Raw genomic sequence first — 72,089 nt, 5'->3', positions numbered from 1 at the left:
GCTGTGACAGTGTTTCAATCACACTTTAGTAGAGAGCACTTTGCTGGCTCAGACTTTCAGAGCTGTTCGCATGGAATCACACTCTTAAATGCAAGTTCATAAATTGTGCATGAAATTACAGCATTTGTATGCAAAGTTGTGAGAACATCATAGACATATGGCTGAATTAACTGCCAAGATACCCTGGTGGAGAGCACAATACATGTGCCTACAGAGAAGTCGATTGAAGTTGGTAGGCAAACTGGGATACTACTTCTCTCTTAACCTCCAACAGGACAACCTTAAAATAGTTTTTAGTGTATTTCTTTTATAGTGTTACACCAAAAACTTGTCCTGAAGATGCAGAGGATGTTTGGTTAAAATATATATATGGGCTGTGTGCAAAAGAAATTGTCTAGTTTCTCATGTTGAATAAGTAAAACATCACTTTTCTCTTGCAGATTTATTTCTCTATTGCTCTTGAAATACCTGGGAATTGTGGATGGCATGTGAACTTTCTCATATGGTAAGGCAATGTTATATTTTTCTGCTCATCTTTTCTGGCAGCGTTTAGTACAGTTATGTGATAACATGACCTCTTGCTGCTAATCAGACCGGCACTGATCAACTCCTAGCATACATATACTGTTTTAATGCTCCATTGCTGCAAAGTATTGCAAATCTTTTTCAAAATAATTACCTTTTCCTTGAGGAAACACAGTATAGCACCAATGTGTGTTGCTGTTGCTCTGTTAATTAGAACATATACAATCTGAATTTAATTTTTTGGGCTGTGGTGTATTTCTCTTCCCCAGCCCCAAGCATCATGAAGAACACGTAGCTGTTTTTTCTAAGGCTAAATGAAAAAATATAAAGTAGTTTCTCCATCTCTATTTGAACTAGAGGTAAGTTGTATTCTGGTTTCTGCGGATCTATACTGCAAAGACAAAAATGGCCAGTATTACACAAGGCAAAGAGATGACACCCTGAGCAAACATATTCAAGATAAACGTCCTCAGAAACTTTATACTCGCTGGTTTCTAGATATTATGTTTGGTGAGCTGAAGTGACAAGGTATTTGTTTTTCTTTGTCAGTGTACTTTCCCTTCACCACATGTTACCATACCATGTTAAAAAAGGTGTTTCCATGTTCTTTCCGTGTTCCATGATTTTTAAATGTGTATGTCAACTCTTTGAACTTTTTTTTTCCAATATTGTTTATGTTGATCTATGCCAGTTTTTAGTAGTGGGTATTTCTGTACATGTTCTGTATTGTCTATTCTTTAAATGAATTACCTTAACAGCACTGGGGTTAAACTAACCTAGAAAATTGCTTCTGAGATGAAAGGGAAAAAATAGTCTGTAGATTAGTCTTCCCCAATCTCTGATCAAAATTGTCTTCTTGCTAAGTGACTTTAAGGAACAACTGGACAAGTGAGAAACTTTGGCTTTCAGAGACGGTCCATCTGTAAAGCCTCTTTGACTCCATTAATTTTTCTAGAGTATTTATTGAAATGCCTTTTTTTTTTTTTTAATGAGAGTCATGCTTTTGCTTTCAGCTTCCCATTAGGCCTAGCTCAAAGCAGATTGGCAGAAAATGGCTAAATTATTACCTTTCATGTTTAGTAATATTTAGTTGAAAATGTATTGTGAAACTGCTAATTTTGTGTAACCCAGAAAGGATCATCAGTTCTTCTCAGCTGAAGCACAAGACTTCAGAGATTTTGTCAGGACTGTTTCATTTGAATGTTCTTGTCACCGCATTTTTATATTGGCTACCATCAGTGACATATCCAAGCACATGCATGTTAGAATTGCGACTGCAGTGATGGTCAGCTGAAGTAGTCTCCTTTGCTAACAGGCCAGTCTTTAGCTGGAAACATCTAAAATGTAAATCACCATGAAATTAAATTGGAACAACCATAATGGTAGTCTCCACTTCCTATTCGTACCTTAAATTCCTCCTAGAAATGATGCTGCTGAGAATCCCCAAAACTGATGTATCTGCAGATGTGTAACATATGTGCATTGAATTTCTGTCTCTTTTGTCAGCTTGTGTATTTGCAGGAAAAGCATATGTGCCAGAATTTGCAGAATCAAATACATTCAGTCTACTTAATTACCTATTAAACAGAATACATGCTGCCTTTTGTATGCTGGCTTCTCTGCTCCATTTTTATTTAAATCAAACATCAATTTAGATTAACAAAATTAGTAGACACATCGTATTTGCTACAGAATCACAGGCCATTGTGAAAGCTTTCCACATTTCAAATGCATGTAGTATTTGTGCACTACTGTACTTTACCCACTGGTAGAATAACTACTGCTCATGCATTGGCCATATGAATACTATAAAATTGAGCTTCTTTTGAAGTGATTGGCCATAAGGAATTCTTTTAGACCTTTTATCTCCCTGGTACTGGTAGCAAATTAAGCAGTATCTGTGTGGGCATTTTTTTGTGCTGATAGTTATAATTCAAAAGTCTATGTAGTCATTAGTAATTCAGAGTTTTAAATCATGTTGTTGTTTCAGTGCTCTGCCCTTCCCCTTTGAAGAAGGGCAGATCTTCTGTGTTAAATGAGAAATACGACATCAATCCAGACTAAACTGTGATACCAGGACATGAGAAAAACATGTAATGTCAGGGAGCAGAGCTCCAACCTAGCAAACAAGAGAGCTGTTAGGAAATCCACAGATTAAATGAGCATAGAAATAGATACAGATAGCAATATGGAGAGTTCCACTGAGCCGTATGGAGTCGCTGTGTTGCTGCCTCTGCACTGAAAAAAAATGCGTCTTCCTTTGAGATGTCATTAAATTTTGGAGGACCATCTTTCCTCAACAGTTGCTGCACCAAAATTATGGATGTACAGCTCCCTCTGCAGCCCAGCATCTCCTTTCCGAAAAGCACTGGGGATATAAGAGAGGCGATGTGTGGCTTTTGGTGACTTTTTCATGAGAAATGATGCTTTCTATCTGAGCTGTTCTCACCAGCGGGGACTAGCTGTTGTCCGTAATGAACTTGGGGGTTGACTGACATCACTGTTCTCAGTGCATTAGGCATTCAGCTCTCTTGGGTGAGGGTTTTCTTTTTCTTTTTCTTTTTCTTTTTCTTTTTCTTTTTCTTTTTCTTTTTCTTTTTCTTTTTCTTTTTCTTTTTCTTTTTCTTTTTCTTTTTCTTTTTCTTTTTCTTTTTCTTTTTCTTTTTCTTTTTCTTTTTCTTTCCTCTATTTCAGTAAGTGTCTCAAGCCAAAGCTGGCCCTCTGCCTGCTGCATATTGGAGCTTTTCCCAGGCTACCTCATGTTTTCTATACAGGATTATATTTGTTAATTTGAAAAATACATATAAAGATAACTTATGTTTCTGCCTTATCCCCAGTCTTCCATCAGCACATTGTACCCTCTGGCCATCCATCGGTTTTTCAGGGTTTCTGTGCTAAGTAAAACTGTGCTAAGTAAAAGAGCACAGAGAGAATCCCCCTGGTTTTTCTTTCCACTGAAGTGACAGGGTGTTTCTTTTACCTCTGTGTTCTTTCTGGCTGCATTCCATTCATTTAGTTTATGCCAGCTTTCCCCCCACTGTTTTTGAAGCTCGTTTGTTTTGATTTATATCTCTTTCCAGGAGAAGTGGGTCTCAGAAGGTGAAGGTCAATGACAAGCATGTAAAATCTGGGCATTCATTCTCCATAATGGCTGTAGACTGAGGATTCATGGAGCAGTTTGTGGATGGAAAATCGAGAATGGTACTTTGCCTGCCTGCTCTGATTTGTTTCACCAAGCAACCTGCCGTTTTCCTGAACTTGCATGTATGGCAAAATTGTTGAGGATGTTAATTCTTGGATTGTAAAGTTTTGCCTATGCAGGTCTAATCTTAAAGCACATTAGATAAACTGTATTACAACGCTGTGAATTCACATATTTAGACTAAAAGTGGCTTAATTTAATTTTGTTTCATTTATTTCTGCAACAAATTAAACCAAGCCAAATTCAGGTCACATTTTTTCTGGGCTTTTCATGTGGTTCAGTGAATCCACTTGAAAGGATAATTCAGATAAATTTTCTTGAGTGTTCCATGTGGCCAAGCCATGACACACGGCACCAAGCTGGCAAGTTATCTTCCCTCAGGAGACTGAAATGTATAGTCATGATAATGAACAACAAGTGACTGCATGCAGAAAAAAAAAATCAGTTAATCAACAGCAGTACGAGTGGAGCATCGGGTATGAAGCTGAATCAGATGAGCCAGGAGAAGGGTTGTAAGGAAAGAAAAGCCATCCTTCTGGGCAGGTCTCCCAAGCTATGACCCTTGTTGCCACTTGGATCATCCTTCAAGGACTTTGAGGAATGATCAGGTGGTCATGTGGGAGAAATAGCTAGGAAAACAAATGTTTGGGAGCAACTGTTGGGATCTTTATTAAGATCAGGAGAAATCACTTTGCATGGAAGAAGTAAAGAAAATTCTGATCTGGAGCCTGGGAATGTTGTTGGTTCTTTTGGGGGGAAATTAATAGTTTGCATAGGTTTTAATAGGGTATTTCAGACATATCCACTCCCCTTGATCCCACCAAGTTGAAAAGAAAACCTCTGGAACACAGTTCATTTGACACACAGTTCTTGTGCTTCTGGCAAAGATACTGAAAATAAATATCCCATTTATGGATTGTATTTAGTATAGTGTCATGTTCCTTGTGTAAAGAATTTTAAAATAATGCCTTTTTTTTTTTGAAATGAAGTTTAACTTCCTCCTGGTCTTACCACTTCCATAAAATACTCTTTTGCTTACTTCTATACTTGGTCCCTCTGTATAGATGGTTGACTGTGCTCAGGAATGGGGCCTTAAACACACCTAGCCACGAATAGAAGTGACAACTGCCATTTTGTGAGAAGTCACTAAGTCAGCATATCAGAGAAGGATGATATTCACTGTGTTAACTTTTATCATTTTCTACCAAATTTCCCCCTCCTCTAACATTTGAGATACCCTAACAAGAAAAGAGGAAGGTTTGCTGTCGATCAGTATCAGAGAAACAGCAGGAGATATACTCCCAGTCAGTCTTGGAGAGGTGAATGATTAAGGGATCTTGCCTTGTGTGCTTTGTTTATACTAAGTGAACCCTTGCACAGCAATCTGTATGATGGATGAAAGGCTGTGTGTCTAATGTATGAATTATGTGTTTCTTTTAGAGCTTAAGCTGTTCTAACAAAGGAAAAACAACGGAGGATTAGAAGGTTTGCCAAGCCCTTTATGGCAGCATCTTCTGAAGCTGCCTGCTGGGGAGCGGCAGGGCTATGGGAGACGTATCTCGTGGTGGGATCTTTTGTCATGTGTCAACAGAGGGCCGTTTCTTGCAGAAGTCCAATCACATATCTGGTGATGTTTGCCAGATTTAAACGACTTGCAGTTTACACAGGCCTTCTGAGTGGGTGTAAAACTCTACTTTCTAATAAGTCATGGCAATAAGTTAAATATGTAGAAAGGCAAGAGTTAAGCCTGCTCTCAAAAAAATACATGGCTGTTGGTACAACTTAGCAGCTAGATAAAAAGAAGAGTATGCTTCCCCTGAAGTCATATGCGTAACCGTGTAAGAAGACAAGACCAAACTACATGCATGCATAATGCTAAAAATATGAGGTTAGAGTCCTCAGGCTTTAGGTCAGTTGTTCTATGACAGTTAGGAGGAAATCCCATTTTTAGCTCTCGTGTTCTGTGTAGATGGGTTCTTACACACATACAGAGATGATAGGATTTTGTGCCTTTTATAAATCAAACTTAATTGTTCTTCCCAAAGCAGGTAAAGTGTTTTCAGTAAAAAATCTCCTCAAAGAGGGAATTACACAATGCAGCTTCAGTAATTAAACAGCAAAAAGAGCAACAAAGAAATGACTCGATGTATGGAGGAGTTGGAATGTTCCTCTTTTTAATGCTAAAACATTTTTATTTTTCAAAACAATAAGAATAAGTTTTTATTCTTGTGAAGGAGTAACCCCAAGCACTAGACTAATAGCATTAAAAAATAAAAGTTTTTAATATTTTTTTCCGTGCAACAAAAATCTTTTCTCCTCTCTTCATGAGAGTAAATAGCTGCATTTTGTCTACAGCCTGGGGACCATGCATTGAAACAGCCTTAATGAGAGTGGCAGCCAAAAAGGGCATTTACAAAGGATAATTATTGCTTAGATTATGAATATCAGCTTTCTATTGACATGAAAAAATTACATCTTACAGAGATATTATAAGCATTGTCATTCACAATGAAGCATGACAGAACAGATTTTACTCTCAGCTGCCTGTAGAAGCGAATCATGTGAGCCATTCTTTCTTCACAGAGAATTGCAAAGCTGGAGGTTAGAGGGATGCAGATTTCTGATTGAAAATAGCATTGTTCCTTTCCAAGGATGTAGTGTAACAGTAATGTGGAGAGATGCAACATGCTGGCTAGAGAGGTGAAATTCTCTGGGCACTGTAGGAATTCCCACTTCCCCATTCCCCATCTGTCAACCTCCATGTCCATTAACATTACCTGCCAGACTAGCGGATGGGGCACTTAAGAGGATGCTTTCTCCAACAATGGGATGAGATCCTAGATCTGGAGTAACATTTGTGTTTGGAATGACAGCAGAAATGGCAACCTCAGAATACTGAAAAGAGAAAAGATACACATTCAGGGTTTAATGCTTCAGTCAAAAGTAATAAAAGTATTATTCTTATACTACATTTTGTATGTATGACATTCTGATGTTTCCTGTGCATGGAAAGTAAAAATAATGCCTTTCTCCTGTCCTAGTTTTGCTTAAGTTCTTCTGTTGCCACTTACATGAAAAACAAACATTTCTTCTATATAAATGGCTACTAAGACAGTTATTAAGAAAGAAATGCTGAATGTTGTCATCTGTAGCAATTGCACACAAGTTTGCCATAAAGTTAATGGCCTCTCTTTGTCTTAGGTAGCATTCTTTGTGGGCTGTGGACCGTAAGGCATTATAATGTTGACGGTGATGTCAAGAAAAACTTCCAGAAAATTTATTTGCACTCCTTTGACCACAAGTGGAAAAAAAAAATCATTTAGAATAGGACCTAATTTTGCTGATAAATGAGAAGGAATGTGGCAATACTGCTTAAGATTCTCTGTGGGTTCCTTTCTAGATACTTAAGTGATCCTTCAAATGAAGGCTGAGAAATAGTGATTTTAGCTTACTCTTTCCTAGTATATCACTTCTTAGTGTTCTCTGTGTAAACATGATATATTCTATGTAGAAATCTTATCCAACTGTTTTGTTGTAGGACTTGATCCTTTAGTTGTGTTCAAAATAACTGTTTCTAGATGGGTGAAATTGCTTTCAGAAATTGTAGGATCTGTAGGATACTCTGGTATTATTGCCTCCTGTATGCTTTCCTTCACGTTGGTTCATCATTCGGGCTTCACTGCACACCAGAAAGTATGCAGATTACATGGAATGGAAAAAAAAGGACAAAAATGACAAAGAAAACAGAAAAAGGAGTTAAAAGTGAAACCAGGAACACTATAAAAGCAAAGAGAATTTAAAAGTGCATATGAAATGTTGTGATGGATGATGTTTTAGTGGCAAATCCTTCATTAACAAGAATGTTTTCCTTTTCCTAGCCCAGTTTAGTGCCAAAAAGAAGCACAGTAGTAAAAAGGATGGCAAACGAGAGTCTCTTCTTGCTCTGGAAAGCAGATTGATATCAGAAGTCTAGAAACTACTCAAACTTGTAAAGGGCTTTTCTCAACGTGATTAAGACTTGAAAGGGCAACAGTGTACTTAACACTGTCAGAAGGGATACCTTGGAGCAAACAAATCTGGGGTGTTTTTTGTGAAAAGCTGTTTCATCTAACATGTTTATATTGAAGGTATTTTCACTGTCAGCATATTAAAGCCTTGCAGATCTGGGAATGGTTGGCAAACATTTCTCCGCAGTTTGTTCTATAAGTTGCTGAGTTTATTGTCCATCCTTCAGATTTCAGACCCAGTCGAATTTGGAGGAATTCTTGGGTCTTTGGATGCTGGAGAGACAGAAAGAACCAAGTATACTCTTGCAGTTCATGTTTAGAGTGTTTTTGACCTTTAGGTTTTGGATATCTGTCTTAGCAAGGCAGGACATGCTTCTGACAGCTCAGTGCTGTTTCATCTCAACAGCTTCATGGCTTCATAGTTTCACACAGTTTGGTGTTTTAGAGACATAGATAGGGACAAAGAAGATATGCCTTATTTGTCACTTTCCTTTCTTGTCACATATGTCTTTCTCTAAGTATTACCTTGGATCTTTCTCTTCTACCCATTCAAAGCCTTTTGGAACCATCAACTGCTCATCTGTGAATTTCTTGCACTGAGTATGTCTCTTCCAGTTTGTGTTTCAATCATAACTCTTTAATCAAAGCATGTTAGCTGTTGTCAGTTTTGCATTTTGTGTTAAGATGTTTGCCGAATTCTTATTCTATTGATTGTTTTGTAATAAAAATGAATCAATTTTCTTTCTAATAAAACAGCGTGATATTGGAAATTGTTTTTGATATCACTGGGTGTTTTTTTTTTTTTTAGCAGAATTTATCACTGAATTATCACGTAGTTGCTCAGTCGCTGAAAGTCTTAACCATGTGAATAACAGAAATTACCTGCTTGAACAACATTAGAGAGATGAGATGATTAAAGGGAGTGAAAATATCTCCTTTCATAAATGCAAGCTGAATAAGTTTGGAGTAGAATTTTTTGCACGATACTGTTCTCAGCTGTATGTATAAATCTAGAGTGCATCAATAATGTCAGTATTACTAATCCACACTTCCATTGCATACAGAGAGTACCACTGACCACTGTAGGATTAAGCATTACAGGAACTGAACCCATGGGAGATGCTATATCTCCCGCTCTGTGATTTTGATATTTGCTTAGCTGACTGTTAGAAACACTAGAGCTCTGAAAACAGATTTTTTACTGCTAAGCTGGAGAAGCTAGAAGAACTGAATTCAAGTCAAAGCAAGCAATTTAGTTCTGGAAATAGTACTAGTGAATTGCCATAGGATCTCCTCCATTACTTTTTAACCGTTGATTGACAGTTGTTTTTCTAATATAAAACTGATATAGCGGAATTTTATAGAAAAAGTATAAAGATTGTTTAAACTAATCACATCACTGAAAATACTGGTTGCAGTTTTCAGCTTTTTATGTTGCAAAGGTCTTAGCTTTAAATACTTTTGCTCTGAGATATTTTAAGAATGCTTAATTTACATACAAAAATCAGTGCAAATTAAAATTAAACAGAAAGGCAAGGCTGTATTTCTAGAGGAACTAAGTATGTTAACAACTGGGGATAAAGATGTCTCTTTCTCTCCTCTTTCTATTGCTAGTTAAGAGCATGTGCCTTGCTGTCTCTCCTCATTTTCCTTAGATTACCTGATGTAGAAGGTAGCTCAAGCACTTTGTGACAAAGGAACTTCGTTTTCTCTAAGCCATATGAAATGGCTAGAGCATAACATGGAATCAACTTTAAGAACCTGTAAATGCAATGTGAATGTAATTTTAGACACCAAAAAGCAATTTTTGAGTCTTTGAGTTGGATAAACACTTAGGGAAACTTCAGATTCTGCAGGGTTGGAGCACTTGTTCAATATAGCAGTTTGATTGTGGTATTGGTCTAGTTTCAACTACATCAGCTAGACTGCTTCTTTAGTAAGACTCAAGGGTGATGCAAGACTAGACCTTTTGAAGCTCTCTTTATTGATGCACTGATTCATGATTCATGACCTGGCACTACGAAGCAATTCTGACTTTGCGAGGTACCTAAACCAACTGTGCTAGCCTGGCTACCTGATGTAATCCAGTGTTTTTCCCCTGCCAGCTTGCCCTTCCTCAAAGCTTCTTCGAGTACTGGACATCATTTAGTTAAAACCAGCTCAAGTATTGTTGCACCAGCTCAAGGTCTGCCTTAAGCGGGGAATAAGCCTGATATGGTAGTTAGGGTGCAGGTATTATATCATATGGGGAAAAATTGCATTCTCCAAAATTGCATTTTTAATTTCATCTCTGACTAGCGCACAGCTCCTGCCTAAGGTCCCTGGCATGGGATCCAGCTTGTTGGATTCCATTCCCAAGCTGTCTGGGAAGGCAGTGAAGATTTTTATTTTTCTTGCACTGTGATGGTTAAAGAGAAACAAACTGAAAAGGCATGTTACTTGAACAGCTTGGTCAAAACTGAAATACAACTTAAATTAATTTTAGGTTACTAATGCACATGTGTATTGAACTCATTTAAATTGGATATAACTCAGTTTTATGTCCAATCCTGAAAAAGAAATTAACACAAAATCAAATGCCGAATTGTGTTAAGTCTGCAGGAAAATCTTCATTTGTTTATTAGACAGCTGAAATGTTCAATTCCTTACAACCTGCTGCATATAAGTCTCCCTCCCTATGAGTCAGGTTTGCATTTTTCTTAAGTAAGGATGTGGCTATAATTAAAAAGATAGTAATACCACTTTTAACAAGGCGTTGAAATATTTAAAAATGTTCAGCACTGAAAAATGTTGCCTAGAAAGGCTGAGTCCAATTGACAATGAGTGTGAATAGGTAAATTAATATATATATATTTTTTACCTCAAAACATTACTGAAAGAGAAAATTAATATTTTAAAAGTTGCCACAGATACCTTACAGGTTTATTTGTGAGTCAATGCTGGCCTTAAATTATATGTATTTGTAATATAGGTATAATCTATAGCCTATTTAAGTCCCATTGATTTGGGCAATTTGTGGATGAGGTGTCTTGCTAATCTCTTTTTATTACTTGCATCAAAGGAATTGACTTGTCCAGAGCAATCTTCTGTTTGTCCTCAAAAGCTTTGGGAAGAGCCTTTGGTGGACCTTCTCTTGTTCAATGCTGCTTGCAACAAGTTGAACCTAGTTAAAAGGTTACATTTAAAAAAATATATATTATTATTTATTTTAAGTTAGACCTTAAGAACTATGCTCTGTCTCTAAAGCACATTTGGCACTTGGATTTGGAGACCAAAGTGCTGCTAGCAACAAGAAATGTATGTAAACCAAAATCTTCATTTTGATGTACAAAGTTGTAGGTTCATGTTCATTAGCTGTAGTGCCCAGCTTACCTTCCCCTTTGATTCACTTTTGAGCAATCACTTCAAAGCATGACTTTGCAGCAACAGAACAAAAGCTTAAAAGGCAGGAGTTACCTTCTACTGCTTTCATGTCTGTGTGCAACACCTGCATTGCATTGTAGTCTTGCACTATAAAACACACAAGTAAATAATACAACATACAGCACATCCTTGAAACAGAAGTCCCTACATACTAAACTAGAAGCTTTTAGAATGCATCAACTGTTTCAGAGAGGAGAAAATGAGATGCTGCTGAGCAGCAGCCAGTGACACCCTTTGTTCTTGCTCTGGAGAGCTTTGCTACTTCTAATTGCTCATTTATGGTATCTGCAGAGGCAAGAAGAAGGGGTTTTTGACATGGCAAGTGAGTGTTTTTCTGCTAGGGCTCCATCCTCCCTCCCTCTCCTCCTCTAATCACTTGTTGGCCAACCTGTTTGTAACCACTTGAAAAAAATAATTTAAAATCAGCTTCTGCCTGCTCCGTACATATTTATTTACTTATTTTTATTACCATTGCACAAGCTAATATTCCTGTTACTTCCTGCCTAGAAAAATGTCTGAATTTCAGAAAGTTTACATCAAGGGAAATGAACAAGTGAGATTAGAATGATGCACTTACTACCAACACTTTATGAAACAAGAAAAACTGCAGCAGAAAGAAGTAGTTGCTTTACCAAATTGATTTGAAAAGTAATGACTCAAGGCTACAGCCAGTTTTCTTGCAGGTAAGCTGTGTCAAAACTAATGGGGCTGCTTGAATGAGGAAAGCAAAGAGGAACTGGCTTCCTACTTCATGTGCAAACCACCCGTCAATGGAGGCTTCAATAGGGATTAAGAAGAGGGTTATTATAAGTGGGTATTTTGGTTCTGGAAGATTTCTATCCAGACTCACAGCTACTGTAAATACATGAAGTCCTGTTGTGGTAAGTGGTTTCAGTGTATGTCTGCTGACTTAGAGCAGCTGAGGATCTCACCCAACATAGCCTTGCAATGTAGCAAGTATTAAACTTTCCATTGCTAAATAGCTGCATTAAAGGTCTGTTTAACTTTACCATAAAAATCAGATCCTGGAAAAAAAAGTTGAGAGGTAAAGTCTCTCTGTGAGCAATTTCCATCTGCCCTTTGAGAGCTATTTCACTGCACGTATTCCGAAGCTCTTCCAAAAAAAAAAAAAAAGAAAAAAAAATACAGCTCCATCATTTTCATCACATAGGAAAGAAACTTGTCTTTCTCCTCCCCTTTACTCAGAAAATAAGCATATGCCAGAAACCCTCAGGCTGAGCCTCGTTAAAAAGGGCTGCATGGGTCAGAAAGGGTTGAAATAATTAAGAAAACAGTTTTCCTTTAGCATCATTTTTTTTGAAACATCAGACTGCATAAAGTGCAACCTAGACATAAAGGTCTTTTTATCAGAATTTGAAATGTAAGTTTCTGCAAAGGTGACATAAATGAAATCCTGCTTTGCAATCAGGTTTTCTGGGACATGTCTCAGCCCTCCTGCACTTCATATGCTTTGATTCAAGAGCCCAGTGGATAATTTTTCAACCTGTGGACTACCTTCAATTGTGGTTAATGTTTCCTTGAGCAAAAGGAACATCAGTGTTATTAAGAAGCACAAAAGTGCTGTACAAATACAGAACTGTATCTTCCTGTCAGGAGACGTGTAGGAGGAAGACAAAGCCTGAGGAATTCGGAGTATTTTACTTCCCATTTTTTATGACTCCACAGAAATACATTTTGAAATTACTAGAAGTCTCAAATCAGAATATCAAAAAAAAAAAAAAAAAAAAAAAGATTTAACATGGCATTTCTGGTGTCCGCAATAGAGACTCTCAAAACTCTACTCAGTTGTGTCCACATCCATGGAAACACAGGGCATTTGTAAATGCTTTTTATTTGTCTTAGATATTTTATTTATCTTAAAGTAAGCCTTGGACCAAATTACTTAAAGTTTGTTTTTCTGTTCTGCCCAGAAACACCTCAATTAACTCAATTCAGTGGGAAGAAGATGTTGCCTCATCTGCCCTCCTCACTTGTGGTAGGGATATGTTTGATTATGCTAGCTATAAGATTGCACACCCCAAGACAGAGAGGGATCCCTATATCCTAGCTGTGCTAAGCTAGTGTGTATACGATATACTAAAATTAATTCATTTTTTTGAAGAAAAGATGGGTGTGAGGAGAAGAACAATCTGCTGACCCCAAATAAAGGAAAGAACCTCAGCTGTAGAGAAGAGCCGGAATTTCTTTTTTTCCTGGCCAGGAGTATCCCAGGTAGGTGTTCACCTCGGCTCCCTCTTAGGCTCCACAGTGCGTGTGGATATTGCTTTTCAGTTCGCAACTCCTCCCTGTGTGCTATGCATGAAGTCCAGCTACTGATCTTCGATTCAAGCAAAATTGCCTAAACGTTTGGTGCTGTGACATTATCAACTCATGGATCCTCAGAAAGAGGGGTGCTGCGATTACTCCAGGGCCCTTCTTTCACTCTTGCCTTCATTATGCCAAAGAACTGCAAAAGGAGAAGGGCAATGTGACCTTCCAGTTGGATTTTTGGGGTGTGAGAGCTTCCACATTTTGTCATAGCCATGAAACGTTTCATACCACAGCTTGTGATAACCTCCTCTGCTGAAACTGAGGATAATCTCACACCAGAACTCTTTCTTGAGTTTCAAGTGGACTCCTTCCTTTGGCTTAGAAAGCAGGGACTGATCATGTACAGATCATACTTGGGTAGGTAAGTATACTATATTTTTTATATTTACCTATATATAATAGGTGAAACTAATAGCTTAACAATAGCAGAGTGGATAACAAGATCAGATGTTTTGTTCTTTGAACAGATCTTAGGCTTTGATTTGATCTTGTTCCCTTTTCATAGAGAGGAGGTTTTAATCTCCTCCTGAGTAAATGCTAGGAGCATGATGCAATTTGGGAAGTCTTGGATAAACAAGGTTCCTGAGTTCAGTTTTTGTTTTCATTCTCACTTATTATTTTTTTTCCCCCTCAGCTTAAGTGTGTTAAAGCAAGGATTTAAATACGAACTTTGTCCAAGTTTTGACTTCAGCCTTACAATGTTAAATGCATCATAAAAGTTAATATTAAATTCACTGAAAACATTTTTCGGGATGGTAAGGTCACCTAGACTCAATAATTCATTTTCTTGCTTTCCAGATATGACGACTGTTTGTTTTCACTGGCGAGAAAAGGGGTACTGGTTTACATAGGAAGAGCAGTTCTTTCCACCCTTCTCATCATAGGGCATAAACTCATCCAGGCAGAACATGTGATTCATTGATACATTTTATCAAGTAACTACTATGAAGTTTATTTTGATAAAAAGTTTTTCAAAAATACTCTTTTATTGTATTGTATTGGCTGAAAAAAGAACTATAAACTATGAAACTAAGTACACAAAGTCAAATAATTTTTAAATTATCCTACCTGTTAAAATTAACTGTAATTAACAAACTCAAAAAATACTGTTTTATGCAACACAACTAAGAAGTTGCATTGAACATGGAAACATTGGAAGGCATTTAATGTAGAAAATGTTGAAACACTTATTATGTATACCTACTAACTAATTTTCAGAAATGCAGGTATAATATCTAGCTTTTAGCCTTCCATTAATCATCAAGTGGAGTTATAAAATCTGGCAACTGAGAAGAGATGTCATCCCTTTTCGTTCTTTAATAGCAATAATTTTATAGAGATAAAAATGCCCTTTTGACTAGAATCTTGTTATTTAGAAACAGTTCTTATTTTTCACCAGAGAATATAATTTGGTAACAATATTGAGAATATTTATGGTTACTTTAATCTTTTTTTTAAAAAAAATGCTTTGTAAATATTGTTATAATTCATATTATAATACAGTGGAGTAGGTATTTTTTTTAACTAAGAAACATTTTAATTAAAAAAAATTATATCTATGCCTACTTTTTAATTAACAATCATACTGAGAATGTATATGTTGCAGTTTGCCAGAAATTGTGATTTGGACAAATTAAAACATTTTTACATTTTTGTAGGTGTTTCTTCCCCTGGTTCCCTTTGTTCCTTTCCTCTGCCAATTAAAACCATTTCACCAAAAAAAAAAAAAAAAAAAAGTCTTTGAAAGTCTTTGAAAATGAAAATCATAGAAAACAGGTCATGTTAAGCATTTCTGAATTATTTTGCAAAGATTTTGGTCCTCGTAATGGATTGTTTTGTACATTCACACTCATGAAATGTTTGTTTCTGAAAAGAGCAAAAGACTTTTAGGTCATGCTGTTGCCTCACCACAAAAGTAATGAGGATCTGGTACTTGTTGTTTCCATTGCTATGCACCACCGTAACTGGTATTCAGAAATTATATGCGCCCTGAGCCGTAATTTTTTATCTATTGTTATTAGTCCCACTTGCTTTACAGTGACTTTTCCAAGTGTGAAAATAAGCACTCAGATTTTTGGAGAATAAAGGTTTTACTATGTAACTGCATAAGACAACTCTTGCCCTGGCCTCATGAAGGAAAATAAACCATACTTAGGCATAGACCTCATTAATATTTTCTTGAGTCCTTCACCCTGGTTCAGTCACTGTCATTAATTTGTTATGATTGTGGTAACATTTCAAGAGCTTGCATATTTTTATTTTGTCTGAATGACTCTATGGGGTCTTGGTTATTTTATGTTACCTTGACCATCACAAAAGGAATCGAACCCGGATAAAATTATGTAAATGTCAATGTCAATAAAAATAAATTATTCTATTTTTGCAGATGTTCTTCATCTGGATCAAATTTGAGTGTGGATGCTTGTCTCCATGCATAATGATCCATAGCTAAAGGATAAAAGTGTTCCTGGCACAAAGAAAACACTTTCTGAATCTTTACTGTAAATTATACACTATACAAAATCAGTCCAAATTGTTCAAACCCTTGGACAATTACAATGTTATTCTACTCACCATGCTGAGTACTGTGTAATTATCATGGTTAGCAGCAGTTTGCTTGCTCTCAGCCCTGAAGGGAGATGCAAGCTTTACTGAACAAAAGTAAGTGCAGATGTTGGACCTTATTTTGTTTTCTGACTCAGCAACTGAAAATACCCACAAGATGTGATTTTTTTTTTTTACTTATTTAGTTGATATAGTATTAGCAAAAACACTACCATTGATCAAACATGCACTTGGCTATACATAATGGATAGTTTGGTTACTTGCATGATTAAGGAATTTGTTAGGTTGCAACTCCAAGTCTTTATTTTTTATTTTTTTTTTTAAAAAAGGCAAGATTACTGCTATTGCAGGATGATCCACTTATTAAGAACCATTCCCTTTTTCATTAGGGAAATCCTTCTGATTTATAGGCTCACTCTTCTCCTGTAGAAGTCAATGATAGATTTGCTTGCATAGTTAATCATGCATGAAACGTACCTCATATTTAATTCCATTTGTTTTATGGGCTTAGCTGACCAGCTCTCTTTATAAAGATGATCAGTCTTCCTGACTAACAGTTTTCCAATAGAATTATATTCCAAGAACTTGTTTGGCGTATGGGCCAAGCTTTTGAACCTCAACGATTTCTATGTAATTGTTGAAAGGCTTTAATCTAAATGTCAGTGCCAAATACTTCTGCAAATTTGGGTGCATTTACCTTCTCTTTGACATCAAAACTTAGAGCTAATGGCTCAGGAAATTGGTAATAGAAGATACCTCTGACTTGACAACTCTATGAGGTATATTTAGGATTCCAGTTGGCATCAAACTATTTTGACTACAAGATGTTATTCATATATGTTTAATGGTTTACATGAGTTCTGGAGAATAAAGTCTAACCAGTATTTATACCATGCTTACAAAAGTACTATTAGAATATTAAGGAGAAGTCTGAAAGGTAGTGACATCTGTTACTCTGCTTAGATGCTTTCTTAATGTGATCATTGGGATGGGAACTCCCCAACCCTTGAGTTTTAGATATAAATCTGATCAGCAGCATAGTCGGTGAGACAGGCTCAATGAGCAGCCCAGGGTAGCTGAGTGATGGCCTAAAGCCTTGCGAATGTACCTAGGTCTTCTTGAATGCATTGCACGTGTCTACAGAGTGCTGTGTAGACACGTGCAAGCTAAGGCACTAGTCACTGTGCTCAGGCCCTTCTCCAAAAAGAGACAACTGCAGGAGACAGAAAGTAGGACTAGTTGTAGTCTTCCCACTCCTTTCCTTCCCCTGTTAGAGCATGTGTTTTGAGAGAGCTTTGTGGAAACTCCAGATGTTGGTGAAGCTGCCTGGTGTCTTGCAGGTGAGCTGTCCTTCATCGCTGTATGCTGTCTGTAAACTGATCGCCATACTGGCTTTTTGAAGAGTTGAGCTTAGGGACCCTCTGGAAATGCTTCGTGCTGTAGGCTGGCCCTAAAAGGTAGGTAAAATTTTAGTGGAGCTGTTGCTTCTCAGCATCTAGCTTGCTATGATGTCTCTTGGAAGTGTTTTCTTTTGGTTAAGGTATTTGCAGCTTTGTCTCTCTGTTGGCACAAATATATTCATTTTCTTTCCCATCATACCTATGTTTTTATGCATCTCTTTTTAGTAGCTTTTGGAACTAGTTCTGTGTTCCACAGTTGAGTTTTTTTTTTTTTTTTTTTTTTTAATTATGGAAACCTTATTAATTCCAGGAGCCTGGTTGTTTGTCTTTCTTCGGCATCTGTCTTGCTAACCTCTAAACCTGTTAAGCAAAGGTAGAAACTTTTCATCCTAGGGAAACGGTGTATTTCAGACACCAATTTTTTTGGTAAGTATTTCCCCTTCCCAATCTATGGTTTGAACAAAAAGGAAAGTTTACCATTCATGTCATTGGACTTGGATCAGGTTCTTGATTTGGCATCTTTTTTGCTTTATGTAAGTCAGACTGGACCACTAAGCTATTTAGCTTAACTGCAATCTTAACTGCAATCTCAGTGACTTTAATCTGAGCGGTTATTCCCTATGTCAGAGCAATCAAGAGCCAAACTAGTTCTGAATGTGTCATATTTTTATCAAAGTGTATTTTACTGAGTTAGGAGCACTGTTTTTTTTTCTTTTTTGAAGTAAGTGTTTCATAGGCAAGTTTTGTGTATTCTCTGACTAAGGAACAACACTTGCATGCATTTACTGTAACCTAACTTTAATATCTAAGATAAAAATCACTATATGAGTGTAGCATTATTGTTTCAAAAGTGTTTTCAAGAAGGCATATAATGACTCTGTTCTTAATTGCAGTTATAAAAAAAATGGAACTTTTCCTATATTCCTACCTTTGAAATATCCTTATGCTAAGCCAAGTCTTTTTTTCCCTAACTGCGCTGACATTTTTCTTCAGTTTAAAATGCTGCATTTGCCTTTACTATTGTGGAAACTTACCAACTGTAACATACTATGCAGCTGCCAAAAAGACTACTTTGCAAGGCATTTTTTTCACTAATGGATTTTATTTCAGTGGAAGTTCAGTCTCCAAGAGAACAAATATATGTTTTAGAGGAAAAAAATGGTGTTAATTGGTATGCTGCTGATATGTTCACTATATCCTGTTTTCAACTTTGACTTGCTTAGAATATAGCACTCTAGCTTCTAGATGGGTTTGTTTTTACAAAAAAAAAGGGCTAATGTTCATGTACGTATGTATATTTTAGAAAGAAATGGAATGAGCACACGCTGCCACACACACTGAGTGGCTGTTACATAGGATGTTTACTTCAGTGTGCTGCAATTAATCATACAGAACTGAAAAATTAACCTATCAAGTGCACACTAATAATGAACTCTTTTCAGAGCTGGAAAAAAAAGAATGTTGCTAGCAACTGGCTTTATTGAGATGATTTACAGGTGCTGTAAACAAAATTAGTTGTAAATTGGACAGTCTAATACCCATCTCCTATTCAAATGAAAGCAGGAAAAGATCTCAAAACATGTCCTAAACATCAGTCCCTAGCCATGGGCCTTCTGAGAAAGATGCCAGGAACTTAGATGAGATCTGTTGTACCTTTGAGTTCCTGTAGCGCCAACAAAATAGCCTCACTGAGGAGATGATGCTTGTTAGAGAAGCAAAACAGTTCCTGTTACCCAGCTGCAGGCATTTTGGGTCTGTGAGTGATGAGACCGCAGATTCCTAATTCCTCTTGAGCTCAGGGCTCAACTGCAGATCACTTGCACTCATGGTGAGGAGCTTTACTTTCTCACCAATGGCAAAACTTTCTTACTCAGTTCAGAGAGACAGGGAGAGTGCATTGTGCAGGTGGGAGAGATTTCTTGTAGGCTCCTGCTGAGTGCAAGAACAGCCCAGAACCAAGTGACTCCTGGTCCTGCAAGGAGAATGCAAAACGTCTTGGCTGCTCCTAAGCTCTGAATGCATTTTTAGCTTGTGGTGATGTTGCTGAGGAGTATGCAGCAGAATATCTTGAAATGTAGGAAATAAACTTGCAGTCCCAATTTCATATTCCGTTTCCCTTGAAGTGAACAACCAGCTGGTTGCTCTTGGATGGATTTGGAAGAATTCTGTAAAAGATTTAGGTGAGTCTAAACTAGTAGCATCCATAACTGTGTCATCATGGAAATCATTGCAGAAGTGATCAAGTTTCTCATATATGGAGCTTTTTATTTCTCCTGATTTGGCAGATTTTTTTTTTTTCCCATCGCTGAAACTAGAAGTCTGCAAGTGGGGCAACTAACATGTGTTTCTGCTTTTCTGCCAAAGTGGTGCTGGTGTGAAGGGGAGTTCAATTCGCCAAGCTCCAGTGGAATCTGACACTGACTTGCAGTCCCAAAAAACTTAGTGTTAGTTTTACTTGCTTTTAGCCAGCTTTAGCAACCTTGTCCAAAGTCAGTCTTTTGAGATTTGCCCAGTGCATTGAACAAAGACTCTTATGCTGCTGAGTAAACATGTTTTATGAGCTGGCTAAGTTTGAGTTCTCTTACAGCATTCAGGACATTCAGCAATTTCAAGTTGACAAGACTTCTGGTATCTACTTATGCTTGGTCACCAATGCTTAATTTGATAGAGAGCAGTGTTGAAATCCTTGCCTCGTGTAGTCTTTCCTCTAATGCAGTTTACCCACAGGTAAATGAGCTCCTTGAATAGAGTGCTTCTAAATCCCAAAATCTGGTCTATAGCCACACGGAGTTTTTTTTCTACAGCAAAATTATTCTTGAAATAGATTCTGTATTGAAACACAGAAAAGCTGATGTTTGAACATATGTTATTGCTAAGTAAATATTACCAATGAATAAGTAGTTCCTCAGACTTCTCAGTGCTTATGCTTCATCCTTTTATCAGTCTTCTGTATGTTTGTTTTTCTTTCTTTCCTCCTGTAAAAAGGAAATAGTTTCCTTCCCTCATCTGAGGATAAGAGCTCTGAGGAATCACTTTACTAAACTTGCACCCTGCATTGAAAGGACAAGAGCTTCTCTGTGGCCCACATTTTCCCAAGATATTTTTTGTTTGTTTTCCCCAGCACTATCTGGTGGATAAATATGACTGTTTCCTACTTCCCATCCCTCACAGCTCACTGCAGGTGACCAGTCAGATGGTCGATGCCAAATTAACGACAGAAAACAGATTTTATTGTCCAAGTCAGTGTGAGTGATGGGAATCTCTGCTAATTCCCATGAAATCTAACTAATTTGTGAATTGAAATACTGCGCTGACAATCCAGACTGTTCCCTCTGGGAACAGATTTTTTTTTAAGAGAACAAAATAAACCACAGACAAAATCTTTTTATTGATAGACTAAAAAAAAAAAAAAAAGGAAAAATTAATGTGATTTATTTTCCTAAATTCTATACCACTGAGGCTACTTCTTTTTAAATCCCAGGAGAAATGTGGGAACTCTTCATCAGTCTTTATTCCAGTGAGCACTCAGCAGTCTGCTTTCTCCTTGCCATTTCTAAGAAGAGCAAATTTAAAACATAGGCAGGGGACTTTTTGAGAGCTGGCTGTGCAAGAGTTACTCAACTGTTTGATACAAAGAAGTTGGCATTAGGTAAAATTTTGTTGGCAAAAATATTGCAAAACAGACTGAAAAAAAAATTCAAAAGATTACCTAACCCCAGGCTTCACTGAAACTACTATTATTTATCTTGATATTATTTATCTTATTATTAATCTGTGGCAAACTTCAGATACACATAAATTCATATAGCTGCATATAAAGAGATTCTTTTAAGAATACTATGCTATTTCAAGTGTGCATATTTGAATGAAAAAATATATTCCAAATGCAAATCAGAATTAAAGGAAATCATATTTGTACACAAGGTTTTATTATTATTATTATTATTATAGTCCATTCTTTGAATTCTTTGGCTTAATATAAAGCAGAACAAAATCTTTCTTATTGTTTCCAACAGGTATTGCAGTGGATTCAAGGGAAATACTGTGGGAGAGTTGCTCTTTTTATTTTATTTCTTTTTTTGTGCAGAAGCAAAAATCTTGCATTACCTGAAAAGCAGAAAAGTAAAGTTTACTGTCAGTGGAGTTTCTTGCTTTTTGACAGGAACGGTTCCCGCCTCGAGGTCTAATGGATTCAAGTTTTAAGTCAGCCTGTCCTTTCCCCTTCTTACGGTTTGTGGAAAACTAGGTACTGTGTTTGAAGAAGCAACTTCTGTATTTATGTGCCACATACATTTATTAACAGCAGGTCATTCAGTTTTGTCTGTTACAGACAGCTTTGGACAAAAAGTCATTTCTGGCAAAGAAGCAAAGAAAAAAAAAAGGGTGGAAATCTGTTTTATAAACAAAAGAAACAGTGCTTGTGTTCTCCTGGTCATTATGGCTTAACCCTATATCTGTGACCCATCAGATGGTCCAGCAACATACAGTGAGAACTAGGACCTTAGTACAGTGATGTTGTAGAGCCAAAATATGATTTGGGGTGGAAGGTCTCTACTGTTTCATCAGCAAAATGAGGAGTTGGCCAATAGGTCATCAGGAATGACATTCGCACCACACTTGACCTTCACAGGTGTTTCAGCCCTGTACTAGACTTTGCTACTTGTTATTTTTTGTGCTACACACATCTAAGCAGATATGGTGTACATGCTGTTTCATGTCTTTGCTTTTGATTTTCTCTTTTCTTCCTAAGGATTGCAGAGCCATTTTCCTGATAGACAAAGTCATTGCTTGGGATGAGTGCTCCAGGTTTTGTTTCCTGACAAACTCCAGATCCCTGTGACTTAATCATTATTTGAACTTCAATAATTGTTTTAAAGGTAATATACAACTAAATCAAACAGAAACAAGTAGCATCATCTCTTGGTAGTGGTAGCAAGCTGCCCACGCTAGAAAGCAGGGTTTATATTCCTTAGGCTTTCTGAACAGCCATTTTCTGCCATTCTCCTATACAGAGCTCTGTATCTGCAGGTGAGGATGAGGAGGATGAGGAAGCTTCGGGTGCTATACGAGAATATGCTTGGAGAATGGCAATGACTGTGGTTCTTCTGTGTTTTCTGGCCTCTCCTTTAAACAGGTTAGGAGCTGGCCCAGTTCAGTTTTTTATTTTTATTTTTTATTTTTTTATTTTTGAGGGGTGTGGGGTGTGTACATCAGTAGTACAGGAAGGCTGAGAAGGTGAACAGCGACTGTTTGGAAAGGAAGGTAGATGGCTAAATGACAGAGAGCTGCTTGCAGTGGAAGATAAGAGCAGGCAAATGCTGGCTGCAGAGCAAGTTCAGCAGAAAGCTTATGTGTTTAAAGAAAGTCACCAGTAGAATGAAAAAGCTTCTTCTAATAAGCTAGATCAGCTCATCTGGCTAATATATGCAGTAAATAAATTTTCTATGTAATTAACTCAAAGTACATTATTGATAAATTTTTGATTACTCTATTATTAATGGATGAAGCTTTTGTAGAATATTTATGTATTTAATAAGCTACAGATAATTAGCTTATACAGATATATAGATAATTAGATATTAATCATTTAAAGCTTGAGCTATAATTTAGGAAGGATGTTAATTGTTATGTAACTTTATAAACTATCATTTTAAATGCCAGTGACATTTATTTATATTTCTCACAACTTTAATGCATCTTTTCTATTAAAAAAAAAGTAGGGAAATCAGTTCATAAATAAATGCAAGACAATGATTCTTTTATCTTTAGGTTACCAACTTACTGATTCAAACCCAACTCAATAGTCACTAAAATTTGCTACTACAGAACAATACTGGCAGAAGAACAAATGGATCCCATGAATAAATTTAGGCTGATAATTAGAAGACAGTTTCTAACCATCTGGAATAGCAATCAGACTACAGAAGGATGTGGAATAGCCTTCAGAAGAATAGAGGAATGAGATGCTTGTCAGTTTTTACAGATGAAACTTGATAAACTTCTGCATGGGATCATTCAGGACGATTGTCTGAAGCAACAGGGGGCTGAAATGAGAATGTTCATGCTGTTGCATTCAATCCTTTGGGCATGCGAGGGAATGCAATTTCAGTCCATAAGGATGAACATCTGTGTTATGGAATGAAGATGATAAATATAGAGGCCAAGAATGGAACAGATATGGATCACTTCTCACTGAGCATAGGTGAGCTGCTGCCCACCACAGGCCTGCAGATAACAAGAAAATTCTACTGACTTTGGTGAACACAGGATGCGGTTCTTAGGTGAGAACTATCTTCTAAAATACCTTTAGAGATGATTTTGTGAATGCTTTCTAACACTTGGACTGTTGTCTCCTAGATGCAAATAAAAACTGGATTAACATTAACAGGGCAGACAATTGCCATGAATGCAACTTTTGGCTCAGGAAATATGAATCTGCTGGTTAAGTGACATGTAGAGGACAGGCCAGGATAAAGAGACACATTCAATTTCTTATGCTTCTCCACAGACAGTGAGCACAGCCAGATATGAGAAATAGGACTCTGAAAAGACCAGCTTGTAGCCTCACTCATGATGAAGCCCTTATGTGTGTTCCTGCTTTTTCAATACTTCTTTCTGTTTGGCTTTCTTTGTTCTGAGAGAACTGGATATGAAGAGTACTGGAAAATGAAAACCTCAATTTGCGTTTTCCAAACAATAGCATGTATTAGTAGATGACATTGAGAAATGTAGGGGATTATTCAGCTACCCAAGTGCCATATGCATGAAACTGCTTCTGAGAAAAGAAATCCAATGGAAAAATCTATTGAGCTTTATACTAGATAGGACTAATCTGTTACGTGGAATATATTGAGTTGTTAAGAGTTTCTAGTGTGAATTTTTCTTCCAGAACATTTGCCGTGTAAAATGAACCAGTCCATCATATTGTTACAGTCAATTCAGTTGCTTAGCTCTAACCGATGTTGACAACTTCCGGACTTCATACAGCTGAATATTTTATTTACTTAACAAGCCTGATATTTGATTGAGATGATTATTAGCTCATTAGATGTGCTTAAAGTATTGCAGCATTCTGGGTAATAAAAATGTCATAGACGTTAAAACTTTAAAATGCTAATGAATCAAGGAGTCTCCTTACCACCTGCATATCACATACTGTTACTTTTAATTGAGGACTTGAGGTAGGTTAAATGTTTCTGTTCCTTCTCCTCCCTAATGCCTGAGGCTTCTCAGATGCTAGAAAATTGTTTAATTGATTTGCTTTTGCCCTAACCTATTTTTCTCATGTTTTCTTCTAGTTCTCTAGAACCATTTTGCTAAAGCTGTGTTGCCTTTCCAAGTTAGGAGAAACATGCAAAATAATCTCCTATTTTGAAGGGATGCTCTTTTATAAGGAGAGGTCTTCCTGTGAAAGGAAAACATGATACAGGGTAGGTGCTTTTCTGTCCCATCAGGATAAACTTGGAGGGACGGAGGCTGAGAGCAGTCATTTGTTCTGTCTGTGTTAATGGCTTTCAGATGGATGTTAGTCTGCTGAATAATGATTGAGCTGCTACATCAGCCAGTCTCTTCCAGTGTAAAATGTGTGTTCAATTAATAGCATTGACATATTGGAAGTTGGAATGAGCTTCCCCATTTGAGTTGTTCAAATACGATACATCCTACCAAAGTGAAATTAATTATAAAGACCTGAAAAAGTGAAGAAGTTCAAGACAAAGATAGCATGCGCAGAATGTACAACACCAAAGAGACTGTTTTTTACATCACTTCTGTTGCTCCATGTTAATCATCCCCACTCTGAGTATTTATTTTCTAAAAAGAAAAAATGATTTTCAATTTTTGAGTCCTATGGTTTTGATCTTTTGTATACTTACTTGTATAACTGAGTGATGTGAAAAAATAAGAAACAGTAGAAAGTCTGGACTACTATCTTTAAAGTTATGGGGAGTAAAATTTGAAAATATGTAAGTATCATTTGAAGTTGTGGAAGTTTTTAGATGCCTCTGTCACTTGGTCATGGGATGAAGTTACCTAAGACACAGAGACACTTCTAGAAAACATCCCAGTGTTTCTACAGCAGGGATCTGTGCCTGGACACTAGGACAAAAAGGATCTTGGCTGTACTGCAGTGCATACCATTTTATGAAATGTTTTTTTTCAGTAAAGACAGTTCAGAAAATGCATTGTTAGCAACTGGCAAGAACAAGGAATCAAATAGACTGTAACCCTGCAAGGATTAATTTAAAGAGTTACTGGTCCGATTTGTTTTTGCCTTTCAACACTGCTATTGTGAGGTGAAGTCCTCTGCCTCCATGTACCTCACCCTTCCACTGCTGCTAACCTGCGTGATGGAGGCTAATTGTACCGTGAAGCCTGAAACTGGTTATTATATGTGAGATAGAATTGCACTCACTCAGGCTAGCTTTTGCTGGGCCTCTTTTGTTTTGCATTCAAAGGCAAACCTCATCTGTCAGTCTCCTGGGTCGACAGAGGTATTCCAGATAATGTGTGCAACGATATTAAGCCCACAAAAGTGGGAGAGGGAATTTAAGAGGTCCCATGTGAAAGTTCACCTACTGCCTAGAATTGCATTCCAGAAACTACAAAAGCTATCAGTCTTCCGGATGCAGACCCTTTCGATTTAGTGACAGTAATAATTCCACCCCTAACTCTTTGGTAGAGCATTAGCATTAACTGTAATTTTTGCCTTTAGACAGCCTCTGCAGTACAGCATGACGGTTCCTACCCTGTAATTGTAGGATCCTCATTAATCAAAAAGAATATTATGACATTGTGAGCTCACAAGAAAGACAATTCATGACTGACACAATAAAGCCCTAAATTATGCTGCTTTGATGATTAGAGGTGCAAAATTGCTTTTTTTCTTGTGAAAATAGGGTTTAGCAGCTGTAAGAAAAATCTCTGCATAATGGAAGTCAGGAGTATTCAGAGACAAGCAACAACAGCTCTATCTAGAAAAGCCCTTTATTTCGAAAAGAAATTAAAATTTCAAAGCTGTTTTGGTAACATTTTTTATTGATAAATCTGAATTTAAATCAGGATCTTGAGGAAAAAATATATGCGAGAAGCGCATTGCTGTAGCATAGTGTTTAGCAGTTTGCTGCTGTTATTCTTTAGAATTACAAAAATTTACATACGGTTTTGGCCAGCTTCCAAAATGTGTTTTGACATATATGAAATAATTAATACCCAAATACATCGCATAAATTGAATGCAGTTGTATATATTCTCCTTTGTTCATAAGTAGCTAAAGATTCTGAATGATAAATGAGGGGGAGATGAGAAAATTTTAAAGTCAGAATTCTTCTACTGAGGAGTGGACCTACAGGCCATTTCAATCTATGAAATATATTGAAATACAGTCCATGTGTAAGTGCTCCGAGAGCAAAACTGCATCTTCACTCCTCAGAGGACTCAGCAGAGACAGAAGACTAAAGGGATGTTGGGCAGGCAGCTTCTCTCCACAGGAGACCCCTGTCCCATCCATTTCTTTTGCGCTGAGTGATTGACTTCTTTTCTCACTTGTTGTGAGAAACAGGGAAGATGATCAAAACAGGATTTTCTCTCTGAGGAGTCTTTGCTCCAGATCCAACTGTTTGCAGCACTCGTGGACCAAATAACCAGCACGTGAACACACATACACTAGCATTCAGACTTTGGGAGATTCCCCCAAAGTGCCTCCTGAGTTACAGTCCTAACTTGAGTAGGAATTAAATGACTTCTTCCAATCACTCCTTGCTATCTTTAGGGATTTAAATATATTTTCTTTAGTCTGAGTCTGGCTGCTAAGACAATTCTGAATGTATTAGAAGCCACTCTTATTTCTTTTCTGTGAAAATAGCTAATTAAGGAAATAAAGAAGAAAAAAGTTGTCTTTGAACATTGACTAAAATCCCTATCTCTTCTCCATACTAAGCATTTTGTATTCTGCCTCCATGCCCATTCCTTTTTCCTACCTGAGACTGCCATGTTTAGGATGGGTGAAATTAACCATTAAGTTTAATTGGTGAGAAAAATGGTAGTTTTTGTTTTTAAAAAGTTTTTGCAGTATTTTGCCTTTTTCTGTTTTTAATACATGATTTTAAACAAACATTTATACAGTTTCTTTGAGGACTAACCCCATGCCACTTTCCTGAAATGCTCATTTTCTTCACATTTCAGGAGCACTGCATTTGTTACACACGCTCACTCTGGAACTCACCTAGGAAGTGACAAAAAGGATGTCTAAAACTGAACTCCTCTTTTGAAATCAGAAAACACAGACTGAAGTTTAGGCTGTGATTTACAAACATATTCACCCGCTTGACATCAGAGAAGAGAGATCAATAAGAGCAACAAAAGTGCCAAAGAGATTTAGATGCATCTATATTAGCAGATAGGTTTGCTTGGCTAGGACTGTGCCTACAAAATGACTCTCTTGATTACCACCTTCCTTTGCTCGGGTGGGCAAACCAAGACTTTCTGAGGAAGCCAGAAGATGGGCTTCAAGGTTGTACCTGAAGTACCAGTGGGCATTCAGTCTGCCAGATAAGACTGGAGGTAATCTGATAAGAATTTCCCTGAAATTCATGTAGTGTGGGTGTCAGACCTTCAACATCAGAGGTTTTGGCCTAAAGACTGGCCTATGGGACTCCTGAATGTCCTTGTATATCTACTTAGTATTTATATTATATCTCTAATTCTTGTAGTTCAGCTGTTGCTGTCTTCAGTTTAGTTTCAGGTGTTTATTTAGTTTTCCCCAAAGCATTTGACGGTAAGACTTCTGTCCTAATTCCATGATCACATATATATGGTGTTAAAACACAGTGTTCCATATGATTTTTCACAATATATAGGGAATAACATGGAACAGAAAACTTCTTCTGAAAGAATAAAAAATGAAAATGATTCTGCTCATTTCTTAGTTCCTGAATTTCTTGTTGTATTGGACCTGCCTTAACAATATTTGAGAGTCTTGTGACAGTTCATTAATATTGCATGATTCAAATCCAGAAAAACTTCTGACACAAAGATGGTCATCTTGGTCATCTTATGGCCTTTTATTCAAAACACATAGAGAGTGCACAATCAGAATGATGGATCCAAGTTAAAAAACAGGATTTATTAAAAGATACATGATTTCTGCCAATGAGCTCATAGTCATAAGTTCTAGAGGAAGTTAAGCACCAAAGAATAAGTGAGATGAAAGCTGTCTGAAGAGTCTAGCAGTAGGAGAAGGATACTGATAGTGTGGGGAGACAATTCCTTTTGCGAAGAAGGTTGTTTGCATCCAAATGGGGACACCTTAGAGGACCAAGTTCTCTTGTTCAGGACCCATGATCCTCCCTCAGTTTGCAGTACCAGTATTGTGTTTTCAGAGCAGAAGAAACAAGAGAAATAGTTCTTCCTTCTGTGGAGACTGTTATATGAAATTTGGCAACTGTGTGTGAGTTGAAAGAATGGAAAATAATGTTTTAAAAGAGGGTAAAATTACTTGAAGAAGGAGGAATATAGTTTCACTTACTGAAGTACAGTAGAAACAGTGAAATCTAATCAGAAGATACTCTTAAAACCAAGCTCGAGGTAAAGTTCCATAGAAAGTATTGTACATAATGTATATGTATATTCGTCCCAAAACTACTTGGAGTTAAATTTAAATGTCCAAAAGAAGTGAAAGGGTTTATGTATTGGAAGTTATTTCTGCATTGGAAACCTCTGCAATCATCCGCATTTGCAGAGGCATGCATAATCTCAATAAAATTGCCCGAATGAAGACTCAAAATTTCACTGATGCAGTTTGAGTTCTTTTTATTTTCTCTGTTAGTGGAGATCGTTCTTCCCTGATCTTAATTCACTGGGTTTTATCCTGCTTAATGAGCAGTTTTACTGATATCAGAGGGAGATTCACACAAGTATTGAAGCTGTAGAAAGGGCATAAGAATTCAACAGGTCGATATTAGGTGGTTGCTGGTAGCTGCCGCTGTACAAAATGTCCCTTTGTCGCATTTCCTAGCACTGAAATTCAGACTATGTCAAAGAACATTGATTTGTATGGATCATGTCTCTTCCTAATCATGTTGTAATAATATAATTACTCCATATGATCCAAATATTTTAACATATGATATCTATTTATTAAACACCAATGTATAATAGTAAAAATAATAACCATATGGTTAAATAATAAAAAAGACAGCCTAGAAAGATAACCCAACTTTTTATTATTATTATCTCTGAACAATGTTTCTTTTTCTGGATCTTATTAGTGGCAAAAAGAAATTAATGAAAACATTTGGAGACTTACTAACCACTAGGAAGAAATCGGTTCCATTTTACATTGCAGAATGATATCTGTTTAATCTGTTCCATCTCCTTGCTGCTCAGCAACTTGGATGGGTTGATAATTTCAATCTACATACACAGTACAGGTAATGTTCTTTGTCTTATTAATTAAATGTTTGTGCAATTCAGTAGATTGTATCTCCTTTTCCCAAAATTTAGAAGTGGTTTTGTGAAAACCGTTATCATGGCAGCTACGCATCCACCAGGAAAGGGCATCATTTAACAATGATTTACAGTGATGTGAGTACAAAAAATACTAATGGAGGTAACTACTTGCCAATAGCACTTGTTAGAGCTTTAGTATATTACTATCCATAATTAGTCATCCTGTATGAGGACAACATCTGGCTCTTCAAATCTCTTATCAAGAAGAGCACAGGATTAGAAGCCCAGGTTTATTCAGACTCCACATTTTATGGTATATCTACTCCTTTTGAAACTTTATTGGGACTTTTTTTCCCTCATTGTTATTTAGATTTTCAGCTTTATATGGACCCCCAGATCTATTCACTTAGCTATGATATATTAGACATCTCAGCTTATCCTTACTTTTGTCTTTCTGTATCAGTTCTTCCTAGTTCTCTGTCACAGCAGGCTCAAGCGTAATTCTGCTTTATGACATGAATCCCCAGTCACAGCTAATCCTAAAAAAGCTCCAGTTATTTGAAAACATGTTCACTGGCAACAACTATAAAATGTAAAAAGGCCTATGAAGACTTTGTGGAGCCTTTGCAGAGATTTTTACTTTACTTGCTACGTGCTGATTATCATTTCAGAAAAAAATCAAAATATGTAGCTTTTTGATTAGTTATTCCATTCAAATTGAATTTTAACACAGTTTTGGGGAGGAGTATGTTTTCCCATGTCCCTAATTATTATTATTTTTTAACCCTCCCAGAAGCCAATATTTGGCAACAGCAATTGGACAGATAGGAGAAGTTTGCATGTTCATCAGACTAAAGCAACACGGGATTATTCAAACTCTGCTACTTTCAGCACAAAGAGAGATAGGTTCCTGTATTTTCATAATGGGACTAAAATAACTTGGCAAACATGCTGAGTTAGTTGGCAAATCCAGATTCTTCCATTGCGTATTTTATCTTTCCACAACATTGTTAAAGACAAGAAAACTGTCAATTCTGAGCAGGGTGAAGGGCAGAATCATGTGTGAATTTTGCACAAAACATTGCAATGCAGATTTCATTTGCTTGTTTAGCACAGAGAGGCCACAGCAATGGAGAGACCTGCCATGGAAGTACTGAGTGACAATAACAGCCTTTTAGCCACATAATTACAGTTCCAAAAGATTCATCATCTCATTAACAACTTCTATTGTTCCTTTTATTGTAAATATATATTTTTTGCCACAATAAATATATTTTATGAAATTTCATAATGGTGATGCCACTTTACCATGCAATAAAAGACTTGCTAATACCAAGTCTTGCTGAAATAGCTAATTGGGTTGCATTATCATATTACATTAACAGCATTTGGGAATTTAAATAAGGGACTCTTGTCCAGACAAATGTGCCTGTTATTCAGAAATAGTGTGGTGTCAGCTGGAATGCCCATTCAAGTGGTTGAGCATAAGTAATTTTAGCATTTTTTTTTGTCCCTTCCCTCTTCTCCGATATGGCTTGGAGAATGGCATCCATTCAAGACAGAATGGATTTAACAGACTTATCCTTTCACTAGCGTTTGTAAGAGGAGTAAGGTAGAAGAATTTTTCTACATTTCAGTAATTACTTTTTAACTTCTAGCTTGCCCATGTGAAAATAAGGCTCATTTACTGATATAGAATTATGTGAAAGCTAAGATTTAAAGCAAATTTCTCCCAAGTAGTCTTTCTTTCATTTCTTCCATATTTTAAGAGTAAAGTGTTTTAAATTAGATATGTTTTGTAATTTCCTCCCTCCTCCTCCATTTAGTTATTTGAATCCATTCTGGGGCATGTAGAAATACCTTAGATAATGGCAACATTTTCCTAGTAACATCTGAGCTTGGTGAAAGTAATAAAAATATAGTCAGTTGGAAGTTCTGAAAAATTATAAAATTGCCACATATAGTTTATTTTGCACTCTCCAGTGCATTAAGCTGTTTAGCACAAATCTAATTTCCCACCAAACAGCTCAAGGCAGTTAGCGCTCAGTTTGGTTCCAAAGAATTAAGCACACTATTATAAATTGTGATATTTTGTGTGACTCTGTAGATAAACCCATTTTCCATGATATGTATACCAAGCATGAAAAAATAAGAGACTGCTGTTATACAGGAAGGGGACAGGAGATTACACTGGAAATAAAGGTGAAATTAGAAGAACGTTTGCTTCAAGGCGAATTAGTAACAATTAATAAGAGAGAAAATATTTGTAAAGCCCATTGAGTGAAGGATAAATTGAAGGAATTTGCTGGTGGAGATCCGTATAAACCGTAACTCTTACCATGTTTATGCAGTGGACTATTACCCTTCGAGTCTAAATCTCTCATGTCACAGGATGTGGATTTAGATGGATTTTCTAGGCAACCTAATCTGCCACTATCTAGAGTTAGTAAAAGGCATGTGTTGGTTGTGACTTCAAGGTATTAATCAGGATGAAAGGAGGAGATGAACTAAGGAACTCAGTTCTGCAATATGTAATATATATATAAAAAATCATGGATTCTGCAATCTATCTCAAAACTTGAGTATGTACAGAAAGATAAGGATGGTAATATTCTAAATTCAGAGCCAGGATGACTCCAGGAGGAGACTGGCACAGCAATAACATGAACGTTGAAACAGAAGTTCTGTCTCCCACTTGTATACTGTGTGACCTTTATGGGAAAAAATAGTGAGGATAACTCCCTATTATATAATACCAAATTACCGTGTGTCTTATATAGAATACAGGTAACTGTGGTGGTTATGTTAATATGTTCAAACTCACATTTCAAAAGGAAAAGTTCAGAGGAATTCAGAAACTTAAAAATATCTGCAACTTAGGCCTTTGAGAAGTTGATGGGAATTTTACTACTGACCTCTAGAAGGATTAAAATCAGGCTTGTATGCTTACCATTTGTAAAGAAAATCATATCCATTATATTTCTGAGTTTTCTGCCTGTGGGATCCAGAGGTCTCAAAGAATCTAGTGATTGCTTACCTTCTGGTGCCCTTTTAAAAAATTAACTTATGTGAGTGTTTTTGTTGTCCCTGCCTTAGAAATGTTTCTGATCAACTCAGTTGAAGGAAGCTATCTGGAGGAGTTTTGTGACAGACTTTCTTCCCTCAAAGCACAATTTTATACTTTAGGTTGGTCGAGGCCATATTCCTTCCCTCCCTTTCTTCCTTTCTTCCTGCCTTCCTCCCTCCCTTCCTCCATACCTCCCTTCCTTCCTCCCTTTGTTCTCCCCTTCCCTCCCTCTGTTCCTCTCTTTTTCTTTCTCTCTCTTTCTCCTAAAGAAATGTGTGTTTCAAAGCAATAGGATACAAATAAATGGGTATGACTGTGCTGTAAGGAAGACAAGTCATCCTAACTTCACAGAATTGGGCATTGCCTTATAAAGCAATGGTATAGACCTCCATGGTTGTCATTATATCACTGTAGTACCTGGGGCTCCTTTGATACCAGAGCTGCACTGTGCTGGGTACGGTGGGACATAAGCTTCTTCAGAAGAACTGATGCTCCTATATCAGAAAGCATGGAAGAAAAGGGGAGAGGTGAAGTTATAGGCAAATGACGGAGCTAACAACTGCACCTAATATTCTCACTCCAAGTTCATTGCCCAGTTCCCTTGTTCATTACTGCATGCTTATAGTTATACAGTAAAACTGTGCATGCTTCTTTTGGGCTCTTGAAGATTTAAGCTATTTTTCTGCATGTCCCTTGTGACTTAAGTATATGGGTAAAATTCATTAGTGTACTGATGTGAAACTTCATACTGAAAGACCAAGCAAATACCACTGTTTGAATGTATAAATAGGGCTGGTGTATATCAGATGCTTTGGTTTGCAAAGGGGAGTTTTGCAACCCTTTGAATTAAGTTAAAAATTCTTGAATGTGTTCATGTTCCTAAATCATTTTTCCCCTCAGTTACCTCCTTCTCTGTGTTTTTCCTTCCTAGTTAACATGTGATGCCTAATGCAGCTTTGTAGTTTTTACTAATCTTACCAACCCAGGAGACAGAGCTATATTTTGTAATATCCATTTCAGGTTTCTGGTAAATCCTGTGTCCTCCAGCTTTTGCTGCATGCTCTGAATGCAGCTGAATAACTAATAGTTGTGACAAAAAACAGCATTGCTAACACCACTATGTCTTCTATGTCAGCGGCAAACTCCTTCAGGACAATGCCACATTGAGCAGTCAGATTCCTCTCTTTGGTGGATATTCAATGGAAGGTCACTGAAGTTAGATCTCCAGGCTCTATTTCAATTTGTAAAGCAGTTTGGAAGTTTTTTTTCTCATAAGCATGTATTTCATAGTGGAGAGCATCTGTGTTTTACCAGAAAAATATTCTGTCAAATGTCAAAGAAAAAGTGCATAAATTCCATTTTAAATCCAGTCCAGGATGCTGTCTGAAATATTTACCTTTCATCATTGTTGGTATCTTTATTTTCCTTTTCCATCTTGCCCTTTAGGAGCAACAAAGAAACTGGGTGAAGCCTGAATTTTGCTCTTTGCCGGTGTATTGTTCATGGAGCTAGAGAAAAGGCAAATTTCACACTGAAAGAAATGGTTTCGTTTTCTTGTGGTTATGTTTCCTATGTCATGATCATGTTGAAATGCCCTTTGTCTAATCCATTCTTCTAGAGTCTTCTAGCAGGAGAGGTAAAGCTGTGCCAGCCTGTCAGACCTGAGGATATGCTGCCTTGTGGTCAAAATAAGCAATCTAGTTTATGCTTATGTTGCTGAACTTTTGACCTTTTACCCATCATGTGCCTCTGATGTCTAGAAACTAATGAAGTTTCGATGGGATATAGGCACTCTTAATGTGGCCCTGATTATGTGAAAATAAGGAACAGATTTTAGAGTGTTTTTTTAGAAAACTCAACTCCTGATTTCTGAAAATCTAACCATCAAACATGGGGCCTGGGAGGGGAGGTGCTATTCTCAGAAGATAGGTGAGAACCCAGCAAGACGTGGGAGTCAAAGGCCGTCAGGAGGAGCGCTGAGAACCAGCAGCGGGGAGGAGCAGTCCTGCGGTGGAGAACAGGCCGCTCGGGGTGGAAGGAGGCTGAGTAGCCTACTGAGAGAAGGCACACTCCATGGAAAATGTTGGAGTCTGATGAACAAGCTGGTGTATTGGAGCGATGGAGTAAGAGCAGTGAGAAGTTTTGATTTATGAATGCTCTGCGTTGTTGTCCTCGCTGTGTGCTACAGATCAGGTTTCCAAACTGGGCTTCCCGGTTGTGATGCTGGGCACTTGTGAGTAAATCATGTTTGCATTCTGCTACTTGCAGCAAATAGCTGCAAAGCCTTGTCTTTAGTTACCTGGGTGACTGACTGAATGGTAGTTTTGTGTTCATGGACAATTCATTTAAAGGAGCAAAATTATGAAAGAAATATTATTAAAGGAGGGACATTTCCGAGTCTAGTAGTTATACAGTTTAACATTTGGAAAAGAGATGGTGGTTGATTCTTTCTGGAAAGCAGATGCCTGCTGAAACGTAACTGTACAGAGGGGAAAAGTGAAAAGAAGGGCGAGAGGGGTGTTTTGGGACATTGTATTCTCTAAATACACATGGTGCTGTGTGAAAAATAAAACAATCAGGTTCAGCTTTTTGACCTTTTCCTTCAAAAGAGCAGGTATGACAGGACAATAATAATAAAGGCTTTTGGTAATTCTCTCGAATTGCAAACTTTTATTAGCCTTACTTAGGTCTAAGTAGTTTAAATCTCTCCAAGGCACCACTGCTTTATTCCACATGATTAAGCATGCTTTGTGCTTGCCTTCAAACCGTTCTTTTTTAATGAAGATATTACACATTCTGCTTGATAATATACTGCATGTTTCTTTACAGTAGATAACATTAACAGGCCACAGTGCTAGTGAGTCTTCTAACAGCCCCCACCCCCTCCTCTACTGGCTCTCTTCTCTAGCAGGTATATTTATCATTTCTACCACTCTGACATTTCCAGCTCTGCTTCCCAGGACCAGCTTGTTTCTCTTCCCTCAGTAGATTAGTTTGCATTCTTTGGGATTAAAAAGGTTTAGAAAGCAATGGGGAGTTGGCAGGAAGAGTATGAGTTGTTTAGAAATGTCAAAAAGTGTCAAACCAGCAGCGATGTGGGGGACGGCAGCGCTTTTCAATCAGTCTGAGCCAGAAATAGCATCCCTAAGAAAGAGGCAGAGTGTGCCACGGAGATGGTAATAAAACTTTCTTGTGTTCTGAGCTGGGAAGGAAGAGAGATTTTCTCACTCCTTGAGGCAACCAAGGCCCAATAAATCAAACAGCAGAGCTCACGCTATAATAAATAGCCAACCTTACTAAAATAGTGCCATAGGGGTATCTAAAGGGGAGGACAGATGTAGCAGGATAAGAAGGCCCTTAGCTGCATGTTTCTTTCCTTTCTTTTACTTTGGTTTATTTCTTTTTATTGCCCTGCCTTTTCTGTTTTCTTCTGCTATTTTTGTCCCTCCGCATTCTAGAAAACATGCAAAACTTGTAAAGATAGAGGCCCAAATCCTTCCCTCTCATGGTCATTAGCAGCAATGCTGCAATAATATTCCTTGTTGTGACACAACAAGCAACAACATTGTCTTGATATGTCTCCAAGCTAATCTCTTTGCACTTAAAATGAGACTCTGGGTATAAATTCTTTGTAGCGGTGAATTAAATCCCCTATCTCTCCTGTGAAATATGTGTGCAGCTTGTGAGCTCTTTTATCGATGATGAACTGTGCATGGAATATGTTGTGACCATACATCTTCTCTGTGGCAGGACTGGAAATGATGGCCAGGTCTGATGTTCTGTTCTGTGATTTTAAATCCTCCCTGCACACCTGCTCAGTTTGGTTTTACTTTATGACATTTAAGACTGTAGTTGTCATTTCCTTGGCATCCTGAACTAGACGTTATGTGCTATGGTAGAAGGCACCCAGCCTCTGTGTATCTATCATGTCTCTTTCAGCTTGATCACTGTTTGGTGGGAAAGGGAAATCTGGGTTAAAAAAAAAAAAAAAAAAAAAAAAAAAAACAGGTAAGGTGCAGTGAGGTGTGCTAGAAGGCCAAATAGACATCTGGCTTTCTTTTCCCCCTGAGGCTGAACCAGACCCTCTGCTCTGCCAAACCTGATTGCTTGCAGCTCCCCAAGAGATAGGCCATTTCTGTCCCATATTCTCATCCTTCTACCAATTATTTTCCTTCTGCATTTGCTCCAGCAGCTTCTTAGCTTCCCTGGCCTCATGACAGTTATCTCACTGGAGAGGACAATTCAACAAACCAATTCATTTCATGGGCACAGTGTTGTTTGTGTTTTATCCGCAGGCTGGAGTCACCTGTTCCGTGGTTTGGAGGTGGCTAGAAGAGATGTGTGAGGTTTTCTGAGACTATGGCAATTGGTTTCCCCTGCCCTGGTATCCCTCTGAGTCAGCTCAGTCCCACAGCTTTTGTGGCCACGTGCACCACACTCAGCCCCCTGTGTGACTGCTGGAGCCCTGCACTGAGGATGCTGGATCTCAGAGGGACTATAGCTGAACTTAGTGCTCTTCAGTGCAGCCCTGTTGCAGCATGTCTTGTCATATAACCAAAGGCAAACCAGGCTCATGCCATGGAGATGAAGTTGATGTAATCTGCTAAAATGTAAAAAAGTCATTTCTGCAGTTCCTTATGTTCAGCACTTAAAAAAGTAAACTTCCCCTCCTCTGGCAGAAGAACTCTTTGTGTCGAATGCTATCCCCATTTCTTTTTTAAAAAATCATGACTCAGTCCAGCTTTTAAAAGTTGTTTTATTCTCCTCTGGGAGAGTGCCATGCAGATCCAACCTATAGTTTTAGTTTGCTAGGGGTCTGTAGAAATTTGCTACAATTATAAGTATATACTTAAATTTGCTTCAAGTATAGTTTGTTATTTGGCAGGGGGGTGAATTTCTTGTCTATGTTGACTACAACAGGAACTATTGCTTGATTCATTGATATAGGGAATATTCATTGAATAATAGATTATGCATTTTCATTATGTTTTCATTAAGGCTGTAATCTATCTGTGAAAATATTATGATTTGCACGCACTTCCTTGGATAATAGTCAGGCAAATATGGTACTCACAAATATTTTTCTACCTATTGTAGCAAGACAGCCTTAGATCCTCAACTCATAAAGTACAGTCCCAATCCTGCAAAGATCTCTGTATATATTTAATCTTGCCATCAAGTTAAAGTGTATTAGGCTAAGGGCATGAAGCTAAATCTTTTTAAGCCTTTGCAGGATCAGAGCATGAGAGTGAATCCATGTATATTTTAAAAACCTTTGGCAGTACGAGAACACCCTTATTCTCAAAGCCTGTATGAATTTGAGAATAAAAGAATAAAACAGAAAGTGGGAAAAAGAGAATATACTCTAAGAAGACCCATCATCTCAAAGTAAACCAGAAGAAATACCTCTCTAAAATGCTCATTTCCCATGGTTCATGCATAAGACCAATCAAGTCAGTCAAGTAGGAAATACATGAAGTAGGAACTGAAGTAAGGAGTGCTGAAAGGCTTGATTTTAAGGCATGTTACAGAAAGCCCTGGAAGAGTTAGCATTTTAAATCTCCACGATGATGAGCCGTGGCTAAGAGCTGAGAAACCATGCTAAGTGCTTTCTTTTTCCATCACCTCTTTGATATTTTAGCAAATGAGATTTTACAGTATCATCTTTAGGACATATATAGCTTATATAGGAAAAAATGCCAAATGTCTGCATGTCGAGATAACCAGGTGTCTATGGCTCCCTGTGGAAGAGCTGTTTTGATATGCTGAGAGGTGAAGCCAAACTCCTAAGAAGGCACTTCAGATACTTATGCCTCTCGCTGGGGTGGAGGGCTGTCCTGTGGCTGAGAGACTTTTCCATTGCTCCGGAAAGGGCTTGCTGGATAGAAGCTGCATTTCACCGCAACTGTCACCAGACTGCCCAGGTGCTGAGGTCCCCTGGAAGACTTCAAATGCAGCACCCAAATTATGCTTTGTGTTTTGATTACTGGCATAGCCTGGACCGATGGCTAGCTCACATACAGCACCATGAGTGTAGCCCTGTGTGCTTTCTTCCAAAGCAATAATGTTCAGGCACGAGTAGGCTCTGTTGCAGGCTTTCTGAACCGTCCTATAAATTGCTTTCATAGAGCCTGCAATCCAGCTAGATTGCAGGCTGTGCTGGGGGAAATAAGCACAGTTGCTACATACCATGTGGGACAGCTGAGCATTAAAGCTGTCCAGCTGATTTCAGCCTGACACGATGCTTGGACAAAAGCTTCTTAGGAAAAAGAAAAAAAAAGGTAAACAAAGATTCCCTGCTTCTCCCTCTGCCACTACATGAACCAGTGTCCCAGCTGGCGACGCTAGCCCTCCTGGCTATGTTTTGGGGGCAAGTGGCCAAGGGGCACCCCTCACCCACCAGCACCAATGGGGGTCATGGTAGGAGGGAACCTCTGCAGTCCCCCTGTTCATGCCTTCCTTCCAACCTGGGGCAAGCAGACGGATTGGGGTGCCCCTGGCCAGCAGCAGCGCACTAGATGGCAGTAATGCCACAGCGCTAGGAAATAACTGTGCATCCTTCCCTACCCCCACTCTATCTTGCCTGTCTAGGCAAGCTAAGGGGGAAAAATAAAAAAAAGTCACCCTACAACAACAACCCTCCAATAAAACCCTTTTGCGGTGCATGGCTCAAGCAGAAAAGCTGTGCTGAGTTCTGCCCAGCCTCCTCTCTCTGTGGTGCCTATGTATGTATGCATGTGTATAGCTGTGATCGTATATATGCACATATATATATTTATGTGTGGACCAAGGCCCTTTGAAGTCGACTATGGTGTTTGCAGGTCCCTCCAGAGCCGCAGCCCCAGTGGCAGTGGTGCAGCGGGTGCTTCTCACCCCTCTGCTCTGTCTATGTGGGTTTGTTTTGGGCGTAGTTGCCATTCTCACCTCCCTCATAAATTAAAACGCTGGAGGAGATGCGCACTGGGCATGGGCCCCCTGGCTCCCTCCAGTGATGCCTCTCTGTGGTGTGAACATGGGCTATAAGGTGAGATAACACCTTGTTTGGAGATTCTAAAATTTTATAGCTTTTTTGTTTTTTATTCCTTTTAAAAAAGGCCCCCCCTCGGCCAATTTCCTTGTCTGGTTCACAGTGTGTCACAGCCACAGTCAATTTCTGTTGTTTTTGGATGGCTCAGTTAGTAAATATGTTTGCTGGGCCCAGCCCTAAGCACCCCGTGAATGTGAGAGAATGCCGCTTTTTCCACCAGCTGCCCACGGTGACCTGTTGCATCTGGTGCATGCGATACTCCAAACCCTTGTCAGCAGACAGACAAAATGAGTGCGTGCCACAAGAGAAACAGGTTAAAATACACAGGTGTGCTGAGGTTTGCTTGGCCGTGGTCTTCATCTTGATGTGGAAGGAAATCGGAGGGGGAGCAGGGGGTGCCTTGGTGGCTGAGAGTCTCCTCGACAGCAAAGCTCCTTCAGGACTGAGAGGGGTCCAGAGGAGCAGTGCGGAGGAGCCAGGCTTACTTGATACCCCACAGCACCTGTCCATCCTGACCCCAACTCTCATTTCTTAAGTGTCCCACAGGACTCAAAAACAAGGGGGCTTGAACTGTATCTTTGGGAAAGAAACCCAGACCGCTCTTTCTATCTGGCAAGTACAGCAGTGAATGTGCACTTTTATTTGTCTGGGAACAGGCGAAGAGAATCTTAAAGCTGCCTTTTTCTTTTTCTGTCTTTCTTTTTTTTTTTTTTTGCATGCTCAGTTTTTTTTTTTTTTTTTGCATGCATACACCTGAGTGTATGTGTGTGAAGAGTTCTTGCACACACAACTAATCTCAAAGTCCTTGATCAGACTGTTCAGCTGAACATGATTTGCAGCCTCAGATGAGTAGGCTGAGATGCATGATACTTGTATGGGTGCTTGTTTAGAGGTCAGCACTAAGGAGCTGTATTCACTATTATTTATTCTGCTTTATAGAATAAAATATTCCTTAAATACCTCTCTTGGTCTGTGTACTTTATTGTATATAAGGATAATTTGTAGTGAATAGCAATGCTATTACAGCTAAAATTGTGCCTAGATTTCCATGTTATTCCATTTTAGCTGATATAGAAAAGGTTGAGTTACTGGAAACATAGATTTCTAGTTTTTAAAGGATCAAATATTCATTGTAGTTTATGAATTGTTTCAATACCTGCATTAACTTGTGGTTTAAAAACACTGCAATATTAGATTGACTCTGTTACATTTCTTTTTGAAATTGTAATATATTTTCAAATTCTTTACTGTGTATATTGGAACAGTCCTGACAATCAGATTGAATGTGTTTGATTCTTTACTGAGAGCAAGTATTTATTTAAGGTTGGTAAAAATTCTTGACTCCGATATGGTGCTATAGAAGAAGGTCGGTATCATTATTAATGATGTAAGGGAAAAAAAGGCTTTATCCAGGGTAGTAATTAGGTTAAGAACGATCTTGATAATTATGTTGCCTTTTATGATGACTCTGTATGACTCAATGTCTACCTGATATGCTGCTACTACCAGCAGATGCACTTGTATCATACAATTGAGATCTTTGTTCTCTTGTAGGAAATAGGACCTAGAAAAGTCAATTAATACATCTGCTCTTATCTAGAAATCATGCTTACTGATGGTGTGGTAAATGCTCTCAATGCACACATATCTGAGTAACTGCAGATCACATAAGCATTTTCTTCTCTACTGAGAAGTAGCTCTCGGTTAGCTGGTATTGTCCTGAATGTTCATAGAAATTTATGGGTTATCTACTGCCCTTTATTTAATCCACATGACCTTTTACCAGCTGAGACAGTGATTCATGTCATGCTTACACAAAACAGTCCATGGGGTATAAGACTGAGCGATTACTCTCACAATTTCACATGGCAAAGAAACTGGGATGCGTGCTGTTTGTTGAAAGGCACTGGAAAAAGTAGAGAAGTCTCTTTTGGCAAATTGTGTGGGTGATATGAAAGTGGCAAGGAATTCTGGAAACTTTCCCAAAACTTCTTGTTTATGCATTGTGAAAACGTGGGGATTCCTCGAGTCCTGGACTGTGTCTCTATCACTTGTTCTTTGCCAGAAGGCACTGGTTAGCATCTCATTGGAAAGACTCTTTCTATGTCTTGGCCCTTGATGCTTTTACTCTTCAAATGTAAACGTCACAGCTCCGGAGGTACTCCAAATTTGCCCTGGTTTCTAGGCACCAAGGGGATTTGTTTGTAACACTGCATTATTAAGATATTTTTGTTGTTGTTTCTGGGGAGCAAATGTGGCGTGTGCTTGTCGAATTACTTGAATTCTTCCTCAAAACCTGATTAGTGTGGGGGAAAAAAAAAGTGCATTAAGTGCATCAAAGGAAAGATTCTTGCTGTAAATTGGAAACAAAGAGAAAGTTATTAAGAGCAGGAAGATGAAAAGTCAGCAAGTGTTTTACATAAGCCTTCTGTACCGGCTGACCCTGAGGCACCTCTCAAAATGGGAGCCAAAGGGCCACCTTAGCATTGGAGCTGCATTTTCTCCCTTTCTTGAGATGGACTTCCTTCCTCCTTCTCAGTGTTCTCCAGCCCTCAGAAGAATGTATCTCTGAATATCTGCCATATATAGCTCCAAGGACTATTTTCCTCTCCTGCATTCTTTAGAATTGAGATAAAAAGCAATTACATTAAAAAAGGATGTTTCCTTTCCCTGCAAGTTTCTTTTAATTTATATATGCCTTAATTGAATAACCGGGCTGAAGCACCTTGCTTCAGAAGTACATGGCATATTTGTGAGTCCATCCCAGAGAAGGAAACTGCTCAGCCCTGGTCTTTGCCTGGAATTGTTAGAGAACTTGTTAGGAATGGGGATGGTGTTCACTTCTTGGTATGGGATGAGAACACCTTTGGAGCAAGACCTGTTAATGTAGTGAAGAAGGCATGGGAGTAGGCTCAGAGCCAGAAGTGGTGTTACAATCTCACAGGAAGTCATACTCAACAGAGTGCTGAAAAAAGGGTAATCAGAAGAAGGGAAGTAAGAAAAATGATGTGTATGCCCAGCAATCGTATGAAATGGCTGTTCCCTGATAATGTGAGAAGGTTTTTGAAAAAAAAACAGGAGGACCCTAGAGACCTATTACATCATCACATTTAATAAACTTAGTCAAAATCCAGCCCTAACACAGAAAAGCAGAGTTTATTCAGGAAAGATTGACAGAAAAGAAGGGAAGGATGTCTACACCAAAATAGTCCAATAAGTTACAGAATGTTGCTCTCTGTGTTGAGAGGAACTTCTTTATATGGATGGTAGGAAAACGAATTAACTGGGAGATGTATTGAGTTTGATTCTGACCATAAGGAATGTGAAGGAGAAAGGAAACAATCATGAAAGGATGAAGTTTACAGTAAAAGAAAATCAATTTTAAGAAAGCAAACTTTCTTAAGGTTTGTGATCTTGCACAAAGCGAAGGTTGGCCACTTGTAGCTCCTCCTATGCCTATTTTCTGTGATAAAGCAATGATTACTGACTTTGGTAGGTAAGTCAAATCCCTGCTTATGCCTAATTGCTTATAAAAGTATTCTGTACTCCTATGTATGTAATTAACTGCTTTGTAAAGCACTTTGAAACATCAGATTACATAAAAATGCCATTAGAATGCAACTTGCTCCCAGCATTAAAAAAAAAAGAGTCTGATATCCCTAAACTGATTTTTCTTTCCACTGCACTCAATAACTGTTGTTTTTCAAACTGCATTTGATGAAGAGACTAATCACTATTAAAATGTATATTTTAGGAAGGGATAAATCCATGTTAAAGCAGATGAAGAAAAAAAATGCATAGCACATTAAGAGAGCACCATAAAAAGTGGCCTGGAATTCTATAAAATGCCTGACAAGCATGAGTCTGCCAACATGGAAGGACACTTTTAATGGAATATTTTTAGATATTGCTTACCACCACAAGCCACTGAGATCAAGGTCACCTAGTGGATTTCTGGGCAATGGGTCAAGACTTGAGAGGCAATAGTGGTAACACCAGCTGGCAGTTTCTTGTATACAGCTGGTAGGTTTCTAAGAAGCAACATTTTCTAACTTTTAATGAACAATGGAGATCTGTTTGCTGTGAAACTGCTCATGTGTGTCTTTATCACAACTCATTAACTGTGGTCAGTGACAGAATTGGTGAAACTGTTCTCTCTTTTCCCTCCATCATTCTGTAAATGAGCCAAGTAAATATACATAATGAGCACAACAACCTTGGGCACCATTTTAGTTCCTTGTTTTTTGTCTCTGCTATTTCCCTGTCCATGCAATGTTTCTAACATCTTGAAGTCCAAAAGTTGAATATGTTCAATGTGCTGGGATCAAGAACAATAAAATGTAAGCTGTAACTGAAGAAAACATAAATAGCGTCCACAGCTCCCAATACACTGATTTCCCTGCTTAGTTTGAAAGGTAACCACTCCTCTTCATAACCTGTTCTTTCTATTGATTGTCATGACTTGTGCTGTTTTTTTTTTTTTTCCTAAATGTTGTTTTATGTAATTTCTTTCCAGACAAAGATGGGAAGAAAAGCCTTTTGATCTCTCTACCCAAATCACATTCATATTTAGTGAACCACCTAACATGTTTTAAGGTATATTGTAAACTCTGTCCCCACAATGATTTGCCTGACAAGGTCTTCCAGCTGTCTAAAAGACCAGCTTTCCTCCGTCTTCCTTCTTGGAGGTTCTTAATTTCTTACTGACTTTTTCCTACTTCTTCAAGGATCTTTTTCTGTGTTTGCCTAATATATAAATTTACAGCTCAAATCAGTTAGTAGACTGCTGATGTAAGGCCTGACCAGTGCTTTCTTAAATTACATTTTTATTGGTCATATATTTTGTGCATTTTTCTTACCATGATATTTTCAGTGGCATTAAACCAACCATGTTTACATGTTTATCTCCTACTGGCCATGTCATCTTCCTTTCCAAACAGTCCTTGACCTTGTTGTTAACATAGATAATGATTTCCATTGAGAAAATAAGCAGCAGAAACTGGTGAACTCCTTTTAAGAAGAAACTAATGTTACCTTTCCTCTGAATGGCTGGACTGCAAATTAGCTCAGCTTTTAATTTTAAGAAAAAAAAGAAAAAGAAAATAAATTGCTATTTATGATCCCTATATTTCTGTAAGAGACTTTGTAAGAACTTCATTCATAGTAAGTAATAATCCCTAAGAGTAACCAGAGAGAGGTGAAAATTGATGGATTCTTTCTGTGTTTGTTTTAATCACCAAGAAAAAAAATACAAGATTATACAAGGAAAGATGAAATCTGGGCACTGCATCTGCCAGAGCTACTGAGTTTCCATTAACTGCTGGACATCGTGACATATTTTGCTCCTGGTAATAGTGGTGTAAATTATTCTTACTGAAACCGAAGGAGTTGTATTGAAATTAATCTGGCATAATCTAGTGCAGACTTCCTCTCTTTCCTTTTCTGAACCAATTTGATGCACATAATATATATACAATAATTAATTTAAACTAATGTGAAATAGTTATCCTCATTTATCCTTGAAAGGATTTGAGATGAAAAGATTTCTAGTCCAATTTTCAGAGTGATTCCTATCTTTGTGGCAAAAACACTTGCAAAAATAGCTAGGGCACTCCAAAAAATAAGAAAACTTATTGAAGACTTTGAATATTTGTTGTTTCGTAAACCTTTAGCACATGAGTTTTTGAATTATTGCTATTATTCAATATCGAAATGAATGAAATATTTGGTACTCTGCTGTGGCGAAGTGCTCTAGCAGTCAAAATGCCTTGTCTCTTTTGGCAGATTGGTGTGTGCATTTTGTTATTCATCAGTCAGAGATTTTATATCTCCGCAAATAAAATCAGTATTTGCCACTTGCAAACCATGGCTTCTAATCCAATATTCAGCTCAAAAATGCCTTTTGAAACTGATTAGAAAGGGAGTAGATTGCAACAATCATCTCATCTCTGAAAACATCACTTGTGTGACAGAAATGAAAAGAAGGGGGGAATTTGGGCTGAATTAGTTTAGACTATATGATGTTGTTTAGTACATCTGTGAATTTGGAAAAATTGTATGTAGCTCTTGTTTGTTTTTTTTTTTTTTTTTAACTGGAGCCAATGGTGATTTTCTTTTTTTTTTTATCACAGATCAAATCTATATAATGAATATGAAGTCTTCTAGAGACAATTCAGTGTTTATCCATTGCAGCTTTGCTGTTTAGTGCTGAGGGAAAGTGCTACTTGCTCTCACTTGCAGGTGAGAGGCATTTTGTTACCAGAGGAAAAATAGTTGAAAGCCATGAAAATACTCAGCTTGTGATAATCACCTGAAAAAAAATAGAGAGATTTGCTGCCATATGAAGTATTTCATATGTGGACCATCTTCTTTTCTTCTATGAGCTGAACTGATTGTGTGGGTGACTGCATGCTACCCACCTCTTGAATGTAGTGCTTTTTCTAGATTTTCTTGAGTAAGGCTTTTCTTGTTCAGTTAGCTTGATTTAACATCTGTTTTGGACGCCTGTTGCAAATGCGTAAAGCATCGAGATTAAGCAGTTGGACTTAGAGCAGTGTTGAATGTATTCACTCCAACTATCTGCTGCAGTGTTGAATGTATTCACTCCAACTATCTGCTCTCTTAGACTTTCCTGAGGGAATATCTATCCTGAAACAATTGTGAGTTTAAATCACAGTCTAACTGGCTTCTTAAGTCTCAGTTCTCCCTGAGTGTTTTCTCAAGCTTGTTGAAAGTGATGAAAGAGCTGCCTCTAGTTTTAATGACTAGTGGCAATACAGATGTCTACATTCTCCATTTACTGGGGCATCAGAGATCTGACATAGACTGTCAAGAGTGCAGTACTGGTCATTTTGATGCCATTGATCTCCAAAGGGGACTTAGCATAGTGACATTTCAATGTCTCCATAAGGAGACAGAGTGAGCGCAACCATATTAGCCGCAAGTCCATGGCTCTCACTGTGGGAGACCAGGGTTGGCTCCCACAGGGTCACTTGTGTGTGTTTGTAACAAGTCCTGAGTTTGGGAATCTTGTTAGATTTGGTGTAATGCAGATGCACAGAGTTAGCCGAGGTCTGGAGCAGCAGCAAGGCTAATAAGTCATGTGGAAGTGCCAAATAATGCTGGGTTGGCAATGGCATTTATTAGCTCTGGCTCCACACCACACAGGAGTAGCTGCACTCTTTCCAGAGCTGAGCTGGCCTGAAAACATTTTAGCCATGTTTGCATGGCTCCTGCTTTCACAGTTCCGACCAGCAAAGATGCTTCTTCAGCTGGGATATGATAGTCCAACCAGGAATAAATGAGAGAGGACTGCAGGTCCTCATTCTAGTCAATGTTAAGACCAGTCTAACTTATGAGGATTGTATGAGTATTATTCATCTTGTTAATAGATATTTTTCTTATATAATTCCAGATGATATCTCTCACTCCCTGCAGCCTGGTTTACTATATTATTTTGCCAGACCTAATTTTTAGCCTCTGTGCTTTGAAGATTTGAGGGAAAAAAAATTGTCAGGGGAGCTGATTGGCTCAGGAGGCTATTGGTGAATAGACCATAATTTGTCATTCTGTATCATCTCTGAATACGGCAGTAAATTAAAATGATGAGATGTTTAAATAGCCATCAAGAAAAGAGTTGCTGGCTTTCTCTTGGTTGCTATTGGGCAGGTGCTTATATTGCAGGAGCACCTTTCACCTTCCACCACTTCCTGCTGTCAGGGCTTGTGCCAGAGAGAACCAGCACGGTGTGGAGATGGGGCAGTCGCCACGCAGGTGGAGGAGCGTCCTCCAAGACCCCAGGGAACTGGGCCACTTACAGTGCTCCTGCCCTGGCGTTTCCAGGCCTGTGTTCAGCAGAGGACACTGGCTTCCAGGACTGTCAAATCAAACAGCTTCCAGGAACACTAAACTCAATAAAAAAAAACAAAAACAGAAAATCTCAATTTATTTCAGTGGTTTATTGAGTTTACAGTCATATGCTAAGTAGTAAAATGTCAGATCCAGGAACTGACTTAACAAAATATATTTTAAGTGGCAGGCAAGAGGTAATGATGAGTACCATCAAATAACTTATATCCAGATCATCAAGTAAACCTTGCAGTGTTGACTCTACTTAGTGAAAGCAAAAAAAAAAACAAAAAACAAAAAACAAAAAACAAAAAAACCCTTCAGTCTAGATTGAATGCTGAATCAGAAGACACAACTCATTTTTTTTTTTTTTTAGTTCAAAGATGAACATTGCACTACTGATCTACCTATAATTAGAGAACATGATTCACTCTCATGCCAAGGTAGATTTATTATTTCTGTGCCATACATTTCTGCACCCTGGTGCTTTGTCCTGTCTATATGCAAGTACTCTGAATGATGATATTTCGGTCTGTGCTCTCCAGAGATTATTTTGTGGGTTGATACATTGTATTAGTAATGCATATTTTTACTAAGAAATAATTCTGCATTTGATTTACTTCTTTTTTTTTTCATTTTGTCTATCTAAAAATCTTTTTCTTCATGTTTATTTTTGTATGTCTTATTATAAGTATTTGCTCTAGCAGAAAAGGTATATAGTATATAGATCACTATGAAAGTGGATTTCCTATAATACCAAAGTGGAAATATATTTCCTATACTTACAGTGGAACAGCTAATGACCAAGCAGCTGATAGAATTTGAGTAATGAGCAGAATACACTTTATCCTCTACATTTCTCTCTCATACTATTGATGTCTTTCCCACCAGCCATGCTTCCCTTGTAATTCTTATACCTCTTGGGAGTTCTGAATGAAGAAATGCTATTTGCAATGCAAAGGTCAGACTGGACCTTTACCGTACTCTAAGGCAGGAGACCTCAGATGCATATGGCATGGTGAGCACAAGGAAGCAATAGCTATAACTTTCAGTTCCTGAGTTTGAGCTCTGGCATTAACAAGTATGGGTTCAAAGCTTTTACTTTATGGCAAGCTGAAGGCATGACAGTTGGTGATATGCCTCCGTTAAACATGAGTTGCTTCTCCCTTGAGAAAGTTGCTGATGAGTCTTGGTGACATCTCTTTAAACACAGAAGAGAACACAGACAAATGCACACAGAGAATTCTAACATAGGAAACTCTTGGGGATGACTAGTCTGTGACATGGTTGGAGAACAATTTTAATTCATACAAGACTGTAATTTGTGCATGGTTGAAGTCGTGGCTGGTGTGGGTATTGGGCTCGGGTCAAGGGGAGGGAGATGTCTGTACTCCCTGAACAGGAGAAATAGCAAGGCTGAGGTCATTTTACCCGTGGGAGTTTCAAGTGAATGAAGCAGGGAGCAGGAGACTCTCCTGCTTGGGGTGGAAGGCCCAGGCATGTTTTCTACCCGTGAAGCCTGATGGAGAACCCTAGGATCAATCCAAAGGTCATTGACTTGGCTCAGGTTAAAAGCAGCAGAAGCTTCATGCTTTAATTATTAAGTTAAAAGGTAAGTTTAAGCCAGCCAAAGAGTGGATGTTTGAGCAGTGGGTGACGTGATTGGCAGGATAGTTTAAAATCAGGAAAGTTGAAAGTGAAAATGGGCTCTCCCTGTTGGAAGTAATAGAAGAAAGGAGTTTGTGAAGGGTGTAAAGGAAGAATAGTTGTGGTCAAAGCAGCTGCAGAGAGTGGTCTTTGCTGGAGTATTCTGGAGAGACCTCAGCTATTTTTCAAGGTTAAGGACACTGCAGGAGTTTGATGTGACATGAAGGGAGTTTGACCTGTGCTGTTGCATGCGAGAAGCTGTATTTTAGAGAGCAAGCTTAGAAAAAAATCCAGATGTAAGTACTTGGACTCAAACTGTATGATCACTTTAATGCTGACCAGGCTGTCATTGAAATGGACACCCTACTGTGTGTTCATCTCACTTTCCAATTAGTTTTCATGAAGCTCTGCTGCCAGTAGGGTCAGAGAACCAATCCAACTCAAGACTCACCCAAGAAGAAGAATTAAAAAAACCCAAAGTTTCAGGGCAGTGCCTCTTTTGATGGCAGCTCATGCTTAGACTGTCTTAAATGACTGAAACTGTCAAACAGACTGCTGTCTGAAAATGATACTCATGCTACAAGCCTGAGTGAGAAACAGAATATTGGTGTTGCCTGCAGCAACTGAGAAACCAAGCAAGGGAAGAGGAATAACAGCAAAGTTTTAAAAATCCTGGACTTTAACTGACAGCTAAAAATGCATGAGGTGATTTCAGAGATACAGATCCAGAGCTTAGACTGCAAAGAAGGAGCCAAGCTTGAAGAAGAAAGGGACATCCATGGGTCATCAGGGTAGACAGCATAGAGAAGTTTGAATTGGTGAATAAAATCATGTGCATTTTTCTTGCCTTTATCAGGATACTTTCCTATATGTCAGTTCATAAATTTCTGTTAAAGAAATGCCTTGCACCCAGCGTATTGCAGCAAATTGTTCCTCATCAAGAGCATGACATGATGTCCTGTATCTGGGGATCTGTACTGTGCTGGCCCATCATCAGAGTTTGGGGCATTACAAATTCATGCTCCATTTGCTCTTTCCCATGTTTCCTCTCTGTGTTTTTATGTTATGGATTATTTTTCTTCTAAGAAATTAGCTGATCATTTTCTAGTATAGTTTTTAAAAATTTCTCTAGGGAATTTGAATTATATCCTTCTATACTTAGGAATATATGCAACACTCCTCATTATGTGAGTAAATTGAGGTTTGCATAACCTCATGATATGCATACCTTGTGGTTCAGCCCCTGTGAGATGACCACATCAGCTGAGTCTTTCAGATTCTATAAAATGTTATACACAGCCTTTTCTAGTCTGGCCTTCCTTCTCATATACCTTGAGATATTGTATGTGTTTAGTTTTTGTTTTCCTTGGTTGTAACAAATCTTATTGATTTTGTATAAAAGTTATAAGCAGTCAAAGACATGTTTAAAACTGTACTGTCAGTACTGCATAGTGACTTAAACTTCTTACAAGTAATTTACAATGCATTTACAGGACATGACAGTTATATTATAAAGCATCAAAGATTACTGCAAACATATACTATATTTTAACAATTGTCCTTTTTTATAAATGGTTTAGACATGCTCTGAAAGCCATATTTAATAAAATGAATAGCCTTTATCATTGAATAAAGTCAATTTTAGTGGCTGCTGACAATCGTAACTATTTAAAAAGCCATTCAGAATAAAACTGTTATTTTTTAACCCACCAGAATAAAATAGTGTTCTTTTCTGGCCTCAAATCAACTGAAATTTTATAGAAAAAATACCTCCTGGTATAAAAATAGTAGAAACAGAAGGGTTTGTTTGTTGGTTGGTTTGTTTGTTTGTTTTTTAATACACTAGAAGAAAAGTTGAAGACTGATGAACTGAAAAGCTGCTTACTTAGGCAAACCAACTATGAGAGATGCAAGAGGAGGCAGTATGAAAGCAAGAAAGAACATTTTCATCTTAATGACATTTTTTCCCCATTTTGATTAAGCCCGTTTTACAGTTGAAAATATTTTAGTATAAGGAATTTTAGCTAATGGGTTTTTCCTTTGCTATTTATTAATAGGTGGAATAGCAAAATGATAAATCAGTGATTTTCCTGGGTGAGGGAACCTCTATTCTGTGTGAGTGAGGTAAGGGCTGGCAGCTGGTGTGCGACCGTGACCTCGGGTGATGTGTGTATCTGTGCTGCCAGCAGTTGCGGTGGGTGAAGAATATCCACCTTGTGGTTGCTGGTAGATACTGGGATGGGCTGGCCAGCATGTGGAGTAAGTGCCTCAGGGGCAAGTGAGTTTTTGCTGAGCACGTCTGTCCATGCTGAACTCTGTGCCTAGCCACAGGGTTGTATATGTGGTGTATATGTGTGTTTTGTGTGGGTGCCCATGGGGAATATGGTCTCTGGTACTTGTTGGACTGGAAGGTGCAGCAACCCGCTGTTGACAACATCTATCATATCAGGTACTCCAAAGATTCACCACGTGCACATTCTTCAGTGCTTTCTGTCAAACATACAAGATTCATTCATTAGTGAATAGAACTTAGCATTTTCTATGAACATGTTTGTTCACCATGAAAAAGTCTCAATGTGCTAACTTAGCTGAAAATTGCTATGTGTAAATAATATGCTTTGCTGTATTGAAGAAATTTCTAAACTTTTTCGCATCATGTAGGAATTTTTGAGAAGGTCATAGCAGGTCTGCCTGTATAATTTACATTGTCTATAATGGACACAAAATGTTAATTGCAGGTACAACTTTTTGAGTTTCATATTGTTTATTATAGTAGTACTTTGGCTACAATGCATGTCCTGTTTTGAATGCTTGAAAATGAAGGGAACCATCATGGAGTTCTTAAAATGAGTGTTAATTTTACTGTGTTAAATTTAATTTAATACATTGTACCATAGTTCTTTCGATGCTTTCCAGATTATTAAAGTTAGTGTACAGTCACCTAAATATATATTAAGGCTATCCTTTTAGTATTTGCTGGTGAATTCTGGAAGTAAAGCACAGCAGTGAGAGCACCATTTTCTTAGAGAACCAAGGGTGGGTGTTTCCTCTTCGAAAGGGATGTTACTATTTTGTCTCTGTTTGTCTCTGACGTGCAAATAAAGTGCATGTTTGCAAGCAAAGCAAACTTGGGAGAGACACTTCCCAGAGCAAATTAAACAATTTCCTTTTTCTTTTTTTTTTTTTTTCCAGATGTACACACCTTTGTGGAGTGCCAGAGGCAGTCTTAGGCACTCTCCAGACATTAGGTGTATCCAGATGTCCCTATTGCTCATTATAGTCCATGGGTGCATGATGTGCACCTTTAGGTTATTGCCAGTATCTCCTGGCTGTTTATTTGGATCCCACACTGCTAAGACTGTAGAACACTTATAAACAGGATCACTGGATGTATGATATTTTTAGCCAATATAGCCAAATCTGAAAGAAAAAGCAAGATAAGCGTGACCCTGGAGCCCAAAAGTTTGCCCGCTTACCCTTGACCCTGCCTGCTTGCGACTCTGCTAATCTGCCCTCCCTGAATGTATTTTACAATCCCAATTGCACAAACTAAGGATTCCTATGTTCGAAGAGACTCTCACCTCCTGCGACGTATCTCATCACAGTTTTCAGACAAGTGACTTTGTATCAGCCTGTATATGTAAAAGAGTACGTCTTAGATGAGGACAAGGAAGATAATACCTCAGAAGCGACCTTGAGAATCCATCTTTTTATTTTGGTCTGCTTGGTTTTTGTTCTCTACAGTTTCTGAGAGACAAAGGCATCTCTGTTTTTAATTACTGTAAGTAGCTTGTAAGTAGCTGGAACGGCTTTTTATGCAACCTGATTTGAATATGTTCCAGGCTGCAGATAGACACCTATTTTAAAGGCACAGCATGCTCATTGTGGCTTTCTGCCAATCAAACAGTTGTCACTTGCTAGACAGTCCTAAACAACTTCTGCTCCTTCCTCAATGTGCTGTCGGTCTGATGGATGGAAGCTGCAGGACTTCTCCCTCTCCCCCTCCCTTTTCTTTTCTCCTGGACTGGTGTCACCAAATGGCAGGAGAATTCAAGCTGTTACTACTAAGAACAAGGTACTATTTGTGTTGTTGGCCACAGAGCTGGTTAAGGACCCCAAAACAGAGCAGGGCAGATGTGTGTTGCCATTCCCAAAGGATCCTCCCCTTTCCTCAGCACCTCAAGGTGAATATGGCGGTAGAGAAGGCTCCGTTCGTTAGTTTTATTTCACTTTTTAAATAAACTTTTTAAAACTCTCTCAAGGCTGACAAAATGAAATCCAGCTCTGGTTTTCCTTAACTCTGGGCAGCCAGATTATGTATAGATTGCATGAGTGCTGTGGTCTGGCCCTGAAACAATAATGCTCAGAGAGCTAATCTGAAGCAAAGCTAACATGATGAGTGTATGGAAAGATTTATTTTTCTGTTTTAGCTCCATGGCACAGTTATGGGGCAGCTTTACTACTATATTAAGATCAACAATGAAGCATCCAACATATCTCAGCAGCCCTACAGAAGACTCAGCTGAACCCCGATCTCAATATTTTTGCGTTCTATTGCCTTTGCTGGTATTTCCAGCAAAGGGTATTTCCCTCGCTTTCTTCTTCCTTCAGGGAGTATAGGAAACAATCATTTTGAAGAAAATGCTGGAAATATTCTCTCTGGAACACTGGAAATATTCCAATTTTTCCTTGTTGACTTTGAGACAGTGACCCTTTATGGCTTCATGTACATTTTAAAGCCTTTTCTTTAGCCAGTGACCTTGCTTTATTTCAGCCTGGCCATCTGGTGCAAAAGTACATAGTGGTATCAGTTCTTCTCTTTATGATTCATTATTATTTGTGGTTTTCAGAATTTTTCCATTTATGCTTTCAGGAAACCTTTGCACATTCATTTATGTTAAACTTTTCACCCTGAGATGACGAGAAAAGGTTAATTGAAGTAAGCAGCACATAGAGCTGCTTCTCAGATATTAATTTGGTTGTTTGAGTTCTTAGAAATGTTCTTAATTCTTTCTAAGTGTAAAATTATTTGGTTTTGCCTTGAAAATAGAAATTACTATTGTTTATCAGTTATTGTTAATAATGTGTTCCATGACTAGCCATCATCTCTTGGACTTTGGGCATAGGATCTTTTTTCTTATCTTGCCGTTCTTCATTTGACTGCCTGGCTTAGGTGAGACCCAACACTCCTAACTAACTGATTAGGAGAAATAGAAGGGAAGTGATTCCCTATAGGTTTCTTCACCATGGTGTTTATTTGGTGTCTTATTGAGCTATTTGAAAAAGTCTCCATTCATAACTCATCACTAAGGTAGGGCACATTTTCCGTTATTCTACCACTGCTAATAAAATAGATGTCACCAATAAAAGTCTATTCCATGTCTCCCAGTTGATCTTTTGCAAGTTTTTAAGTTTTATTAATTTATTCTGTGACAGCACATGTCTAAGTACAGAATTATCTCTATGCTTGATATTTATGCAGTTCAAATATGTTTAGACATTTAGTTTTCTTTCCATCTTTGTCAAATGTTTGCCCTCAGCATTTTCAATTTTTCCTTGCAAGGCAAGTTTTCCAGGCCCTATGTCTTTGTGTTTGTTTTTGGCTTTTTCTCAGAAGTCACAATCTGTCAATACTAGAGCTAGCTGGGAGTTTTCCAATGAAAAGCTTCTTTGTTTAGTTATTTAATTGAGAAGTAATTTTTATTTTGCAAAATAGGAGACAGTTCTCTTGGGGAATATCTTGATTTTTTTTTTCCCCCTCTCCGTTTTGTTTGCATTATCTGAATAGACACATTTTGATTTGTCGGTCCAAATGGAAACTTCTTCCTTCAGGTTAACTGAATATAAAATCTAAACTATTCCTAAACTACTATGCTGTTTTGTGGAAGAATTCAAATACCTTAGCGCATAGCAGCCCCTCATCTCCTGAAATGGTGAAGTGCCCTATTGAAAGTTGCATGACAGTGGAAAATCATGGGAGATATCAATTGATCAATATCCTTCCTGCAGAAAAGAAAAAGAAAACATATATACACTATGCATTGTGGTGAGTAAGGAAGAAAGGGACTGATTATCAAAATAAGATTAATTTCAGATGCAATTTTGGCCTTTCCCAATGGTTGTGTTACAGAGTAATTAAGATCCAGGCAACTGTAGGTGTTCTGTAGTTTCAGACTCAGAAATGTTCAGAGCTACTTCTTGCTGCTGCAGGTCAGCAGCAGGTTCGTTCATTACTGTTGTTACTGATTTCCCAGAGAGATGCACTTAATTAAGCCGGCTGCTACCATCATATGATTTTTAAGGCAAACTGCTAATGTGGGCTATTTATTCCATGCACAATTGAACAGATTGCCAATACTGAATATAATAATAATACAAAAATGTTGTTATGATTGCTAAGAGTGTGTACTAAAAGACTGAAGACATTTTGTCACTTGGCATCCAGAAGGTTTAAAATATCTTGGCTTGGATTTAGCTATAAAAAAAAAAGTCTCAAAAAAACAAACAAAAAAAAAACCAAAAAAACCCATTGTTACTAAAATATCTCACCACTCCTAAACACACTGTGTTGTAACAGGGCATCTGAGCAATTGTTTTAGCTGGCTGTAGTGTTTCTTTCCAGGCACTCTGTTTTCTGTATTTCCCTCTTTCACTTATACTGGGCTGACTTGTATGTATTTATTGCAGCACATGCTATGCTGAGGAAAAAATAAAAGAAAGTGAGGGACAGAAAATCAAAGTCTTAGGATTTGCAATAACAAATTATCAATTATATTGCTGTGTATTTCTTCCAAAATCCCTTTGCATGCACAAGGCTCTTTGAATGAACTCATTATCTCCTGGTATGTAGAAATGTATTCTGCCATTGCTCAACCAACACTAACATATTTATTGTTCATGTGATACCAGACCAGGCTTTAAGCTATGCAATGCCTTTTTATTATTATTTATTTTTTAGCTATTGCTTATTTGTTTCAATGAATACCTATGAGCCAGAGTCTGAATGCAGATCTGTTGTTTTACTCATGTGCTTGACAGGGAAGACTTCAAAAGAAAAATTATTTTATTTTTTCTAACTGGAAGTTAGAACAGTAATAGTTAGGCCAGTATTATCTCTTCTCCTATTTCAGATGTTCAAGTGCAAAGATACTGGAGCACTTAAAATTTTGCGAAGTGAACCTTTTCTTTTAAAACGTGATTTTATATCGTGATGGAACATGAAACCATGTGTTATGAAGATTCATCACTGTTTTAGTTCGCTCTGAAAAATGAATACACCAATTGCTAGAGCATGCTAAGTTATAATTTCTGAAGTGAAGGAATCTCTCTGATAATAATGACTTTGCGCAGGGCTTGGAAAAGACCAGCTCAGCGTTATATCTCCTTACAATGTCGAAGATTAGAGAAACAATTTGATTCTTAGAAATCAAAACAGGGAATATAAAAAAGTGGTAGCAGATCTGTTTTTCTTCTATCTCATTATAATGAGCCCTAAAATGGAGCCTTTCTCTTTTCCTGTAGAACACCCAGAAAGAGGTGCAGGGATAACTGTGTCTAAGGTAAAAGTAATTACAAAGGCAATTTATTTCCCAGTCATATAGCCAAGGAAATTCAACTGTTACATTTGTGCAAGAGAAGCTGAAAGAAGTGACTTAATTATAATCCAAAATACCAAAGTGGAAGAAGGATCTTGAGAAATAAAGGTCCCTAATAAATAGACTGAGGTCTAGCAGGGTACAAAACTAAAGCAAAATTATGACAACGTAAAAAAAGAAAGCACGGGATTGTGGCATTTATAGATATTAGCCATTTCGCAAATTACTTTACAACACTGCATAACTGCATCTTCATACAGGTTTACTCCAGCGAAGGACAGGAGAAAGGATCAGGTTGTCCAAACGGCCCGCTTCTATCAATGCAGTCTTTGAATCTGTGTCCTTTGGAGTCTGTTTGGCCAGGTACCAGCTCTCCCCTTTTCGTGTCAGGCTGTCACTCTGTCTCCGAATTCAAGGAGGTTTCCTTTAGGAGGAACTGTGCTCCTTGAGCAGCTGAGTAGCAATACAAAGTGTTTCTTTTTGAACTGAGATTCGCACTAACAAGTTAGCCTTATGACCACCTTCATTTTCCAGTTCTTGTGCAATTTGGCTGGCGGGGTTCACAGTTGGGATTGAGTAGATTATTTTTGTGTAAGCAGCTGAAGTATCCAGATTTGGCCTATGTTCAACTACAAAGAGTTTAAAATAAAATACTGAGAGAAATCAGCAGGAGAATGGAAAAATCATGCTGTATTAGTTAGAACATTTTCACCCTCTGTGAAGTTAAGGCTAATGATAATAGGCTTGCATGTTGGTAAAAACAATAGGGTTTATTTACAGTGTGTTAAGTTTCTGTTATTGTAATGCTAAAGTGTATACAGGCGTGTATGTGTGGTAAAGTGACATGAGCCAGGCCAAACCTTGATAGGCATGTGAATTCTGCCAAAATATTTCAGTGTGACAACTGGAAAATGTGGAGGACAAGACTGAACCGAGAGGGAAATAAACAATGGAGAAAGCAATACTGGAGCCACACTGAATATGTGCTCTGTAAAACAAAAGCAGCTTGTGTGGGAACTCCCATGTAAATATTCATGTTAGGTCAAATTCCATTCATTTTGTTATTGCAAAAAATCCCGTTGAAGCCTATGTTCTATTAATGAAAGTGGTGGGGAGTAAAACTAATTAAAAATAAAGTAGGCTGAGACTGACTAGGTATTTTTAGGAAAGTAGTCTCCCTGGCTACATCTTTACTAGTAAATAAAATAGAGGAGGGATTGTTCACTGGCCCTGAGCATGAATTGCATCCATAGAGCTAAATATTTGCTCCTTAAATAGGCGGGCTGCACCCAAGCTGCCTGTTGGGAAGGAGCTTGGCCCTGTACTAACCCCTGAGCTGTCAGCAAGAGCAAGTCTGAGGGCAAGTGCTTGGCCTTGGCTGTGCCCAGAGTACAGAAGGCAGCAGGGCAGGGTCAATGCCTCTGCTCAGGCCATTCACTTGCATTGCTGTTGCACCCAGGTTCTCCTGCCAGGCCACAGGGAACAACAGCAGAGGATTTTTGGAGCATGCTGACCATTATGTTTGAAGACCATCTTAAGGCCGAGTAGTTGGTACACACTGAATGCAAAGAAACACTTCCTTTGCAGACATTAAGCATGTTTTTTACTTGACTCAGGCTCTTTGTGAAGCAGCAGAGAAGACAGAGATCTTTCTTAAACTGTCCTTTGTTGATCTTCAATTATTTTCTCAATAACAACAACAAAAGACAATGTGCAGTCTGTATAGCTTATTTTAAATTACTTTTGAGGAAAAATTGGGTTACTGAAAAAAAATTTTGGTTTTTTTTTTTTCCCATGTGAGAAAGCTCATTTTTCTGGAGTCTTGTGCCTGAATGGAAGTGGACTGAGTGGGACTGACCACTGCTAGGTTAATCCTGGTCCTTTTTGCAGCGACCCTCCAATGCAAAATACATAACCTATTTCTTTATCTGGGCCAAGAAATCAGGGAATCCTTCAAACCGATCTACATTTTTGCTAGATAGCAAAGTCAGGCTCTGCCTTGTTTCATTCCTATCTTTCACTTGTCCCATAAAGACAAGGAAGGCTTCATCAGGAAATAGAAATAGTTTGGTCCCAGCCCAGCCTTGGCAGCTCCTTGGGATATGGGAACAATCAGTTCAAGTCTCCCCAGGCTGAGAGGGGCCTCAAAACAAAATTTCCCACTCCAAGTGAGGATCTTGTACTCAGGAAAATATTTGACAGAGTGGAGAGAAGTAGAAGTATGACCATTATGATGGGATTTTGAAATGAAATGTCTGAGTGAATTAGTGGGCAATCCAAATGCACTAGGCCTGTCTGGCTCTGAAGTGGCATTCAGGAGCCTCTGCTCAGTTGCCTAGGGAGCTCTGGTCAAAGTGGAGAAATAATTACTTTTAGGTACTTCTGAGGATGAGCAGATGTCTGAAAATAGCTTCTCAGACTTTCTCGCCAAGGCTCCAGTACTCCAAGTCAAATTCAGGCAGAATTTAAGTGAGAACAATCAATCTCCAAATTTTTCTTCTTCTTCTTCTTTTTTTTTTTTTCATGTCTTCTCTCCTCCAAAAAGAATTGTTCCTAACACACACACAAAAATGCATGTTTTTCTCATAACTCCGAGGGGATGAAGAACAGATCTGAATATGGCCAGCCGATATCTCGGAGTCATTCCCAAGGTTAATCACGTGCATGAGAACAGCGAGTTGCCAGCACAGATGTCCTTGGGTGAAAGTGTCATTATGAGATGTGTGAGATGCCTGTTGACACTTTTGCAAAGCAGGTAACAGGACTGGCATCACACTGAGCCCTGCCTGAGCTGTGTGTGCAGCCCCAGGACCAGCAGGACCTGCACAGTCTCTTCTTCCATGTCCATGAGTGCAAAGCCCTGATGTATCCTGGCATGTGTTGGTCATTTGTTGCAGGTTTGTTTCTCCAGTGGGCCAAATTCAGTGGGCGAGATGGAAACACTGATCGCAGATGAGTTGCTAAATCAGGAGAACAGCCCAGTTTATAAAGCCTCTTCTGCTAACTCACAATTTCAGTAAACCAAACAAAAGACAAGGATTTTTTAAACAGAGCCCTAGGGTAGCTCCTTCCCATTCTGTTCGCCATGTAAGCCCGTCTGGACTGGAGACTCCTTCAGTGCTGCCCATGTGGTGCAACGGTGCTCACTCTGGGCTCCTGTCTCTGAATATTGAGCTAATAAAAAATTAGTAATAATGACTGTGGCTTTATGTATGACCAACAAACCTAAGTAATGAAAATGGATATATTTAAAAAGCTTCCACATGTTTTTGAAAGAGTCAAGATATTTCATGTGAAATTAAGGACAAGTTGTTTAATGTGTTTTTCTACCTGCGGTTTAAATGCAGGCATTGGAAAATGAAGAGGACACCTTTAAATGACCACAAACCATTTTCTAAAATGACCACAAACCATTTTCTGCTGACCTCTATGCATTTCATTCGTGCTTTAGAAAAATAATAATAGTTATTTTTTATGATTTCTTTCTGAAGTGGCATTTTTGTTTAAACAGATGCTTTTATTTTTAAGATGGAAACCTTTTTTATTTTCAAAAACATGCCAGGCTTCAGTGAAGAGAAAATGCAAATCAAAAATCACTCATCTCCCCTTTCTCTCACACACAAAAATCTTTTGTTCCTAAACAGAAATTAAGTGGGAGAAAAAAAAATCCCAACCCCATGACTTGAAAGAAAATGTAGCAATACTTATCGCACTCTCTCTCTCTCTCCTTAGTATTTAGAAGGCTCAATTATATTTTCTTGTTGGCATTAAGGTTCTTAATTATGCAGTTGTCTGTTTATTTTGAATAACTGAAAGACTGTGCCAGAAAAAGGAGCAAAGAGGGGAAATAGAGAAAGTGAGAGAGAGAAGGAAAAGATAGAAACTCATTACCTTTTGCAAACTGCTAATCATTGTAAATGGCCACAGAGGCTAGAGAAGATTGCAGAAAATTACTATCAAGCGTGAAGGAATAAAAATACCCCGGACTATATTACAGAAAAGAAAAAAAAAAAAAGTAAAAGAAATCTTCTTGGTGCTAAAGCAACTAGACTGGAAAGAGTAATGGAAATGAAGCACAGTAAGGGGTCCTGGCAAATCCTGTAATCAGAAAAAAATAAATAAAAGGAGGTAGGAAATGGAGAAAGAAATGGATTTTATCATTCTGCTCTGAATATGTTGGCAGAAGCCATCTCTGTATCAGAGAGTGCTCTCACTCTTTTATTAGGAGGTTTTCCATGAAGTCCTGTTATTATTTGCTTTTTCACATTATCTTTCTGCCTGTTCCCGCTCTTCTTTTTGCCTGGCTGTGAGCTGTAAGGTGGGTAGCACTCCGCTTTCCGGACAGGCTGGCAGCAGGGCTTTGTGCTGAGCCAAAGGGGCAAAGAGCACAAGCCCACAGGGCTCAGAGAGGGCCGAAGTGATTTTCAGCCCTGGCTTTAAGCTCCACTTTGGACTCTTAGCCCACAGCCTTGCTTTTGAGGAGGGATCAATGTCAGGGATAACAAAAGAGGCTTGGCTGGATGCAGATAGAAAGCTCTGGACATTGAAAATAATATTCTGGCAGTTGCCTTTGCAGGCCCTACTTCATGAATTCTTTACAGCACTGGCCCTGGTGGTCCCCAAGCCACTTAAGTGTTTTATTGCTTGCTTGGCAACCCAGGCTAAAGCCATGAAGCTCCCAGGTCAATTCTGTGGTAAATATTAGCGGAGTAGCTAGGAAAGCTTTTCCTCCCAGGTTCTACCTCCCTCAATATTAAAGAAGATTAAAGTAAGTCACTGGACAGAATATTGTTCCTGATATGCAATAGACAGGCCAAATCAGAAGAGCATGATTTAATGATTTATATTTCATGGGGAAAAAAAAGGAATTATTTGCGCAAGCAAAGGAAAAGTGAAGAATTTTGCTAAAGGTTGGCTTGGAAAAAGAAACTCTGATTGCAATTTTGTTTTGTTTTGTTTTTGCTAGTTGCGCTCTTTCGTTTATGTCCTTTTATATTCAGAGTTAACATATATATGTGGTGATTTCCTTTTGTTTGTATTCTGATTCTGGAAATGTCAAGCTCATCTAAAATCATGTAGACAATACCTCCTTGTCCTTTCTATTGCACAGAGGAAACATTTATATTGTGTGAAAATATGCCATTTTTTATGATAATTTTCAATTGAGTTTCCAAAGGAAGTCCCTATAGTTACATACCCAAACTCTTGTATGTACAGATGTACCTGCATTCAAAAACTAGAAATAGACAACAGTTTGGTGGAAGAAGAGGGTATTTTTTTCCTTTTTCTTTTGTTTTTAGAATATATTTTACCAGTTTTCTGTGTTAAGAAAAAAACATTTTTAGATATATATTTTGGTGCAAAATTTAAGCCAAGTTAGTGTCTAATTTTACTCAGTTTAAGGCAACAAAGAGTTACACAAGCATTTTATCTGTTGCTCTTGTAATGAGTTTCTCTTCTGTTTAGGGTCTGTACTGCCTTCATGATGGTGCCATATTTTGTTGATCCTGGATAATTCTCTATCTATGTTGGATATGCAAAACATGACTATGGCCAAACTATAAGTTTCTCTAATTCCTTCCTCCTGCCATTTTGAGTGCAGCTTTATTACTGTAGCTTCTCACGATTGCAGGGCTTGATACACAGATCCTGAGATGGACATGTGACTTTTCTCTTATGAGTGCGTTTGATTAATTCTCCAGGGTGTCATTTTGACAGAACATGGGAGCAGGAGGAGGGAGACCAGACATAAGACTAATTTCGTGTGTGGGTAAAGGGATTTTTTGTTTGTTTGTTTCTGCTGGAGTTAGATGTATGGGAAATAATGTGTGTCTTCTCTGCATGACATGGAAAACTAGAGTTTCTCAGTTGTTTCTTCAGTTAGCAGAAAGGCTTTCTCCTAAAGTTTTGCCCCTTTATCTATTCTGCTGAATACTGAATATTTCCAGCTCCTAATGTCACACTGGAATCTAGCTCTGTCCAGCAGATTAGCACAGTAAAGCTTTTCTTAGTGCGAATAGAAAAGATGGATTTTTGTAGATGGCATAGATGAGGATCATACTACCCATATGCATTGCAAGCTTAAACAAAGCAAACTCACATTTTGCAGATATTTGATGTGACCATTTTATGCAATACAATACAGATAGTATAACTGTTAGGGCTCCTATATTGCTGGATGCAGGACTAGTGCTGGGATTTTTGCCCATCTTCTGGATGTGAGAATATTGGGCTGTTGCTGGGTTCAGGTGAGCTGGGCCAGTGGGCGATCTGGGTGCGAAACGCATGGTCTGAAATCTTCATTCTGTATTGGCTGCTTTAGCATAACACTGTTTATAACTTTGAAGCCCCTTAGGAAAAGGGAAAAGATTTAAATGAAGAAATAGCTGTTAGGGAGTAGGGGGAGAGCAGAATTTGGATTTGCTCTAGTTCTTGACTTTCTACTTGTGGGAAGAATGCATGTGGCCTAGAAAGATAGTCCTGTGATTTGATGTTTCTTTTTATACCAGATGTCAGTTTTCCGTTATTCACTTTAGGAACAGATGACAGATTTTTGTAATGAAAAGGAATTTAAAAAAAAAAAGAGAAATATACCTGGGGAAACCTGTGCTGATCAAGCTAGGTACTGTAATCCACCTCTGAAAACTGCTAAATCTGCATTACCATTCTAGGACTCAGGATAACTGCTTCCATATTGATTCACCTATATAATAAGCTAATAAAACTCTAAGAGTTTCATTCCTCAAGTGATGGTCAATGTTAGGTCAACTTTAATAAATACTGGATCTGAGACTTTTCTTTGGTGGTGGTTTGGCCCTCTCTTAAGCCAAACCCACTGCATGCTCTGCTTGTCTGCACAACAGCATATGAGAAAGCTCCCGGAGCACAGACCCTCGTCAAGCGTGCTAATAGCATAAGTACTTACCTGGCTCTACATGGCAGTTTTTAACCTTTATATTTTTTCCATCTCTTCAGTTTTACTCTTATTTTTTCACCCTGTTGTCCTATTAAGTTCTGCAGTTCATTTCAGAAATGTTTCTGCCACTCGTAAAAGGAGTAAGAAAATGAAAAAAAGGTACAGCGCCATTGTAATTTTCTGGTTGTTCAACACTGATTGCATTTTTATGGCCTGACATCCTCTTTCATGGGAAAACGAAAAGAAAAAAAAATCAGAGCGTGGCAATGTGCCATCAGTCCATCACAAAGGTATAATCTGCTGCTTCATTCTGTCTCCTGCAATCTCTTTTTTTTTCTAGCTGAGATAACATTGCTAGTTTCTCATTTATTACCGATACAGTTATGCTCTTACACCATGGAAAGCCTTCTGCTTCTGCTGTTGTGTAGACAGTGTGCTGGGTGCTATGGACTAAGCACAGCATACCAACCAGAGGAGAACTACGTTGAGTAGCTGCAGGGACCAAGCAGAGAGCTCTTGGCAAAATACCCGGCTCCCACCATTGCAGGAGAATGGCAGGTAATGTCAGCCTCAATGGCAATTATGAATGAGTTATTTTCTAGCTTGCTGGACCTTCCTTAATGAACTGCTGTGGCTTAGTTTCGAAGGCGTGACACCCAGTGACTATGCACTTGACCATCTCAGAGTCATCATAGGTACTTGACAGGTGATGTATTGAGAAGTAGATGATAGCATGAGCCCTGAGTAGTTCAGATTTGCTCTCTTGTTTTAATCTCCACATAGCTCATTACCAATTACCTCGAATACGTCTGATGTTTTCCATGAGCCACTTCTTTAAAAGTAATTTTTCTTTATTTTACATATCTCAAGTTTCAAGCCTTTTCTTTTCTAAAATTCTGTTTCCCAAGAGAAGTCTTGCTGAAAAGATGTGCAGCCTTGCCAAAGATCTGCTTTATGTGAATCTCAAACTGACAATTCAGCCTCAACATTTCAGATGTTATAGCTACTTTTCTAAAAAAAAAAAGAAAGAAAAAAAGGAGAGAAAAAAACTTGTAGGTTCCATTCAAGAAGTTTCCATTCTGACATGGTGCAGAGTATTACAAAGAAGCAATGTGACCTTTTAACCCTTAAAGAAAATCTCTTTTTTTTCTTTTTGGATTGGATGTTTTCCACCAGCAGTAGTAATCTGGCCTTGAATATGTTTGTGTTAGACCATGTAGGAATAGAATAGAAATATTACGATACCAGAAGTGCAGTGGTGTGTTCCTTGGCACAGATAGTCAGACATTTATTTAAAGAGCATAAGGTAACGTTGATGCCTGTTCTGTATTCTAGAAGATTGTGCCCACAACGTGTATACAGAGGAGACATATGTTACAGCACTGTGAAGCTCCTCACGGGGATGGCAGTAGACAGAGCAGGGTATTGCCAGATGCGGCGAGGCTTGGGCTTGTAGAGCCAGTGAAGCCCTGCAATTTAAGCATAGTGGAATTACTGTGCCCCACAAGCTGCTGTCTTATGAGATAGCCTCCAAAAAGGGATTTCTAACTCAACTTCACTAGCTGGAGCATTAGGTCTTTTGTTCCTTCTTTCTCTCATCAGAGGGTCCTCTACACTCTGACCAGAGCTTTCTGCCTTCCTTATTTATTCCTCCTTTAATTTCATACCCAGTCACCATTGCAGACCGTGCTATTTTGACAAGACAGACTAAACTTGGCTCTTTGCATTGTGAAATTGAGCTCCTTGTGGTTGGCCAGAGAAACGAAGTCATACCCAGGCTCTCTCACAGGCGTTGGCACGTAGAGAAACGGAAACTGTGGTCAGTTATCGGACTCACTTCTGCCAAATGGCAGTTCAGAGCCAGTACCCTTAGCTTGCCAGGCTCTTCGCACATACCCTGGTGGGAAAGGAAAAGGCAAAATATTAACTTGTCCACTTTCCAAGACTCTTTGGGAAGCCATTGAATGAGCTGTAAGAGTTCCAGTAAATCTGAATTGCTGTTTGATCTAATTATTCCGATAAACAATGGGGGATACAAAGTCCAATGTCAACAAAAGGAATGGACATATCCCAAAAAGATGAAGTGAAACATGTATAAAATAATGTAGTCATAAAACTACATAATATTACACAGCTATATTTAGATTTTTTTCAGCAGCTAGCCAAAGACAAAATGTGCTCTTGATACAATGAATACAAGACTTAAAAATGCAAGGGACTTTACAGAAGAAGGTTTACAGTGGCAAGGATAGGGAGGCTCCTTTTTATCCTTATGGCATTTTAGGTAACTGGCATTTTGACTACTCATTCGAAAAGAGCTTATGAAAATAGCTGAACAGTAGATTAGAGAGTTCACATACTTAAGTCAAACCACACTGAGACTTCATTTTGACAGTTTTGCTAAGGAATCGAGTGACTGTCTCTTCTAAAAGAAAAAAACATACTTTTTGAGTTCAACAGGGTATGCTGTTATTATTTGCTCCCTTTTAAAAATAAATATTAATCCACCTAGATCCAAATAGCATCTTCTTTCTAAGATGGTTTCTTCCATGCAAAATATCTATTTTCAAGCACTGACTCTAAACCCAAAGATAGCGTTGTGTGGCCATGTGATTTTTAAGAACCTATGCATTTGTTTTCTAAGTGAGCTGCAGTGGAGTAGTTCAGTGCTTGCTAGGGTGATTCCAATACTTTATAAAATACATGTCGTATGGTGGGTATGATTATAAATATGTAGACATGGGTATGGGATATAAATATGCAGTGGTGTGATTCAGCTCAGAAGGGTGGAGCATGACAGTCTGTCTGCTCTCTCCTGCCTCACCTCTCTTGCTTTAAGCCTCTATTATGCAATAGGGCATTTGTTTCCTACCCCCTTTCGCTAGGGTGAGTCTAGCAATTCATGGGAGGAGACTGGAGCCTATTCGGTTCTGGAAGGCCAGATTCGAGAAAAACAGGCTGGAACCAATAAGGAGGAAAAGGGGCAGAGGAAAACCAGCAGCTTTAAGCTCAATGTAAAAAGGCAAATTGGAAGCTTCTGTCTTTCTGCACCTAAATGCTGGGTCAAAGATTTCCCAGGGAAATTAAATTATGATTGCAGGATTTTGTTGTAATCTGTAATGTTTTAATATATGCCTTCTTTCTGTTCTAGGAGGACAGATAGTTTACTGCACCTTTATGAAATTCAGACCCCAAGACATGCTTTTGACTCAAATGAAATTGGTTAGTGTGTAAAACCAATTTATAACTTAAGAACATCAGAAAAAAAAAAGTGATATAAGGCATTAACATTATCTCCACTAGCATTGTAGGAGTGCAAGTGTGAGATGACTTTTCAGGCAAGGGGAACACAAAATGAATGATGCTCTGTGGAAATACAGTTTAGCAACAAGGTCTGTACTAGGAAGTGCATCAAAGAAATGGATCAAAATCTTCCTTTGCAATAGAAATAGTGCTCATAAAACTTTGTGTGTGGCAAATGACTCAGACTTTCAGACCTGCTGGATTTTCTATGCTTATGTGTTTTTCTTGCATTTTTTTTGTGCTGCATATATTTTTTTCTGGAATGCAACACTGTACAATGTGTCATTGAAACATAGATCAATTATGATTTCTGCATATATAAGCTGTCATAATTAAGAGAAATCACTTCTATATATGACAAGCTTGCCTTGTAACTCTTTACAAGTGTTAACAGAGAGTTACAGAATTTGCTGAGCATATAAGGACGGTCGTTGGTAAGCTTTTAGAAAAATGTCATTTTAACTCCCAGGTAAGAGTTCACAGTGCCTAAAGCTGACCTCCAACAGTGAGGCTTATCTATTACATACCATTTACAGATGTAAATGTGTTATGAATTGACTATAAAATCAATATGGGATTACCTGCAGGTATATTTCCTCTTTGAGAATACACTGTATGTTTTGCTAATTATGTAACATACATGTTATAGATTTTCTTAGGTCTTTCTTTAGGACTGAGGCATTGTGTTACAATTTTACTATAGATAAGCAGATATATTAAACTGTTCAGAAACAATCATGGGATGGGATAATGGGAATAGGGATGGATGTAGTAAACAAAAATGTAATAGGCAGAGAAGTTTGAACATCAGACGCCAGATATTCAGATGGTGCCCATGAAAATCAAGCCAGATAGTAATTTTACACATCTTAATCTCCAGATGCAACAAACATACACTGGGGGCTAATATATAGCTTTTAGCTCTTGTAAATGATAAAAAATCAGCAAAGTTAGGCAAACGTGAATAACATGAGTTATTTCTTTTTCCTCCATTTGCTAAGAAAAGTAAGAACCTAGGAAACTAACTTCAGTTTAGTAGACACAAATGAACCGTTTTTCCCATGGCATTTCTTGCCTCTCAGTCAATCATTTGAACTAGATCTAGTTCAGCCAGTTCATGCAAAGTCAGTCTGATAATCTACATGTCAGCTTGTCTGTTTTGCTTACACATGCCTTAACCTCAGGTGATGGGTACCCTCCATGCTCTTTTTATACCTGTGTAGTTGTTTTAGAAACAGAATGGTATCACTGACCCATCTCTCAGCATGACCAAAGATTGATTTCTCTGGATTCATCCAGTGCAATCCCACTTGACCATCTACAAACTTAATCAATAGAGATTGATAGAGACATTGATAATTACTCATTAGAAAGGCTCTATTTACATTGAGATTTGCACATTTCAATTTATCATGTCATTTTCATGCATGCCAGAGAAATAAATCTACCTTTCTGAAGGATGATTTTCACAGACAAGGTTAACACTAATTTAATTCACTTTAACGGTAATCTAAATGAAATGCCTCCAGGAAAATGAAGAATCAGGCAGGCTTCTGATGAAATCCAATCAGATTCCTGCTGTTTCAGCAATATAACTTCATCAAATTATGGGTAGCTAACAATATTGCTTTCATTTGTCTATATTGTTAGTTTGGGGAGAGTATCCCTTACCTTAACTGGGCTAAAATTATTGGAGCAACCAACAGGAGTTTGAATTACGAGTTTTGGTCTGTTAGACAGGATCTGCACCCACCTAATCAAGAAGAGACATGCATATAGACATGTTTATATATATATTTAGCTTTCAGGAGGGGATACCTTTCTGTGTGATAGAGAAGTGGGTTGTGTCAGAAGTTTAGATATTACTCTCTGTTGAATTGTAGTAGGAAACAGTTTTATCTGGTTCAGTCTGAATCTGGATTCAGACCCATGGCTATGTACACCAGGGCAGGAAGAGGATCAGGATATCCATCACGTAGAAAAGGCAATAATTCATGATGAAGAAATAACTGAATTCAGTATTTTCTCGTCTCTTGCTCCAGGAATGATGCCAGTGACTCTGCTGCCTTTCAACAGAGAAGGTAAGCCACCTGAAAGCCATATCCTTTTCTTAGGAGGTCCAGCTTGAGAATGAGAGGTCTGACACAGAGAATCCCAGTGTGCTGCAGGGTCCGAGTACTTAATGAATATACTATGAGCTAAGGAAGTGGTCAGACGGTCTGAGAAAATAACAAGCCGCATAGAAGCAATCGTGTTACAGCAGAGTCTTAACCACAGTAGCTTGAATGGAAAGGACACACAGCTGAAGGTAAAAGTGAAAATCAGGAGTCTATCGTCTAGTTCAAAGATTAATCTGGTCTCTGAGAGCGCTTTTCATTTGCAGACTTCCTTTCCTTCTCAGCAACATGTCACAATTATTAGCACGAATCCTATGGGACTGCAGACATTTTTTGCTCTGTTCTTAATAACAGCTGATAGCCATAATGTGCCAGTCTAATAATGATATGAGATCCTCTTCAGGGACTGTTAAATAGCATCTCAGGATTGCACAGCATCAGGTTATTAAAACTGAACAAACAAACTCAACTGATGGAGTCAGACTGGGAAAAGTAGATGTTTTTGCACTCTTCATCCATGCACATAACAGCCTCATCAACACATCACCACTAATTGGAGATGTGCATGAAGATGTGACTGCAGAAGTGACTGCTTGCTGTATGTCTCTGTTAAGTTATTTATAATGTTGAAAAAATGGAAATGCTTGCAACTTTTGCTGACAGAATATAGTTTTCATTCTCCTTAAATGAAGCTCCTCAGTGAATTATTTATTTAGTGTGGTTTTGTCAAAGAAACAGTGGGCTTCAGTACACTGAAAGGACAGAGTTCCAGTGCAGAAACAGAATAATGTTTAAGGAATTATTGGTGCAAAACAACCCTAAAGCATATCTAAGCGTTACACATAGCTGGCTTAACAAATGTACATGTAGATATGACTTTTAATGAGTTCTATGATTTACCACACATTTTCCAGACGTGCACTCTCTCCTCCCTCCCTCTATTAATTTGCTTGATTGGCCTATTATTTTCTCTTTGTAGAGAAATATCTGATCAATGTAACCTTAACTCAGGCTTTGTAGTTGAAACCCTCCCTCTGGCTTCAGATAGCAGCTCCGCTCTGTCCTGGATACAGTTTAATCTTGTCATTATAGTACTGCGATGCTTCTTTCTTACTTTCCTTGTCCTCCAGTATTGCTGAGAATAGCGGTAAAAATGTAGGGTACTTCTGATGGGAATGTAAGTCTCCTGCTGAGCCCGGTGTCTTCCAAGCTTGGATGGTTTCAGCCTATAAATAGAGTACATAACACAGATCCTACATTTCCTTGAATTCTGCTCTGTTGCAAGATGTGTCTGTCAGGATGCTGCAGGGCAAGGGCAGCTGGAGCCAAGGGGCCAGTGCTCCCTGCCATGGGTGCAGCCCCCAGGGCCGAGTGAGGCCAATGGAGCAGCATTGGGGACAGTCCTGGTGGCAGCCCCGCTCCAACCAGCCCGCTGGAGAGTGGGGAATATCCTCCAGCCCCAGCAGACCCTTGCACAGGGCCTGTGAAGAGCTATTTATAAGCCAGGGGAGCCAGTAGGGCAAACAGCCCAAGCGCTTGGGGAGACAAAATTATCTTGCATTTTACTGCAGTTTACTTCTGGAAAAAAAATGACTGACTTTTGTATCTCATTCTGTGTGGTGCAGTTTTAATATTTTAAAATATCTTATGCTTGAAGCCTTTCTTTGAACAGTAATAAGTCATTTACTAGAATTAATAAAAGGGGAAACCACTAAACAGTTTTGTTATATTTTTGTAATCCATCCTTCCTCTTTTTTAATTTTTATGTCACTGAGCAGCTGGAACAGGATCCTGCACTGTGTTCAAGTTCCACTCTTACAACATGAGTGACTTGGCTTGATTTTCCATTCCTTACCTCTTGAGTTTATTAGGTCTCCTTTCCTTCAATATCAGTGTGGTTTGGCTTTGCTTATCTACCAAAAATAGCATTGCTCAACTCGATGACCTTCAGTGGTATTGGTTGGCCTGTTACCAAGATATAGTCTGTTACCTTCCATGACTTGCAGGGTGTGGAAAGTCATAGACACTTTAAATTTTGAACTACTAATAAGGATGAGTCAGTTTTCCAAGGTCATTCCTAAGAAGAAAAATTAAATTGTTTATTACATGAGTTCATTTACATCCATCCCATATTCAGCTCAAATAAATGTTTATTTTCATAGATATTTAAAACAACTGTGTCATTCCATTTCTCAATTTGTCCATCAAAATGTGGCTTTTCTAAAGATAGCAAAAGATAAACATTCTGAGATAAGTATCAATTGGATTTTTTTTGAGTGAAAATGAGTAAGAATCTTTGAAGCCTTTTACAAGAATGATTTTTTTGTATGTGGGGGTTCATGTTGAGAGTATTATAACATTAGATGACATTTAATGTATTAAGCAAGTACATACGGTCCACCAAGTATTACACACTATATTCATATATTCATTGATCCATCCATAATGCTTTTTAGAATACTGAAAGAATCCACATTTTCCTTAGAAATGTCTCTAACCCTCTGCAGACATAATATATTATTATTTGCTCATAGGAGAGTATGCAGGCATGTGTAGGACTATCTGAGAAACAAGAGGAATAAGAAAACACACATCCCAGCCTATGTGAGGAATGTAGTACATTCATTCTCTAAGGCTAACTGGAAACGAGTTCTATCCATTTGTTTAAT

Source organism: Tinamus guttatus, unplaced genomic scaffold (assembly GCF_059628265.1).
Source record: "Tinamus guttatus ecotype Peru unplaced genomic scaffold, ASM5962826v1 Tinamus_guttatus_pri_ptg000497l, whole genome shotgun sequence".
NCBI lineage: Eukaryota > Metazoa > Chordata > Aves > Tinamiformes > Tinamidae > Tinamus > Tinamus guttatus.
The sequence above is the reverse complement of the archived record's forward strand: the minus strand, read 5'-3'. Positions refer to the sequence as shown.